The sequence below is a fragment of the Lagopus leucura genome, unplaced genomic scaffold, assembly GCF_019238085.1.
Source record: "Lagopus leucura isolate 7727_CA_CO unplaced genomic scaffold, USGS_WTPT01 Super-Scaffold_1, whole genome shotgun sequence".
Classification (NCBI taxonomy): Eukaryota; Metazoa; Chordata; class Aves; order Galliformes; family Phasianidae; genus Lagopus; species Lagopus leucura.
This window is the reverse complement of record NW_024962250.1, coordinates 16,642,136-16,714,224: the sequence shown is the minus strand read 5'-3', so window position 1 is coordinate 16,714,224 and position 72,089 is coordinate 16,642,136.

Genomic DNA, 72,089 nt, shown 5'->3' with positions numbered 1-72,089 from the left:
TGACTGAGGCTTTCAATATGCCTAGGCAACTTTATTTCAGTTTATATCTGAGAGCTCTGTAATAACAAAACCTGTTAGTCCAAAACTCATTGTTAGTTTTGTGTAGTCAACTCTCCCATACCTTTCAGATATCTTTTGGTGTCTTCATTAAAATAATATAGAGTGAATGTTATTGAATGTTCTAGAGTAAGAAATAAGACTGCGAAGTAGTTTGAAATAATGTTTTCTCCATTGTACCAGATATGTAAAAGGGCTGAGTGTGGAAATTTGTATACCACAAACATACTCTGAGTCCTGCCATTTGCATGAATGTATTTCCACTCCTGTTCCAGTTGAGCCTGTGCTGCTGGTTTTATGGTGCTATTACTTATGTTTTGTCATATGCAGAACACAACATTTCCAGTATTTCTTGCTCTGTCTTAATCTTGGAGAGTAGCTATTTGCTCAAATTATTTACTTTGCAAGACTGCTATCTACCTATGAAAGACACATTAAGACAGTCATTTTCCACAACAATGTGAAGTACAATTACATTATTGAACTTACAGTTCATTATTATTTGATTATATTTTTTCATAATCAAACTTCACATTTTTATATCTATAATTGTCTTTAAACTGTCATATACTGATTACTATTATATGTAATTTTACTTCTATGCATATACCATTATTTTCTAAGCACGGTACAAATCTATATAGCATTTTATATTTTCCATACTATACATACTTATTTTAACACATTAGCTGTTAAGTTAGGTGAGCAAATAGACTCATATCAAGCTGTAAGCTTTCTAAGGCAATATCTGGTTATAAATCTATTTCTCTTGGATATGACTTCTAATATAAAATTTCAAGAGAGCTTCTTGAAATTTCTACCATGTCCCAATGTTTAGTTTTTAGGTAACTTTCTTTTTAGTTGAGAAAAAAAATTCTTTCACATTTCCCCTTACATGAGTAATTCAGTTAGGGTCCATTTACTTTTTTAAATTTTCTTAGCTGCTATTTAAGCATTGTGGCATAAGGAACCCATTTGTTAATTTATCTGAAATCTACAGAAAGTGTTATGCAAGTCTGAAATAGAACATGGCTGTACCAGATCAATGCAGTTTTGGTATTACTTACCCAGATGTTTCTAAGATGCATTAAATGAAGCAGTATCTTTCTTGGAAGAAGCCTATCTTGCCTTACAGTAATACCCAGACGCTGTCATGCAGCTCTGTTACAAAGTGTCCGTAGCAAGTTCATTTAGGCAAGATACATTACTGCAACTCTTCATCCTATCTCCAGCCTGAGAATACCAAGTAGTCACAAAAACTGGGGGCCTACTTACCTACACAACAGTAATTATTACATTTCAGAGGAGATTGTGTCCATCTTTCACGGATGCACATTTGAAAATAAGGCTGGTTCATCTGCAGTCATCACTTATGACTCCCTTACACCTCCCCTTGACCGGGCCAACACTCAGCTGTCTGCATTCAGCTGCATGTTAGATTCCTCCAATGAGTAATGACAATGCGATGATTGTCATACTACCTGGTTTTCTGGCTTTGGCACAAAGGACTGTGCATTGTAAATAATCTATAAATACTATGTAACATACTAAAAATGAATAAAATTCTGTTTTTTTCCCCATTCTCAAAGTCAAAGTAATAGAGTCATAATTACAGATTCCTCCATGAAAACATACTGATTTCAAAACTTACCAATGTCATTTTCTAATGAAATGGTAGGCATAGCTTGAGCGATATAAATCTCACTGAAGCTTTAAATCTAGGATGCTAAATATAATTTTCAGGAAGGCATAAAACTTTTCTTTTTCTGTAGCTTCCAAATCATGACAGTTTCTGGTTTTAGCATGATCCCTTAAAGCCTTACAGATGCACACCTGAGGGGTCTTTTCTGTTTTTACATGCTCTTCAGTCCTCTACCCATCCCCCCGGTATTTGTCTCTCTTTATTCTGCATGTGTTATTGCTTATGTACACACTTAACATATTTTTATTCCTCTCATTTGAAAAAAAATATTCTGAGTTCACTTGCTTTTTTGTCAGTTGTCATTCATTTTACCTTGTTTTGCTTGCTTCAGTATGTTACTTCCCCTTATATTGTGAACTATGTCATCTGTGCCAATGTACATCCCTTGATAGTGAGTATGCAGTAGACTTTACTGAGAAATAGAAAAGAGAAGTGTTAGCCACTGCTCTCACCAAGATTATATTCTGTCTTAATAGAAGCTGTTGATAGATCCTGCGAGGCTACAACACTTAGGGTGTTGACTTGTAGAATGAAATCCTCTACACACAAGCACAGCAAAATATTTTGGTGAAAAGTAATTATCAGAAATAGTGACACGAGTAAATTAGTTAACTACATTTCAGCAGGAAGCTTGAGTTACCCCTGCCCATTCTTGTTCCAGACCCATCTAAAATCAGCAGTTCAGCTTAATGATGTCACAACATTTGCCAGGCTGTGGGCACTGAAGAGAAGACGTGAAAATACTCCCACTGAATCAGATCCCCTCCTCTCACTGAGCACAGTTAAACAGCCCATCTGTCTCACATTGGAACTGTTATCTTTGAAACATCATTCTATTATTACCACAGTGGTTTTAAAAAAATGTCCTTAATTTTAGACATCTTACAAACAAGTTTTTAAATTCTCTGGATATTGTTAACCCAGATCTCAAACACTGACACCGAACAATGCTAGGAAGATTCTCTCAGTAGGATATGGTTCAAGTACTACATCATCATTCATTTAGCAAAGATAACCTTTTGTGAAATAAAGATATCCTACATTAAAAACATTCACAACAAAGAGTCCAACCCCTCCCTAATCTCTAATATTTTTGAAAGTGTGAATTGAAGAGGACTGAGAGACAGATGGGTCTGGATGATCAAGTTACCTGTTATAGCGGCACATCTGTCAGGGCAGTCAATCACTGTGATGTCTCTGACAGGTCGATGGAGGCTGCGTGTGAAAGGCTAATGCAGAGAGAAGCTGAGGAAGGGCTGCCCTCCTGCTTCTCTCTTGGGTTTGTCTGGTCTGAAAGCTACACTTGAATTTGCTCTGGTTAAAAAATCTGCCTGTAGCACACTGATTCTAGGAAAAAGGCTTCAGTCACAATAAAAATACGCTAGTGCATCAAGCAAGTATTATTGTGATATAGATCCATTCTTGATTTTGTCTGGAGCTTCTTTGTTTCAGAAATCAATCCAAAATGGAAAAAGGATGGATAAATATAAATATATTTTGGCAAAATAATTGCACAACAAAGAAGATGAAATATGAATCACAGGAAAAGAAAGAAAGGTTAAGACCATCACGTAACAAAGCTAAATAAACTGTGGCACTAGAGAAGTTTATTTTTTCTGAATCTATGATTACATTAATTTGCATTAACCATGATGTCCTTCTTCTGTGTTTTCCAGTGTATTTATTTTCAGAACTGCTGCTCTATATGCTAAGGTTAATTGTCCTGCAAAAAGCTTACACTAGGAAATACTGAGTACCAGGAAGGTTTTTCACAGTTTCAAACAACTTCTAGATTTTTGTTACATGTTGCATATGTGTTAAAATGAATATAGCGCTAATTGGATTGCTATTTTACAACACTTGCACCAAAATAAATTTATACTTCTTGAACAACAGAGCTCAGAGTAGTCTGACACTTGATACAAAAACTGTGTAAATATAAGACCACAGAAGGTGATCCAGGATACAGTGAAAAGCCTTACAGGCTCCAAAGGTTTCAACTATTGAAGATAGATTATTTTATCTCATTCAGTGAAGGTCACACAAACTTTTACAGCAAGAAGAAAATGCCAAAAGTTATAATCCAAGGGCACTTTAATAAACATCATATTCATTTTATTTTCAAATATTTTTAAGCTCGTCAACCAACAAATTGCTACTTGGAAGGAAAACGTGAATGTCAAAAGTAGCCTCTAGTATTTCCAAGCTACAAATTGATAAGTACCTATGGAATACTAATTAAATATGCTTTTACTTATTATTAGTCTGGCACCTATTTTTTACTAATCTACATCAGACTATTACTATGATAACTATTTTCTCTGGAAATGTAGTTTCTTGGCACAAACACAATTCTATTTTAGAATGCTTAGCTCGAGATCTCTGAAAATAAAATATTATTTTTGAACTCCTGGTACTTTCAGCAAATATATTTGGCATTCATTGACATAAAATAGGCAGATCAAACACCATGTTTCACGAAGCACTGGACTTGGTAATTGAAAAAACTGTTTCAATGTCAATCTTATATATTTACATATGTAAGGTGAAAGCTTAAGAGGCTCACATAGAATAAAGGTATTAAGACTGGGTTTAGGTTTTTGAACTTGGGCAAGGTCAAAGAGAAACTCTTCTGAAGAAAACAGTACTCATGGTTGAGTTCTGTTGGTTTTAAATAATACCAACACTGTATTTTTGCTTATATTTTCTCAACGAGGACATTCCCAATGAATTAAATAGATTCAGAACTACTGCCGTCTGTGAAGATATCCACAAATCTTCTCTTAGGTCTTGGCCTGTGGTTTTATCTCTTTCTAAAGAGGTCATAATATTTCAAGAAAACCATTAGAACAGTAGTTTCAGCTCATTGGAATAAAGATGGATTGGTAAGATGTATCAGAATGGCTTTTATTTTTAAATGGATGTGCTGTCACTGTGATGGCAAGAAAAATGCTTTGTCTCATATAATTTTTTAATAATAAGGAAATCCATATTTTTTTTATAATGCCTTAAGTAAATGCTAGATTTACTTTTACTGATGGTGACTTTTAAGAATGACTATCACTGGTGGGCTACATTCCTCAATTGCAAGTTAATTGGTAAAATAGTAAAAATAAATATTTATATGCATGCATATGTGCACACAGTTTAGTCACTGTGAAGCCACATAGAAAACCTGATACAGAAATAGCCATCCTGAACAAATTTCTATGGAGAAGAAATTCGTCTTTATGTTTCACAATATTTACCAGTAGAATAAATTCCATCAAAGCATGTTCCATTGTCAGGTATGCTAGAAGACTCCATCCGTTGTCAGCAGTCATAAAGTTTATATTAAAATTAGATCTTGTCTTTTTCAGTGGGGCATATTTCTGGAACATAATTGCAACAAAAAGTAAAAATTGCCCAATAATAAGAAAATTCACATCCTTTTAGAGATCTAGACAAAGTCCTAATATAATTCCATTTGTGTTCTAAACCTTCAGAATTAAAACACAGATTAACCTTCGTGAAGTTTCTCAAATGTTGTTTTCCAGCAAGCAACATTAGAGAAAAGAAAAAATTAAGTCTAGATATGCCTAGCAACCTGTTTCTTCCATTACTCATGGCTTTTCACACTATACTGCAAAAATTCTAAACAAATAATAATTACTTATTTAAATTAATATGAAAATGATTAAATATTTCTGCATGCCTGATTTACTGTCTGCCTTAAATTTAGTGGTTTGTCTCACCAAACACAATGCATTGTTTCAGAGCCAATACAAACGGCATTGCTTTCAATTTAATCACTGCCTTTTTTCCATTAGTACAATAGTTATATGGGAAGAAGTGATCATATTCACTCTGATGTTAAATGTAGACAGCAAAAAGCCCCCACTTGATACTGTGCTGGTATGCTGTAACTGAGCTATTTTTAATATTTCCTTGTAACTGATTTGTAAGTGAATTGTGCTTAGGCAGTGTCAGAACTTTCCTGTCAGCTACTTTAACAGCAAAGAGATAGCTCGATGAATAATTCATTGAAGGCAATTTTCTCCTAGTCACTGAGTCATCAATCATAGTTGCCTAAAGAGCCTTGAATTGGCCAGCAGAGCGCTATTCACAGGTAGTGTGATTTAGGGAATAGGAGCCACATTCATACTGACAGGTCAGGTAGCAATAAGTAAGGAAGGTGCCTCCTTTACAGACTGCTAATGAGTCACCAAACCTGTATACCATTTCCAATTCTCCCCTTTTTGTTTTTTTTTTCCCCCTTCCTTTTTCAAAATATCACTCAGAATTGTAGCCATAGGGTGGTTTTGCCAAACAAAGGTGCAGTTGGATGAAAAACCAGTGTAAATATTTGCACATTTTTTCTGGCAGAAATCCTACTCTGAAAAGAAGCTCTTCAAAAGGGAAAAGTGATTTGATACATGATTGCATGCATTTACCCATGTAATTGAAATAATGAGAGATGATTGCTTTGAGCTAATAGTCATAAGTTACTGGTCTTTTTGTTTAATCCAACCATCAGCTGTCAAGAGCCTCACAGGAGCATGGGGAAGATGCACCAAGGATATCATTTGCATCACCTCAGACTGTAATTTTGTTGTTTTTTTCAGAGCTGATACAAGCGTCAGATTCTATACAAATCTCCCCAGAGCATAAGCGTTCTAGTGTTGTTTTGATAGGAGCAAAGAGAAAAGGAGCACGTATACGCTGCTTCTAGTAGCTTAAATGCTTTCAGGATCACAAATAAAATAAAAGCAGTTTTTGGCAGACTTCTTGCAATTGTTAAAAACTAATTTTGCATCACAGTCAAGGTATGTCTTTGTGCTTGAGAAAATCTCATTTAAGCACAATTTTCAAATATGTATCTTACATCATTGTGCTTATTGTTCCAAATGACAGATACCTTTGTGGTGTATTATACATCATCCATTAATTCCCTAAGCACTACCTATTGTATTAATACCAGCTGTCTATGACTATTCAACCAGCACAAGAAAACAGGCAAAAACAATGGTGCAGTGATGAGTCATAATTTTCATAGTCTTGCTTAATAAGGAGGTGTGAAAAATGTTTTCTAAATATTGTAGCTCTGCTGTTGTCTATATGTGATTATAATGTTTATGCAAGCTACACAAAACAATGTGTACACAATCAACATCTGGATACTGAGATGGCTGTATAGAAAGATTTTAAGATTTATCAAACATTAATTATTATGGATCAGATGCAGATACTCTCGATCAGGTTACACTATTGCCCTATTTCATGATACTGTTTTGCACAACTCACAGTACAACAATCTGATTTCAAAAGTGAACTTTGGAGTATATTTAGCATATTCAAAGAAAATAAATAAGGACTTAAATATTTGAATGTTAATACTGTATTACTCAGCTTTTTCTGTCCTTTTCAGTTGTTACCTGCTACCTATGCATTGCTGAAATATTTGGCGGACAGAATGATACCAACAACAGCATTTAGGCTTGATCAAAGCTCAGGCTTAGTGATGATTACTCAATTTCTTCCTCTTCCCATCTGCACCAATGCTGAAGTAGCTAATTTTAATCCCAAACGGTGTCCATTTGTCATAAATGTTCTGTGCAAACAATTCAATTCTTCATACTGAAAATAATACATTAGCAATTGAAGAAATGCTTAAGAACCAATACTGGAAAAAACTATTCACTGGCACTGTAAATAAGGCATTAAGGAGTTTGCCATGCTTCAATCTGAGGTCAATGAGTTACTTAACTATAATGTATATTTATGTTTTTGGAACAGACATCTTACTTTAAAGTTTTGGGTTATTTTAAGAAGCTTACATAGCTTCATATATTTGTTGGGTTATTTCTGACACATGGTGCAAAACTTTGGTTTTCTGAGGAGAACAAACTTTCCCTTGATTTCTCTAAAGCTACCATTTTGTCCCTCATCTCTAAAATAGTTTTTTTAAGAAGAAAACATAGGGAAAGAAAACAACAACAACCTAAGCAGCTTTAACTGCATCTTTGAGTTAGTTATTTCTTAAAAAGTAGTTGAAATTGAATGGTCTTTCCTTTTTCTCTAAATATGAATATTTGAGATAGTTTTTGTTCAAGAAAATTACAGAAATAAATAGAAAACTACAAACATAAATTTTATGGATTACTTAGTGCTGGCCGTACTTTCCTCCTCCTGAAAATGATAAGAGATAAAGATCATTAAAAGGCTCACTTCTGCTTATAATCACTGAAAGGAACAAAGGGAGAAGCATGAGGAAATAAAATCCAGTTTTGTGTTTCTTTTCCTGTTCTAGAGCTGGTAGTTTTTGTTCTAATTACTGTTAACACTGTAAGACATTCATGAGAACTTAGTTTTCAGCCCAAAAATTCTTGATTTATCTTTTGTATTTATAAGAATTCTGCTTTCAATTATTATCTGTCTTGGTACAAGAAGTGGGAGCAGCATTTTTATCTATTAACTGTTGAAGTGATAAATGTCAATCCTTAGCAGTATCTCCACATTTTGTAATATTCCTCTGAGGGTAACAAGTTGAAAGTCAGTGCTAATATGTTACAGACATTTTTTTGCTGAAAGATGGGATTAGAAAGCAATGTTGAAACTGTCAGTAAGTAAAGCCATAGGACTTATGTTATCTGAAAATATCTTACTGAAATTGAAGGATCCTATTTTTGTGCTAAAGTCTCAGAATGTACTGTAAAAACAGAAGTACAGTCATAACCACAAAAAATCAGGAATAGGCAGTGTAAATGTCTCCTGAACCCAAAGTAAAAATGACAAACATTCACCTAAAGAATTCTAGACTTATCAATTGCACATGAAATTCACTGTAATTTTCTGCTGTAATAGCTACAGTCAGGTGCATCACGTGATAACAGATGCTTTTTTAATTACATGATTAAGGCCATCTGGTAAATAGTGAAACTGCTTTTGGCCAATGAACAGCAGAAAACTGCTTTCTTGCATTTAACCTTACCTATGCCTCACTATGAAAAAAAATCTTTTGAAAATTAGGGCAAAATTATTTTGCTAAATCCAGGAGGCTGTTGACTTGTTTGATACTCCAGTGTTTTTGCACATAAATATTTCCCAATATCTGATGTACAGCTACAGCATGACACAATACGCTTCTATGAAGAATCATCTTTCTTTTCAGAAGCACTGAATTTCAGACACTGAATGTGTACAAATCACAATAAATGATGAACTTAGTATAAGCTTCCTCTCTATTGTAGTGTAATGACGAGGTTAAACCTACAGTTCACTATTAATTCAGATATGTGCAAAAATGGGAAAGCATACCCTATCTTGCCATTTTGCCATCCTCCTTCCTCTTACATCATTGTTTTGAGGCTGTTTTTGTTTCTGTGCTTTTTTTTTTCACATTGTATAGTTTTCTGCCAGATCATCTCCCAGTCCGGATTACTATAAATCTTCATAAACAGTTTTCCTGGCACGACAGAAAGAGTGCTATGAGAATAGGTAAATACAATGCGAACAGTAACCCTGCCAAAAACCTAAGAGGAATCTGAAGTGGCTAAAAAATACATGGGTGTATGCAGAAAACAATATAAAAGGTCATGTTAGCTCTATATTTAAAACAGCTGCAACTGGAAGAGTAATAGTGAAGATAATCTTTAGAAAAGCTAATTTGAATGCACAGAACCTTTTAAGATAAGGAGAAAACTGATTTCTGAAAGTCACAAGTCTAACCACATTCATTACACTTACAGCTTGAATTCACTCAAGAAAATGCTGTGATTATTCTGTGAAGCCAAATTCATCTAGATGAGCAAACGTGACTACAACATAAAAGTACTGATACTTCAACTTAAGGAACAAGAACATTAATTTGGCTGACTATAATATCTCAAATTTACTAGAAAATTTTTGTAAACTTGGAGACATCTTTCATATTTTAGTCCTCAGGAAAATAATCTATTTAAACTGGTAACTAGCTGTAACACGCACACAAAACAAACAAACAAACAAAAAAAACAAACAGGCTTTTAACATTAAAATATTCCTCGGGATTCCTTAGAAACAATTCACGCTTTTTATATTATACTTGAATCAGTCTTGAGTTGAAGAACAGGTTGTTCTGTTACTGAAATTCAGATTACCTTTTCTTCCATATTTTTACAATGTCTGTTATGATATTAAGTGTATCTAAAATTTCAGGCAAGCAGATAAATGTTTCAACATACTGAAATGTATTGTTAATGGAATTTAGTAAGTAGCTATAAATTGTAGAATTCATCAGTAACACCAAAACTATTTGGAAAAATTCTCTTGGACTCTTAGAAGAACTAAGATTTCTATGATAGTCTAACTTGCTGGAGTTACTCACCCCTATTCAAATCAATATTTACTTTAAAGTGTTTTCCTACCATAGCAGGTGGGTTGATAACAAGAATGAAATAAATGCAGATTCACTGCACAACTATCAGGAATGCAGCCTTGCATCACCACCATCTTACTTTTAGAAATATCTGAAATATCTTTCTTCACTTGAACTGCTGATGAATAGACAGCATGATGTTGTTGGACAGAATCAACCTCAGAAGAGCAAACAGGTTGAGGGGGAAAATGAGTAGCTTGGAATCAGAACAGTGTAACACTGAGTATCACCAGTGATGTAGATGATACCTACTTCTTTCCAAACTTTCTTTTCCAAAATGTTCAATCATTATAAATGGAATCAACTGCACTTGATTTCACGTTACCTCTATGGCAAGCTGAAAAAGTAACAGTAATTTGATAAGTGTAACATATTTATGAGTTCTGTGAATTAAATTCACGTTTTGAGAACTCTCAGATAATGCGTTCTGCAGACATTTACATGATTATGTCAATAAGTAATGATATCACAAGGATTCAAAAACATAATAAGCTAACCTTTGAAACCTAAAGGAGTATTTTCATTAAAAACATGTGATACTGATAGAGATAAATAATAACAAGTAGTTGAAGAAACAGCTATTAAAACAAGCAAAGTGAGCTGTAAATGGTACCTGCAAGGTATCTGAACTCTTTAAAAGTCCTTCAAATCAAGATTAGATCATGACTGTTGTATCAATAAGATAAACAACAATACAGATACAACAGACATCATCCTACCATTTGCAATTTTAAATTTTGATAGCTCTTCCAACACATCTGATTATATTAACAAAGAATCTGATCTATAATTCTCTGTAACTAGACTAGAGAATACTTGTTTTTAAATCATTATGACACTATTCAAACGTATTAACTTAGATGTATAATTTTAAATCTTTTAGTCCATGGGTGCTAATGTATCCCAAGAAACAACCTGAGCAAACAGAAATTATTTTGAATTTGATTATGCTGATCATTTTTACTGAAGTTGACTTGAACCACTGCACAAAAACTTAAAGCATATATTAAATTCTCACCTTAAATTACTCTTGACTGAAACTAATGAGCTTAAGCTCCTCTGCTTGGACCAATGTCTCTATAGACTTAAAGTAGCCATTGCATAAAATTACTGTGTACAATATGAAATCATGTGGATGCAAAAATCCATAAAAATAATGCAATTTTTGACAAAACAAACAAACAAAAAGTCTTTGCACGTAGTTACAACCATTTGAAAATACAGTATTGCATTGCTCATCTAACTAGCTAATGCAAACTGCAAGTCTTACTATCTTACTAAAAGTTTGTTTTCTTTCAGGCTAATTCTTTTAGAAGAGTACAAAAGACAATATCCCCAAAGAGTGCAATGATTGCTTTCATGTTGATTGTTTGGTTTAAAGAACAGATGTTTTAAAAGAGAAAAACAATTGTTGTATGAGTCTTCTGCATTGCTTTAGGTTTTAGTGTCTCAATGGATATTCTTATCTCCTTAATAATTGCTGTCTCTCACTTTAAATTTAAAAGCCACAAGTGATAAAATGAATCTTTCAGAGATTGGGTACAATCATAATTTCATCCCCCTCATCTTTCTTTTTTATTATGAGTCATTATTTTTAGTAAAGTACACTGTAAATAAAGAAAATGTGATTTTTTTTTTGTTCTCAGAGGAAGAAGGTTTGTTATTTTTAAATTACAGCAGTGAAGATCAAAATAAAGTGACTGTTCATTGTACTATCCAAATAGCCTATCTTTGTACAAAAAAACCTTTCATTTTCACAACTAAATTGACTAAAAGGCACTGTTACCTAGCAACATTCATTGTGTTTATGACCTTTCATCCAATCTGAGCTCACAGATGTGCTTCTCAAGCTAATAAACATACATCATACTGTCCCCGCCTGCTTTGATGAAATAGATAAGTTCTTAGAGCAGACTGTGAAATGTTCTTTAAAAAAAAAATATATATATATATATATATAAAACCTATGAAAATGAAGGTACATTTGGAAATTGTCTAAAAGGTCTGAATTATGAACTTGAAATCTCTCTGCAATCATTCTGGTGTCCCTGCTAGTAAACTGAAAATTTGGTCAGCAAGTTGTGGTCTTTCACTCAAATTAGGTGTATGATTGATAGATTTTTTGCTATTGTTACATTAATGGACAACGGACTTATTGATTCTGACTCTTCTAAAACCAAGGTATCTTAGAAAAATTTTAAAGAAAGAGGAGCTGGATTGAAAGCCACTAAGCTAAACTTACTGGTAAAACATTGTAATCTTTGTGTTTATAGCGCAATTGCAGAAGTACTATATAAATACTGTTGCCTTCATCTTTTTCAGTTTTAGATACCTTGCACAAATGCTTGTACTAAACTGTAATTATAGTGCAGAAATAACGCTAACATGTGATATTTGTTGAACTCCATCTTTATTTTCTTTTCAATTTCATTCACAATTTATCTGTAATTAAATTGAACGCACTTTCTAACACTTTATACTTCATCTGGAAGCTGAAGATAAAATTCAATTTTTCACTTTTTTCACCATTTCTAAGGACTTTATAGTCATAACTTTTTTTTTTTTAATCAAAATCTTTTACAGAAGCAACTGAACCAGAATATAAAATCTGGCTTGTTCTACTGTAAACAACAGCTGGAGTAAAAGTCTTTCTGTTGCCAAGAAAAGATGAACTAGAAATTCATTGATCAGAGATGATCAGTAAATACAATTTTTGCATGCACTTTTTCTGGATAGAGCACTTTAAGAATTCTGTGAGTCAAATTCTGTTTGCAGGGTATGTGAAGTCTGTGCACCTATCTTACATTTCTATAGCTGTATAAAAGCAGAATTTTTGTATTCATCATTAAATCAGCCAAAGTCCAAGCACAGGATGCAGCATATAACAAAGTCCTAACACAACACATATGAGAAAAAAAAATCATTTAGATATTGTTGGTTTTTTTTTCCGTTAGCATAAATAACTGTTTTTACTAAATTCAGTTCCACAATGATGATGCCACTATAGTCAATTTTCACTAAAGAAAATTGTAGATGTAAATCTTCCAGACAACAGCAACAGAAATTTATCACATTTATCACGTGGAAGAGCTTGTGTCTGCCTGTACATTTTTGTAAAACCTAGAGTTACAGAAATTCAGTTATCATAAAAATGAGCATTTTGCAAATTATTAATTTCATGTAATTTTGATAATTAAACAATTGTACTTAGCATTACTGTAAATCTGCTATGTTATATACTGAATACAAATTTCAGTGCAAGTTAGTGATTCCCATTTGTAATAAAAAGTTAAATGTCCAGGGATCAGTTCCAGGTCTTCTGACCAGTTTAGTACATGCAATTCTAGCAATCTTTTTCCACCATATAGTACTGTCTAGTCATTTTGGATTCCTTGATATTTTGGAAGGTTGTTGATGTGATGTTGAGGTGATATATGATTCTCAACACTGAGTTAAAATCAAATAAATATATATAACTTGTGCCCGTCAATATCAGATATTTGTATCTGACATATAATCTTGATTCTATAAAACTTCAATGCAATTTCAGTCACAACCAAGTCACTCGTTTTCCACTTAGTATCTATACAGCCTCAAAAGGTGGCTGTAGACTATATTCTTGCACAGATATGTACCCATATTTTTATATATACAAATCTTGATATTTATTTTTCTCTTTATTTGTACACTGGGGGTATACACTTGGTCATAGTTGAAACAGTAGAGATCATATTATCTCCATACAATTGACACCCCAAGAATATTTTCATCAAAGCTGCAGATGATGTGTTCCATCATGTTTTCTTCTGTTGCAACCAACAGTCTAAAGCAACCATTGTAATACAGTGATGAAGATGGGAAAAAAAATACTTCCTCACTATATATATTACACTGAGATAATAAATTAAAAATATATATTTGAAGCAGCAAAGAAACTGAAAACAAAAACAGAGGTGCTGAATATTGCTGTCATATTCCATAATCTCTTTTGTCCCCGTCATCATATCTAACAAATAAAATTACCATCAGAAAAATACTTCACTGATAGTTTTCTTCCGTGCCAGAAGGCCATTAAAATAAAAAAGAAACCATAGTAGGAAATATAACATGAATTGTTACCATTACTCATAAGATATCCAATGAAAATGAGAAGTTACCTAATTATGACCTGTGTATTTGTGTAGCCATTACAGAGTTGTTTTTTTTTCCATCATAGCAAAGTGTTGTTTTGAACAATTCTAGATCTTCCTCCACAAACTTATCGGTTCACCAGTAATATTTATTTTGCACTTACGTATGTTTTCTAAATAAAATATTTGCACTTGTCCTAAACTAATTACAATTATTTAGTTTAAATTGTTATGTTGATGTTCATTTCAAATTTGTATCTTGACTTCTGACAGGCTTACAGTCTTCTTTTATCCTTTATTCATAATAGCAAATACTCCATTAGCTTGAGATTGACTCCAGCCATACAAGACTGCTCACTTTCAGAGAAAAATTAACTCGTATTGAAACTATTTAAAATCTTGAATACATCTTTTATTAATGATAATAATATTTTGCATAATATGCCTTGCTATGATGTTAAATTATGTAGCTTTTTATTAACAAATTATCATATCTGAAATGTACAAAACACCACCTACAGTAGGAGTGCAGGAAACACTATATTCATATATTTCCTTTCTATCTTACTAATACAGCAATAGAGAACAGTAAAAAATTCATGAGAGATGGGGCAAGTTGCACAGCAGTTTCATTCTTTAGCAGTTAAGTACTACTATTTTTGGAAAGACAGAAGGGCAAAATTGTTTGAAAGAAGAAAGCGAATAGATAAGAGCAGATGGAAAAGATTTTTTTCTGTTTTTATTAAAAGAAATGAAATCATTAAGAAGTACTTTTAATGAAAGCTGAGTTAAACATCATCCTAAAAAAAATATTATTGATGAATATATAGTGATTTTGTGCCTTTATGTTAAAAATTTAGTTATCGCAAAAGACTAATATGAGATAATATGAAATAAAAATACTGTCTATTCAATCAATTTCTTTCAGAAGATGGCTTAATCAAGAGATTTATTAAAAAAAAAAAAAAGCAACTTACTACGATCTTCAAGTTCAATACCCCTAGAAAATTATTTAAGAACTGATAGTCCATGAATAAGTGAAGAATATTACTGAACAAACATATCAATAGATATATTAATCAATATCAGTAGAGACCCAATCTCAAAGATTTTTCAAGGCTGTAATTCCTTTGCACAGAGAAAGGCAAAATGAATGTTGGAATTTTTTCCTTAGTAAGTAAAAAGTTTGGGTCACATTGAGCCCACTGCTCTGATCACAAACCTCATTTATTCCAGGCAAAGAAGATTACCTCTCCACTAGCAACAGCACAGCCATTCCACAGAATTTCAGAGGTGAACGCACAAGTAAGAAAATGAAAAAGTTGTTGCAGTTCTAGAATGTGACCAATCCAGTATTTTCACATGATCATAGTGCATTGACTCCTGATGATAAACTACACCTAAGCATCTTGTTGCTGAGCAATCCAAAACAGCTTTCCCAGTCTTCTCTTAGACTTATGGCTTGAAACCACACCTTCTTATGCAAGAGGCAGTTCCTCAGTTCTCTTGTCTGTATAGTAAATAAGAGTTCACTTTGGCTACACTTAAATTTTTGGAATGAGACATCATGTCACTCTCCATTCATCTGGAACTTGAATTCACATGAAAAATAAAAAAAGAAAGAAAGAAGATACAACCACCCAAAGCTGAGTTAAGATTCATACCCAGACTAAGACATATTTAGCTTTTGAATACTGTAACTATGGTTCACACTTCTGCAGAGGGTGTCAGTTATCCATCAGCAATACATAGAAATTGAGACCATCTACATGACTTGAGATGATAAAGTGTTGAACATGAAAGGCACTTTTAAAAAACTGCATGTTTTATAACAACACCTAATGCTGATGTATACAAACCTATAGATTTTTAGACATAAAAAGCATATGTATACTTAGAGACCTACTAAACTTCCCTGGATTTCAAGGAAAAAAACATATTTTGCTGTAATAGGATAAGAAATACTTAAAACATTCCAGAACGTAATAGTAACAAAGATTTTTTAACTTGCATAATACCAGCAGATTTTTTAAAATATTTCCATAAACATCAGCATCAGAAGGAGAGATTACACAGAAGGATGGTATTGAAATCTGTGTGTATATTTTTTGCCCTAATTTATAGTATTATAATAATCCCAAATAATAGTTCGTCCACTTTTTTTTTGTTTGTTTATTTGTTTTAGGCACTGTAATGTAGCAGAAATGGCAGCTGTTAGTTATGAATCTTCTCAAACACCTGATCCAAAACTAAATTAGTAGAATACTAACCACAGAATCACAAAATTGTAGGGGTTGGAAGGGACCTCCAGAGATCATCGAGTCCAACCCCCCTGCCAAAGCAGGTTCCCTACAGCAGGTCGCACAGGTAGGCATCCAGGCAGGTCTTGAACATCTCCAGAGAAGGAGACTCCACCACCTCCCTGGGCAGCCTGTTCCAGTGCTCCGTCACCCTCACTGTAAAGAAGTTCTTGTGCACATTTGTGCGGAACTTCCTATGCTCCAGTTTCCGGCCATTTCCCCTTGTCCTGTCTCCACTCACCACTGAAAAGAGTCTGGCCTCGCCATTCTGCCCCCCACACCTTAGATATTTATAGACCTGGATCAGGTCCTCTCTCAGTCTTCTTTTCTCAAGGCTGAACAGACCCAGTTCACTCAGCCTTTCTTCATAGGAGAGATGCTCCAGGCCCTTCACCATCTTTGTGGCCCTCTGCTGGACTCTTTCCAAGAGATCCCTGTCTTTTTTGTACTGGGGAGCCCAGAACTGGACGCAGTTCTCCAGATGAGGCCTTACCAGGGCAGAGTAGAGGGGGAGGATCACCTCCCTCGACCTGCTGGCCATGCTCTTTTTAATGCATCCCAGAATGCCACTGGCCTTTTTGGCCACAAGGGCACACTGCTGGCTCATGGCCAACCTGTCGTCCACCAGGACACCGAGGTCCCTCTCTGCAGAGCTCCCCTCCAGCAGGTCATCCCCCAGCCTGTACCGGTGCATGCAATTATTCCTTCCCAGATGCAAGACTCTATACTTGCTTCTGTTAAACCTCATCTGGCGTTTTACTGCCCAGCTCTCCAGCCTGTCCAGGTCTCGCTGAATGGCAGCACAGCCTTCAGGCATGTCAGCCAATCCTCCCAACTTCGTATCATCAGCAAACTTGCTGAGGGTGGCCACTATCCCCTCATCAAGGTGATGAAGATGTTGAACAAGACCGGACCCAGCACCGACCCCTGAGGAACACCGCTGGTTACAGGTCTCCAATCGGACTCTGCACTGCCAACAACGACCCTCTGCGCTCTGCCAGTCAGCCAGTTTTCAACCCACCTCACTGTCCACTCATCTATCCCACACTTGCTCAGCTTTGTTATAAGGATGTCGTGGGGGACAGTATCAAAAGCCTTGCTGAAATCAAGGTAGACTACATCCACTGCTCTCCTCCCATCCACCCAGCCAGAGACAACATCATAGAAGGCTACCAGATTGGTCAAACACGACCTCCCCCTGCTGAACCCATGCTGACTACTCCTGATAACCTCCTTTTCTTCCAGTTGTCTGGAGATGACATCCAGCGCAAGCTGTTCCATCAATCAGAGTGCAGTAACTGCAAATCCACTACGATTTACATACCTGGAATTAGCTTCTCTTGGATGGAATTCCCAATTTGAGAAATTTTATTTTATCTTCAATAAGCTTTTGAACTTTTCTATAAACTGTTAATGCTATTAAACATCTCTCCTTAATCTTTGATATTTACTTTTTGACAATTCAATTCTTTCAGAAGTTTTTTGCATTATTTTTATTTCATTACTTTTGTCTTCTAGCTTCCTTTTTTTCAGTCATTCTCTTAAAGTTCTGAATCATACAGCTATAAAGAACTCATTAGAAACAAAAAAGTAATTATTTATCTTTATTTCCATTTTTTTAAAAAGCTTAAGAACTAACATACAGTACGTTAGAACATGAAGTTTTATCTATGAATGTAAACGGTCTAAGAGGTTTAAAGAAAAACAAGACAGCCCACGTTGAAAAATTGCTTGCCATTATAATCTTCACATGAACAATGTCCATTTCTTGTAATTCATGGTAATTTGTTGTTAGTATTCTGGATTTAGTTATTTAAATACATAAAATCTACAGCTTAAGTGACACATCAGTAAATGTCTCTCTAAAAAAAGTCTATGTCTTCCAAGTAGTACATAAATCATGTGATATTGTAGTTTCTATAGTAACAAGTCCTTTTTTTTCTTACTAAACAGCAGAGTAAATTACTGTGCAATATATTCAAAACTTATTAGCTGCACTAACATTCTGGTATCTTCCATACAGATCTCCTTTTCAACAGAAAGAGAGAAGACTGCATCAACCAACGTCCAATTTTTGGAATAAGCAAGCATTTTGAGTCTGCAGTGATAGAAGCTATGACAAACTATGAAGCCCCTCAACTTTCAATTGTAAAGAAGTGCATGTTGCTATCATTAGCCTGTGGCAGGAAGGTTGGAACTTGGTGATCCTTTGGGTTCCTTCCAACCCAAGCGCTTCTATGATTCTATGATAGCAGTACGCAGTAATCTGTACCACCACTTACTTAATGTTTGATGAATAGTTCTAATAACTGTCATAACAGTGTACCGTGCAGTATGTCATGCTGTAGACATGCTCTAAAATGCTGCAACATCAGGACTTCATTTATAAATATGCAGGAAATGTAAGCTTTAACTTTGAGCACCCTTTTTTTTGCATTCATTTTTCAGGGCCTAAAAATGTACAAATGTCCTCTTGAAAACTTAGTCCTTCACTTTCAAAAACTACAGGACTGCAAATAGCAGCTGTACTTGCTAATTTTGTCTTCTGAAAATAAAGCTGACTAAATACCTCCAAAGTATTATTGAGATTTAGTGATCTTCAAAAGCTTTCTCCTTATATCTTTAATTCAGACACACACATTAATGTAAATGTGTGGTTTAATTCCATGGTGAATTCGGCCTGAAATATAGATTAACAAAATTGGAAACAGCTGTGCAAGAAACTACTTTCCTCTTCCATTTATAGTATTCTATCCCAATATAAACTCCACCATTTTAGTATAAAGTGACAACCCCCCCATCCACTCTCTCTTCTCATCCAGATGTTTATGGATTTTTCAGATAATCTCCAGTAAAATTACCAAAACCAACAAAAAGTCTTAACATGTAAATTCAACATATTGTTTCATGCTCATCATGGCCTTTTCTGCATCAGTGCCAATCCTCATTAGATTTCAGATGTACTTCGGTCGACACTGCTACAGAAAAGAACTCTGACTCATCATCTCATTGTGGGCTGGGTTCTTATTTAATTTTTTTGTCTGATTCATGAGCTGTTTTTTTGAAATTCTAAAAACAGTACATGAATTGCTTGAAAGATGAGAAAATTAATAACAATGATCCAATTTACTGTACACTGAATTGAACTGATTATCATGCAACATACCGATAGGCTTTTTCATAGCAAATAAGTTCTATAGACAGAGGTTTTGTTTCCCTTCATACTGGACATGTCATTATACTGTAAAATAATCATTAAGCTCTTAGGCCAAGATCCAGCAAAGTGCTTAAGCGCTTGATAATTATAAGTTTATGCAAACTGTGCAGGGAAACTACAGAGGAGTCAAGTTATATTCTTTATTATAGCTATAACTTAAACTTTTGAGATACGCATATACTTAAATGCTATAGTTTATTTTCTGTACATTTTAAGAGTACTACTACGTAAATTCATAATGCCTTGGTTTTTAGTAGTCTATTTGCATGTTTATTTTTATGGAAACATTTGTCTATTTTTGGATTGTCTAAAACATCAGTGTTTTCTCCTGACAGGTCAACAGGTATATTCACCTCCAGTTACTCATAACTTTTTCATATGCTTGGTTTATCAGACTTTTGAATTAAATGAAATACTGCATTTCTTTTTCCAATAAACAGGTTACATGAGTCTTTAGTATAAGCTGATCAATCAATTTGCCTACAAAAAAAAAAAAAAAACTGAAGAAAAAAGAAATCTAGTTTGTGAATTTTCATTTTCAGCATAGCCAATGGTAAACATATATATTATTATTTTTATTCTAATGATTTCTATAAACTAGGAACTTTCCTGAGTCATAACCTCTCAATGCAGTAACTCTGTTTTAGATTATTTAAATGTGTTAATTAAGTGGAATAAGTTATTGTAAGCAAAAGGAAGTATTCACTGTAGATAGTCAGGCTCTGCAACACTGTATATTGCCATGGCTAGCACAGGCTATAGGGGAAATGCAAAGTAACTGCTTGAAACAGTGATTGAGCATCTGGTGGAAAGTCAGGACCCACCCAAGGGAGCTCAGGTGCATACAGTGCACTCAAGTGACTGGAAGGAGCGGAGCCAGGATCCACCCCTTCCCAGACCTCATTTAAGGGTTGACAGGGGTGGTAGTAGAGGTGGGGTTGTTTTGTTGGAGTTCTCTGCCTATGGGAGGTTTTCTAAAGGTAATTAGCTTTTTTTTCTTTGCTTCTGTATTTGAGCTTGTTATCGTTTGCTGTAGTCAAAGACTTTGCTACCCTGCTTTTATTGCTGTGCTTTCTGTCGTGTTATAGTTTTACACTGGCTAGGACTTGTAGAGGACCACAGAATCTAGAACTGAAGGTAACTGAAGGGTTTATGACACTAGATTGGAGTTCAAGCTGAAAAGCTGTTTAACCATGCTGATAAAGGAGTTTTGTGCAGCAAGTTACTGTTAAATTTTTGAGAACAGAGAGTCCTGAATTGTGGACACTGTTCTCTATCACTTGATCTTACCATATTAATCAGTTATCTCAGCAAAATATTCAGAAAGATGTAATTATACAAAAACTTGATAAATATTATCAATAATAAAAATACTGTTTTAAAAGAAAGCCACCAAGAAAGATCACCAATCTTTTTTCTTTGACCCTTAGGATTTCTGTTAAAGAACGTGATCTTCCTGTTACAGTATCTACTTTCGTACTAGCTAGTGCATTTGATATAGAGCCTGTTCCTGAAGGAGTAAGTTGAGCATTATTGAGGTGCACTTACTAATCAGACTCTCAAGGGAAGATAACAGGATCACTGAGATATGACACAGGGATGATAGCTTCTGAAGTGTTTAGTAAGCTCAGGACAGTTATTTCCTTTATTTCCCAGGTATAAATATTTGTGCTTTTTCTCCCAGGATACTGAGGTATTTAAACATATGTGCTTAATGAGTTTTCTTCAAGGCACTAATTTATTTAATAAACTTGAATGGAGTCTGTCTTTGTTTCCTGACACAGGCTCACAGATAGCAAGTTGAGTTTATTCTGCAGCAGCAGTACATACATTATGATATTCTTATGTGTTATTTAGCTGATGACATGATTCAGAATTTTACTGTATTCATGTTCATAGGAACTGAACAGCTAAGAAAAAAATACCTAACTTGAAAACATGGATTTCACTTAGAATTTGAGAAGTGAGATAAAAGATATTAGAGGCTAGCATAAAAACTTAGGAATTTTGGTTTCAATTATTGCTTTCTACATTGCTTCTGAAGGCTGATATCCTGTGACAATGAGTTTTGATAAGTTGGTCTAACTGAGCATCTATTCTTATGCATTTAACAGAGTGTGTATAACACATACACTGTGTCACAAGGGTGGGTAGTGATAGGACAAGGGGGAATAGTTTTAAACTGAGACCGGAGGTTTAAGTTAGATATTGGTAGCAAGTTTTTTACTCAGAGGGTAATGACAGTGGAACAGGTTGCCCAAGGAGGTTATGGATGCCCCATCCTTGGAGGCATTCAAGGCCAGGGTGGATGTGGCTCTGGGCAGCCTGGTCTAGTGTTTGGTTACTCTGTATATAGCAGGAGGGTTGAAACTAGATGATCACTGTGGCCCTTTTCAACCCAGGCCATTCTATGAATCTATGATATGATTCCATGAATACTCAGAGATTTAAGAAAGCTCTCATTCCATCTTCACATTATGGGATATCTGTTCCCTACAAGTAAAATCTTTGTTCAATACTGCAAGTCTTCTGCTAAGTAATGTGTACAGAAAATCTTTTTCCTTTCTTCCTTAATAACACAAATATTCAGGAAAAAGTATTATTCTCTATTCAGTTCTGTTTAACAGATTTCCTCCCATGGAGCCTAAGCAAATTACTCCAACAGCTTCCGAATTTGTAAATTAATACCTGATCCAATATTTGACAATATTATTTGTCAATATAATTAGATAAAATAATTAATCACTGCTTAGGTATAAATGTATAGTAAGTAGATGTAGATATATATGTAGGCAGGTAAGATGTAACATGTAAAACCTTTACAAGAGCAATAGATATGATAAAGATGAGGTGTGCAATTACACAGTGTTAGACATGAAAAATAAATTTGAAAAGGCCCTTCAGAATTACTTCACACGGAACTTAAACAAAAAATAAATACTGCACATCATGTGGAATGAAGGCATGCTGAACGTGTAGTCTCTACTCTCAATGCTGATTCTAAATTTATTACTTCACATTTGTTTCATTACATTTCACAAAGGTAAAGCCAATTGCTTTTTTTCTACTTGCAATCCCCCCATAAACATGAAATTTTGCGTGTGAATAAGAGGGTAAGAGGATGTTTTTCTTAAATACACTATGAATAAGATTTCTGCTTAACAATTATTCGGTACAGAATTTTATTGCTATTAAATAGTTCATATGGCAAGATCACCTAGAAGACATCAACATAAATAAGGATCCCTTTTCATCATGCACTGTGCAAACTGCAGAAAATGCATGGTCTCATGCACCAAAAAATTAACAATAATTACTCTTGCTATTATCTTGAGCTATCTTGCTCAATTCTGGGGGCTTAATTTGCCTTAGTAAACTTTCTTGCTTTTGTTTGAACAGTGCCATTTCTACAGTCTGCACAGGCCAAGCGCCATAAGGGCTTCTTTTGTGCTCTTTTGTACACGTATTAGTGAATTTGTATTGTATCCCTTCAGCATTCTTCGCAATGATGCTATTTGAAAAATGAAACTAAGCATAGAAACAAGCAGTGCTATACTTTATTCAAACTCTTAGAACAATATTAAGTCTGGAAAAAAAAAAAAGTCTTTTTCAGGATTCAGAAGTTAGTGCATTCTATTTTTTCCATCATTAAGGTATTTTGAAAGTAGCACAAAAATGCTCCTGGGTTGAGTATAATTCTCAGTACAAATCAACTGTTTTCTGGAGGTGCAGGGGAAAAAATAAATGAAGCAAGCTTAAATTTTATTTTTGTTTGAATGCTCAATTAATTTCATTGAAAGATAAATACACCTAAAACCAAGAAGCAGTAATGTCAGTAAAAGAAAAGAGACAAAACTGAAGGAATTCAAAAAGACAGAGTGTATGCAAATAGTAAAAAGCTTGCAATCTGCTGAAAAAAATTCTTAAATTTACCTGTTCCTTTGTAAATACAGTCACCATTATAAACTTAGTTACACCAATTCACCAAATTTAATCCAAAATCTGCAAGTACTTGAGGAGTACTTAGACATTCATGTACTTATCCTTAATATCTCAGTGCATATCAGTCTATTTAGTATACATGATACATGTACACCTTTTCCGTTATATCACTTATTTTCACACACTTGAAGCACATATGCTTCACAGTGAATGTTCTTCTGCAAGTATTACCAATTTTACTCAAGAACTAAAGCAAACGCAAATAATTTTAGGTAAGATTTTAAAGGCAATTGAGAGAGAATGTTTAGGAAAGACTTTTTTCAATAGTGCATATCTATCTTAAAAAATAACACATAATTTAGAGTCTCAGAAATATTTTTCTATTAAGAATTCTTCCACAGCCACACAATTTCTCAATTTTTTTATTTAATAAAAACTTAAATGATGTCATCAGAATCTGCCATTTTTCAGGACAGAAATTCATTGTTACATACTTTAATTTTCAATATGTGAAAAACTGCATTGTGTAAAGGCAAAGATAACCAATTTTTATAGTTCCATCTGATCTTATTGTATCTGTCAAAATCTAAGTAGGGTTAGGCTGGCTCATAGAATCGGAGAATTACAGAATTGTTTGATTTGGAAGGGACTTTCAAAGGTCTTCTTTAAAGGTCCATTTCTTCTGCAATGAACAGGGGCACCTACAGCTAAATCAGTTTGCTCAGTCTGATCTAGCCTGACTTTGAATGTCTTCAGGATGGGGCATCTACCACTTTTATCAGCAACATGTTTGAGTGTTTACTGCCTTTATCATAAAAACTTCTTCCTTATATTCAATCTAAATCTCCCCTCTCTTATTTTGAACCATTTTCCCTTGTGCTATCACAGCAGATCCTGATTGTCTGATCATGTTTCTTCTAATGACCATTCAGTGCGTAAAGAGGGGGCTATTATCAGGCCACTCTTCTTTTTGATGCAGACTAGGACGTACTCAAATTTTTGGGCAACAGAGGCACGTTGCTGGCTCATGTCAATTTTAACATCCACCAATGCTCCCAAGTCTTCTCTAGCAAGGCTGTGCTCAATCCTTTTGTCTTCCAGCTTGTACTGATAGTGGACCTTGCACTTGCATTTGTTGAACCTCATGAGGTTCTCCTCTACCCACTGCTCTATCCTATCTAGGTCTCTCTTGGTGGCATCTAGATTTTCATCCAGACGCTGAGACATGGATTATTACTCTTTTCGGTATCATCTTGCAACCAGTTTTTCATTCTGTCAAATCTATACCTTTTAAATTTGGAGAGGATACTGTGGGGGACTGCACCAAAGCCATGTTGAAGTCCAGACAGATGACACCAGTGGCTCTTTCCTGTTCCACAGATGCAGTTGTGCTGTCATAGAAGGCCAGTAAGTTGGTCAGGCAGGACTTGCCCTTGCTGAAGCCTTGTTGGTCATCTTGTATCGCATCCCTCACTTCATATGCCTTAGCGTAACTTCCAGGGGAATTTGTTCCACAATTTACTCCAGCACAGAGGTGAGTCTTAGGATCATTGTATGCTTACTGACAAGATAGCCATAGTTGTCCAAAAAGAGGAGTCAATTTTTCCAGTTGACATTCTATCTTTCACGTTTAATGCCACATTCTATGTTAAATTATTCAGAACAACATAAAAACTGTAGAACATGAAACTGAGTGACACTCATTGCTTCATTTTATTTACTCTTTGTTGATCTCAAGAGTGGTTGAGTGGAGTTACTTGTCATCAACAAAGATATCATGATTTGCTGATTGCTTTACAATGAGATATAAAGAAAGTGTAAAAGAAAGAAGTATATGTAACATTCTAATATATTGTTTTAATTTAAATTATTTTATTCAAATACAAGAGAAAATATTTTCCCATCAGTATTTATGTAAGAATCGAGGGGAAAAAAGTTACACAAGACCTTCAGAGAAGCATTTATAAGCAGGTGGAGAGCAAGCAAATTACTACCTAAGTTAGGTAACATTAAGAAGGTCGTCTCAGAATCATAGTTTGTTACATAGGTACCTATGTTTTACCTTTTTTTTTTTTTTTTTTTCTTTGACCTTTTCTAGAGTTTTTATAATTGAAGAAGCATTTTTCATATGGCAAGCATGGTACTTAATAGTACCAATGGGGGTATTTTACATACACTGGGAAAAATAATAACAATTAGGTTTTTTAATTTTTAGGAAATGCTATATTCAAAGCAAGTGAAAATAATGGATTTGTTAGATTAATTTTCTAGAATACATGCATGAGGATACTGCCTGCTGTATATCTGAACAATAATAGCTGCTATTTTGTGAAATAAAACAACTGCACATAATGATTGTTCCAAAGGTTAAATCATGCTGAAGAGACCAAGAACTTTAAACACTTATAAAATTGCAGATACACTAAACTAGTCTATCAGATCTTCACATTGATAGCTAACAATAGCAAAGCAACTGAATAATCATATCTGTATAGGTTTCAACACTCTTCAGTGTAACGTGCTGGTAAAACATAAAAACTATTTGAATAATTCAATGCAAGTTTATATATATTGTATTGAATGTGCCTTCTATGACAGTCTGAAGTACTGTTTTCATTAGGTGCAATGCATTTCATTCACATTGTAGGATTTTCTTTGCTTGAAAACTGCAAGGAAAAGATGAAAATTTGTAATGGCAGAAATAATGAGCATTTACTTATGTCACAAGTAAATGACTTATCTTCACTATTTAGAGATACAGAAAAATTCACAGAACTTTTTAAGTCTTTGAATATAGAAAGAAGAATGAAGTGCTTACTGACTAGAAAGATTAGTCTAGCATGTGATACCAAATTTATGACAGCAAAGTAGAGGTCTATATTTTAAACTTTCATGCCCATATTCCGTATGGAATGTTTAAAACATATCACTTACCTCAAGTTCTCATAGGCTTTCTCTAGCCAAATTTTTTATTTCTGCTAAAATTTCTGAGGCCTTAGCAATGCAAGCATTTACATCTGTTGGATTAAACTGCTTTGAAGTAATAGAAAAAATAATGGAGCTATTTCTTTATTGATTCTGACCATATTCCAGTAACATAGAAGTTTGGTTTTTGTAAACTTTGTCATGTTATACCTTTACGTTCTGTTTGGTTCTTACTTCAACATGGATTCATGCAGGATTTACTGAACAGTGGTGAACAAAGTAGTTAATGATTAGGAGGGCATCTCCTCTTATCTCCTTGTCAGTTATCTACTCTTTTCTGACGTAAAAATATAGTTTATCTAAGAAAAAACAAGTTTCAAGTAGTTGAATTGTATTCACAGGTTGAATTGTATTATATGTAAGGTAAGAACTACTTTTTACTGAAACTTTCACATGTATCTTTATTTAAAAAGTTAAAATGTCTTTTTTTACTTATTTTAATCCTGAAAAGGTCTATTTTCATGCAAAAGATGACCTTTTAAAAATACTTGTTTTCCGATAATTCCTTATGATGTTGGGGAATTATGATGGCCCTTACAAAATCCTCTTATTTTCCAGATGGAGTTGTTATTTTAAAATTCTACTTTGTAATAGCTTTGCTTGGAAAAGCACAGACCTCAACAATGGCACTTCATACTCTGAGTATACTCTAGGAGAATTATTTTAGGTCTTTCTTTATATGCTTCTGATGCTAATTACTACTGAACACGAATATCCTCTATATGACAAGAAAATTGTGTACAAAAATTCCCTAAGCTACACTGTCAATTTCATAAAAATATTTTAAATCCAAGTCTGAAGTACTAGAGAAATTTTCTGGAAACACAGAATAAAAGCATTCTTAATTTTTAAAATGACAATTTTTACCTAAACCATGTCACATTTGTGACAAGACACTAACTGCTCTTCTCATTTTGGCAGCTTGCTACTTAATGAAGCATATAAATATCAATAAAAGGCATATTAAATGAATTTTAGGCAAACTATATCATTATTTTGTTATTTGAACTTTAAAAGAAACAGCATAAACCAAAGATGAAAATGATACCTAGTTAATTTATGACTTCCCCACTGTACTTCTGAAAATATTTTTTATTGCTTCTCTGCCACAGTATTTACAGTCAAACACACATTTATTTCTCTGCACTGGAAAAAAAATATGTATTTCCATTTTGACAGTGAATAAACACACAAAGTTTTACAATTTTCCTATTTGTTAAACTATCCTTTTACCTATTTTCAACTGCATGAGTCTAGGGCATCTTCTATAGGTGGGTGCAGAAGCACAGGCAAGAGAATACGTGGGTGATACTTATATCCTTTCACATGATTTTGCTAGACTAGATGATTGTATCTGTCATTCAAGAACTTCCATCTAGAAGAGGAACAGATTGAATAGTTTGCTTCAGATGTGCTAAAGAACAAAATTACTAGTTACTGTGCTCTGAGATAGGTGGGATGTTATGTCATCTCATTGCTATAATATTTGGAAAATGTGGGTATTTTTTTAGACTTTCATGAACAGTCCTCAGCACTAGTATTTTGGTGTTTTGTTCTCCCTCAGTGCAATTTAATGCATGCAGGGCACTTCAGTAAAATAATTTGTAGGTTTTTCAGAACAATAATTAACTACTTTTAGTAATTTAGGAATGTAAATATCAATGTTACAAATATTCTAAAACTCCTGCTCTAGAACAATCCTTGTAGTTATATCCAAATGGACTAAAAAAATGTTATGAATACCTTAACTGGAGATTAAGTATAATAAGTAAAACCAGAGTTACTGAAATGTAGCACTTCCAAGACATTTTACCTTGTTACAAAAAGTCTGATAGTCAAGAAGCTAGGGAACAGCTATATAAGACACTGAATAATCTAAATAAAGGCATGTAATTCCATTACAGATCAAGTGTTGCAGTAAGAATTTTATGAAAGCTTGATTCAGCAAAACATTATTTGATTCCCCACCTGTGGATCTAATGTTTTATTCTGCTTAGAATATTTATGTATACTATCTGACTCATGGTGTACAGTAAAGGATCAGTTTTAATTTGGCTTGGTGTTACTACAACAGTGGCATGAGAAAGTTATCACTGACTCAGACAGCTGTACATAGCACCTTGAAGTGGCTTTTTTACCATTACTGGCATGAATATCATAGCTTAGATACATGCATATAAAGCAGTGGGAAATAAGAGATATCCCTTATACATAATAGTACATATTATCATGATATACTCTATACTTAATACACATACCCATATTTCTAAGCAAACTGCTCACTTGAATTTCTCAGTTATTTGAAATGTACATATGTACAATTCTTTTGTTCTAGTACAAAACAGTAAATACACTAATATCCTTGGTGCTCACAACATTTTCCTGAATAGAAAGTATTTTTGGGTAGGAAACTCAAGTCTAAAATAATGAGTATGAAGAACACAGTCCTCTGATATTACCCTGCGTTCTCATAAGTTTTGTGTGCATCTGATAGAAATAGTTCTTCAGGAGCAGTTTACTGTCAAGCACACATGGCTGACACACTGGAAGGAAGTGATGCCTTGGGACCTTGAGAGGCTTGAGAGGTGAGCCAATGAAAGCCTTGTGAAGTTCCACGAGGCCAAGTGCGAGGTGCTGCACTGGGGTTGTGATGAACCCAAACATAGACACAGGCTGGGCAGAGAATGAATTGAGTACAGCCTTGAAGAGAAGGCTTGGAAAAACTCCCTGAAAACAGAAATCTGGATTTCCTTAACATTTAGGTTATCAATTCAGCCTATTTTAAGAAAAAGTATTAACAAACACAGAGCCTAGAATGTGCAAGAAGCAGAAAAAGACTCAATAGCATTGACTGTCAAACCTTCTCTCAAAATCTCATTTTGAGAGGCAGGGGAGATCATAATGCTCTAAAATCTGCTGTTATAAAATGTCAAGAATCTGGAAACTAGCTGGTGCATGTGTCTCAAAGTGGGTGGAAAAGATGCCCTGATGCAAGATGAGCAACTGTTACTGCAAGAGCTGTTGTTCTTTGTTAGAGTAAACCAAGTCTTCCTGAGTGGCATGAACTTTTACTGATTCTATACATTTGGAAAATAATGCTCCTGTGCATAAGAAAAAGTATGTTACACTTGACAATGAGTGTGTGGAGCTGATTTGAACAGAAATTGTATAGAAGTGTAAGCAGTGATAATCTAGATTGATTAGATGGACATGATTTGCATCCACTTACTGGTAAGATAAATAATTTAGCTAAATTAAGATTCTACATGATTTTACTTTAAAAACTAAGCATTTGGATTGCTATCTCATTAGATAAATTTTCATGTCATGTACAATTCAACAGTAAGATTGGAAGCAGCAATAAGAAGAAAACATTTTAAAGCTCAAATTATCATTGCCTAATATAAAACTTAAGAACACAGACTCACTCTCTCTGCTTGTTAAATGTTCTAATTGTTGTTTACTCATATTACTGCGAAGCTTGCTTGTTGTTATTGATTTTTTTTTTTTGAGAATTTCTTTGCATTTTGTGCCTATTGTGTTTTTTTATTGTGCATTTTAATGTAAATGTGTTTCTAAGAAATGATTCTGTATTACCATGGGATTTTATTTAATTACATATTTTTCTTAAATTTGAGATGCAAAGTTGTTATTCTGCGACCAAACAGACCTCTGTATCACACTTGGCTAAGTAACAAGATTGTAATTGATGAATGCACTTGAGTGCATCCAAAATAATGTACCAATACAGGTAAGACCTGTTCTGATTTTAGATCGTATAAATTTAAAACATTCACATTAATATATATAGATACTAAGCATACCACATAAATTCAGGAAAGTACCAACAAGTGAGAGAGTAGTATATGGAATCTAACCTTCTGCGCAATCTTAAATCCTGCTTCTGGAAGCTACACAGTGATGACAGAATTTTGCATTCATGCAGAATCCTGTAGATTTTTTTGTTTGTGAAGACCAAAAACTTAGCCTAAACTTCTTTTCACTGCTTAAAATGATACTCAACTCTTCGCTTGTTTTCATCAAGCATCCACTTGGCTTTTAGTAGCAATCTTTATAATATGGATTATTAAAGGCAGAAAAAAAAGAATATTTCTTCACAGAAAAGCAACAAATGATTGCACAAACATTGCTGAATGTATGTGAAAATGCTGCACTGAAGATGTATGATACATTTCCTAGACCTTTGGAAATAACTCATAGAGGACATACTTAAAGTAATTAGAAATCATTGCTATGATAAAAACAGACAAGTGCACATCCTTGGCAGACTTCATAAACATATCTACTGAGGTCTTTTTGAAAACAGAAAACATTCTCCTAAATCCACAATCTACTAATCCACAAACAGCCAAAACAATACCTACAGACATCTAAGCATATCTGGACTATTAGCTGTGAGCTTTTTTCCCCAAAAGTAATAGTATTTACCTTGCCATCTCAAGACCTTATGGCAAGAATATTAATGAAACTAGGGCAATAGTGAATTCTGTCTTGGATAGAGGAAAATGGAACAACAGAATTTGCTCTCAAAAACTTATTATTGCTTGCTTCCTAAATCACAAAGATCTACTTTTTTCTGGTTTTGCATAGGAAATGTACATTGCTTTTGACTCTTACTATCTCAGCATATCCCTTGATGTTAAAAGTTACAGAGACGTTGATAAATGGCTGTAAAGGATATAATGTACTGTTCCTGCACTTCAAAAAATATTCTGAATTGAGAAACAATTTATTTTACATACCCTATACACTTTATATACACTAAGCAGTATCCTTTCCCAAGTATAATTATGAGAGAGAATTATATTAACAGTTTTGAGGCTCTCTTTCACATTTCCTTAGTTTTTAGAACTTAAATTGATTTTTGGGTTGCTTTCAGAAAAAGTATGTCCTAATGATCAGTTAAGGGAAGCTATTTAAAGAGCAGAACATAATGCTGCTAGAGGTGAAACGGGAACAACTGGATATTTGAACCAAACCAACCATGGGGATGCTGTATCAACCATTTTCAATTTGCTCTGGAAAAACTGAACCAAAAGTTCAGTTAAAATAAAAAAACTATAGTAGTTAATCATTAAGAATTTTAAGTATTTATCATCCTATTTTGTCTCTTACTTTCTTGAAGTTAGTTACTAACTATAAACTTACCTATTGATGAAATGGTTCCTTTAGAATGAGAAAGATGTTCTAGCATAGGCACTAACTTAATGTTTGTGTACTGTTGTAATAAGTATTTCAAAAAAACAGGCTTCTGTTAGAATCTAAATGGAGTTCATTAACACATTTATTAAAAGCCAATACTGGTTACTTGAATCATCATTAGTAGTAATAAATAAATAAAAGTATTGTGCACAATATCAACTGTGAGTATACTTAGTTAAAATATATCTCACTTTTATCTGCACTCTTAAATATAATAACTCTAGCTCCTATAATCCAATGTTTTGTATTTTTACACTGATATCTTTCTTAAGTTGTGTTCTACAATACTGCATTTTTTGCATTGAATACCCATTATCAACAATTTAAATTATTTCTTTTTATATCATTTCTAGCAGATCTTAGTATTGAATAATTCTGGTTCCAAATTACTTTTGCTTGATTAAATTTTCTCCTGCAGTCTGGCTGTCTCTACCTGATGTGTCTGACTCAGTAGTTGGGAAAGAAGTGTCTTCTATCAATCAATGACAGAAAGTGCTGAATCTGAAGATGCTGACTGAGTGCCATGTAGGGCAGGCAGACTGCGGATAGCAGTCAAGCAAAGTTTTAAAAATAAAAAAATTCTATATGAGTGTTAAATGCCTTTCTAAAAGTTTTCGAAAGATTAACCAGGAAGTAGAATATATGCTCCTTAAAAGAGCAATAGTATGATTAACTAGAAAATAGAACTTACAAAACAAAATTAAAAATTTCATTACCACTTACTAGGAGCTGAACATTCAATAAAAAAAAAAAAAGTTCTGTGCCTTCTCAATATTGTATGACAAATAACATTTGAAGTATTCCACAGTGAACTGAACAGATATTAAGTAAACTCTATTACAACTATTGTAGTGCTTTTAAAAAGAGATGAGTGTTTATAGAGATGTGCAACTTTAGTAACAATTTTAGAGGTTACAGCCAATTTCCATGAAGAAATAGTGCTGTCCAGTGTGATGAGACAGTGCATAGTATCCAACTTCCTTGTCTAGTAATTAGTTTACATGTAGGATATGTGCAGAAAGTCCTTTATAATAAAGCTATTACATGCCTTTACTAGCAAGTTTAATTAAATATGTTAAATGCATCCTGTCACAAAATATGAAGCTTTCATTCCATTGAAATCTTATAATTGTTCTGGATAGGACAGGGAATTTGTATCAGTTCAGTCTCCTTACTTTCCTGGTAAGGAATGAAGTTTTCTCTTAATATGAAAAAGTTATCCATACAAAATAACTGATATTAGGAGTTGCCATTCAGAATATTGATCTCAGTTCTATTTTGTTGTAATATTTCCTTTGAGATCCTTCTTTTCAAGCCATATTTCTAAAAATATTAGCTTCTTAATAAAATCTAGGGAGCTTTCTCATCAGAGAAGGGTTTGGCAAGGCCAAAACTGCACAGGTAGTGCCAACAGAAAAAAGCCGTGTAGAAGAATAGGAACTGATTTTCTGCAAAGCCAATTGATTTGATAATTGTAGTTCATATTGGCAGACAAATTCAAGATGTCATTTAGCATTGCTTTGTCAAGGTTAATGAATCTGCTTGTCTTTGACTAGTATGAACAACCTCACTATGGATCACAATTAGCTTCTCACAATCCTCTGTTGTTTGCACTGCGCAGAATAGTGTACCATTTCATAGATACAAAATCACCTATTTTATGTTTTGCCCTATACAATGGAACTTTCATGTACTCATGACAAATGGGCTGCAATGAGTTTCTAACATGCAAATTCGAAGTTTCTAAACAAAAAAAATTTATTTAGGCAGTGGAAGGCCCACAGGTCAAAAGTTGATAAAGAGTTGTGATGCAGAGATTTCAGCCAAGGCATTATTTTCCTTGTGCTATTTGTGTTCTGTTTAGGATCGTTGTAGATTTTCGTAATGGGACTATGGAGTTCCAAAGGAATCATTTTGCTCTGCTCATGATCTAATTCCAAGATTTTCAATTCTTTACATAAAATCACAATCCGTGCTTTCATTTAATTATGTTCCTTCTACAAAGTTTTCTGATGGAGTAATTGCTGTTGAGTAGAAGAATCTGACATTTTCACTTTCTGGGTAATATTCTTTAAAAATATGTGCAAAACTAGCTATTGATCTTCCCCACTTTAAAATTAAGAAAATGATAATAAATCTTAAAACCTCAGAATTTTTGCTTGTTTCTAGAAATGATAAATTTTAAATTCTCATATTAAAAAAATTACTGGAGTATTTTGTTAATAGGCTTACATTTTTGAACAAATACTTAGATGTTTATTAGATTTTTCCTTGTATATTTTATTCCAGTTCTCTACAAAATATATTTCATTCTCACACGTTCACAGGAACCATACATAAAATAATCTCAAGTTGACTGAGGGACTCAAAGAGGTCTTGACCTGGCCTTTGTATTGAAATGTTTCTAGCTTTTATTTTATAATCACAAGAGTCAATGATGATAAAATTAAGATCATGAAGGAACAATTTTGCAAATCAGCTGATTACTTCTAGGTAATACTACTAATATTCTAAAATCTTCCTTTGTTACGTAAATTCATTATTGCACTCTCTGAAAGATGTTACAGATCCGTAGTACAGATTGCTCAAGAAGGATTATCAGATATGATGAAACCTGGAACCTTATAGTTCACAATTAGAAATATCTTTAATTGTAGTCTTTGTCAAACTTCAGTGTTGATGTATTTCTCCTGATATTAGCTTAGCCACTGAAGGCTTTGGTAATATGTTTCAAACAAAAATAATTATCCTAAAACGCGTGCCATAAAAAAATGTAGCAATTCATGCTGGCTGCAACTTCTGTCACAAATTACTGTGTTTTATGATTTGATGTAGCAAGTGAACAAATACAATTAAAAATAGAGTAACGTGCTTTAAAATGCATTTTATTCATTTGTTTGACAAGTATAATTTTGTTATGATAGTACTTCATAGCATACATATAAATGTTTAACAGTGCATTCGACAAAAGTAATGTATATTAAGTAATGCAAAATTTCATTAAAATACAATTACAGCATCTTCATCTGAAATGTAGAAATATTTCTGAAGTATAAAAGTATATAGATGAGTAAGCAATGAATTAAGAATTTACCAAAATAATAAGAAATACATATTGCACGTAAAATATATATATATATATATATATATATATATATATATCAAAACTCGCTTATTTTTCCACCCACCAGTGGGGTAACTTGTTCATTCAATTTTAAGATTAGAATTTGTTCCATATGTTCCCTACATTATTTATAATCTTCTGAACTGAAATGCTGCTAGTAGTTCCTCTCTCTCAGTGTGAAATCATTGCTAAAATGAACACGTTAAGCACAGAAGACAGGCTGAAAAATACCAGTAAATCCTTTGTGGACAGTGAGAGTTTTTTGGGTTTTGGTTTTTTTCTTATCGAACTTTTCGTAATAGTAGAAAGAGAATGGGACTCTGTTAAAGTTTTCTGACTTTTAGCCTTCTCTGAAAATTCATCACTTTCAGTTGGAAAAGGGTGTAAAATAAAGTGGCAGAAAGCAGGCACATATATTGGAGAAAATATTTTCTGTGTTCAAATAGAAATGTTTGGTAGAAAAAATTTTGAAACAGTCTTTTTTTAAAAAAATGTCTGCAATGTATTGTCATTGTTACTCAAGCTACAGAACATGGCAGGAACATGCCTAGAATAGAGATAGGGAATTTTAAGATGAGAGGGTAAATGAACGTTTCAAAATGTTAAAGTAAGATTAAAATATGAAAAAAAGATAAGCTGTGTCAGTTAAAAAAAAAAAAAAAAAGTGTTTTGTTTTTAACTCCACTTCCCCAGTAAGCACCAAACTATGGTTTCACATCCCTGAAAAACTCCAAATATAGAAATGTCTGCTGGAGCAATTCAAATGTGTCCAATTAGCATGGGCAGTTTAACTACTTATTGAATTAGACATACCAATTTAAATGCAACAAGGATAAATATAGGACAGAAAATAATTTTCATTTAGACAGTTGTATTAACTGGTAACACAGGTTAGCTTGCATTTATCTTCCAGTATGTTCTTACAGAAAAGTGAGAATTGCAATATACAGATACACAGGCAAGAGTGTGTATTGGTACTCAAAAATAAAAGAAAAGTACACATTTTGCAGTAAATGTTAAATAATTAATTAACACAATTACCTCTGACTCGAGTATTTTTCAAATTTAAGTAAGAGCTCTTGGGCTCCAGTACTAAAAGAATGGCCTAGGATTTGCTCAATGCCTACAAACACTGGGCAGTTTATGTTGAACTATAATTTTTTTTTTGTAATCCAGACCTGAAATTCAGTACAGGTGTTGGTTTAATTCAGAAATTCCTACTTTAATTAAAGCTCTAATATTCCCCCAAAAGGCATTTCTTAGCATGTCGCTTGGATTCATTCATGGAAACACTTAACTATTCTCTTAAGTCCAACTTCATGCCGTCTGAAGATAGCTACTGGGGAAAAAAAAACAGTTATTTACATAAATTTGTTCAGTCACTTTTACACACAGTTCCATTTTAAACTGTATTGATTTCTACCACCTCTGCTAGGTTTCCTTCTACTAATTCAATTAAGTAAAAGAACAAACAAACAAACAAAAAAATACACTGACTAGGCTTTCACAAAGGAACAAAATTATTGATCAACATATTTTAATAGTGGTTGTATCCACTGCAAGAAGTAAATGGAAGTTTGAACGTGTACTTTATTCCAGAAGTTACTGTGATAAGGAAAATGACATTATCACATGAGTGGTGCAAACTGCTTCTTACCCAGTTCCCATTAATGTCAAAAGCAATGTTGATGTCACTGGCGCAAGGTCAGTGAAGGGAAAAGTCTGGTCCTTCCTGAATCAGCTGAAAACACAATGCAGTCAGAATATTTTATTCCTTTAGTCAACAGTACCTTAAAGAAGGATAACTTTCTTAAAATAGTTCACAACAGTTTAACAGTTTGGCTTTTTTACAATATAGTATCTCCCCTCATGTCACTGTCATTTCTCCTGAGACACGGTAAGCTTAAAAAGTGAAGGACTGCAAATATGTGTCACAGTAACCAGACAAGACTTGCAGCTACTCTGTTCTGTACCCAAAAAAAAGTTATCTAATATGTGTTTTGTTTTTAGGCCAGAAAGAAATGGAGGGGAGGATGTTGTTCCTAAAAGGCATGAGAAATCTCAAGTCAATGAATAGACCTTGAGCAAAGAGGAGGACCTTGAGCAAAGAGCAGAGAGGATGGAGCATAAAACAGTGCTTACATCTTAAAATTCTAGAAGTTAGTAATATACGCTTTCACTATGGCGTGTCTAGACAAGGGATATGTTACCATTATTCACACTGTACTCTTCCCAACAAATCTACAGCTTATCGAGAAATCACATGCAATTCTAGTTACAGAAAAAGAGCTTCTTAAGGAAATTATGAGAAGCATAATCTATAAAAATTAACATATTAGTATTTTACCTAAATATTTTTCTCCTTCCTCAGTAATTATGAAAAATTAAAACTTCTTTGAAGAAGAAAAATATCCCGTGGCAGTAGCAGGTGACCTCTGGAGAACCCCATTCCCTTTTTCTCCTTATGATATTAGAATTAGGAGGGAAGATGGACAGGTAGAACAATTGCAAGATTATTTTCAAATAATTGTACCTAATTCTTACTTATTTTTCCAGATTAAAAAAAAAAAAAAATTATTTATTGTGTTATTTTTTCTTTTAAGAAGATGAAAGACATTTTTAAAAGAGTATTTTGTATTTTCATTTGTGGGGTATGTAAGATGTCAAGTAGGCAAGAATGAGAAAAACATGAAAACTAAGGAAGCGCATGTGTAGCCCTATGGATCTCAATTTACTCACAGTTTTGTCATCTTGTAGTCTGGTTCATAGTGTCATGGTATTCTTGATGATAGCTCACTTAAGTCCACATTTCTGTGAACATTTCCACTGATAATTACTGGCTCATACAATTTCTTCTGGGAAACGTTTAAATCTTGTTGGTTTTGTTTTGTTTTGTTTTGTTTTGTTTTTTAGCTTGCTTCTCCTTCAGAGTTTCCACCAAGATTTCTCTATCTTTCTTGAGTCTCTATGCATGAATTAATTCATAGAAATATTTGCTCAGGAAAAAAAAAAAAAGCCTGTTCTAAATAGTGATGCATATTAGTTTCTCTTGCTGTGTAGGTCTAATTAGTAAAGACATTTTGCAAGCACCTGTAACTCTTGTAAAATTTCAGAACTACTTGTAAGAACGATGATATAACATTGCTTTTCTATGAAAAAGTTCTTCCAGGGAGTCAAGCAAATAAGCAGCAAATCAATAAGAACTTGATATTCAATTGTCTTATGCATTTTAGCTGTTTGGACAAACAGAGAGACATTTCTAGTCATTCAAGGTAAAGTTACATTTTCAAATCCAATCTCTTTTCCAACAGGGAAGAAAATACCCTTGAAGGTGAAGTCTTCAGTAGCAGTAAATTTGACACCATTTTTATATAATTTACTAAGAGGTATCCCAATCAGAGTCCACAGGGAAACCATTTTGTTAATTTATTTTGCAATTCCACTCCTTCCCTCTCACAAAAGGAGGCATGAAGAACCAGTTTATAACTGCGTTTTCAATTTGAGTGTTTGAAAGGTTATTCTACTTAAATGCAGTGCATGTGTAAACAGCATGTAAATCCCTCGTGGCTCTCTTCCTAGCTTAGTCCCAGCTGTAGGACAAGAGAAGAGAAAAATAAAAATGCTCATATTTAGCGAGAACTTACCTTTGTTTGTTAAAGAAATTTAATTCAGAAAATAAGGGAATTTTTATTTTGAGTGTAGATTCAGATCTGGAAAACAAAGGCAATTTGTCAGTAAATACATAAGCAACAGTTGGATGTATTTTCAATGGAAAAGATGTGAAATCAAAGTGAGATGACCCAATCCAAGCTTTTCTGCACTGCTACAAAGCCAGGATAACACTGACTTTGATCATCTTCTAGACAACTAGTATCACTCAAGATAATAAATATGAAATAAATGCCAGTGGTTAGATATCACAATTTTTATGCAACAATGGCTACCTACGTGGTCAACTTTAAAAAAACAATTAGAGACTTCCAGAATTACTTGCACACCACTCTGCAGCTTCTGAAGAGCCATACCATTTCTCCAAACTCATCCCAATCATTTACACACTGAGGTAATCTTTGAGATGACCAGAGGGACTACACTGGTCTGAGGGAAAAACGCTCCTCAATTTGAAGAAATGTTGAAATTTCATTAGTCTTGTTGTGTGTTCATTTTCTGGGAGAGGAAAAGAGTACAGAGCAGAAAAGAAATGATGTGGCTTCCACCAAATTGTTATTAAATTTCCAACTCAAAGCCATTCTCTTAAAAACCACTGCACCTGATGTATTAGATGATATTTATGTGTATTTGCATCCAGTTAAAGAAACTAAAAGTACATAACTTTATTTTTCCCCAGACTGATGTACTGAAATGTCCTTCAAGAGTTTTCTTATTCCTGAGCACAAATGTTACTCTTTAAACCATACTCTGATAACTTTTTTAATGCTAGAAATATCTTATAACATGCAAAATGGGTACAGAAATATGACGGATAAGATTTTTTGCATTAATAGTCACAGAAGAAACTCCCCTCTGATTAAATTATTGATCTCATGTAAATCTAGGAGCCATCTATGATGAGTTCTCAAGATACTTTCTTGCTATTTTCAGTGTTCACTACGGAAACATAGTATTATTCTCCAACATTCTTCTTCCACAAGCTGCTATGGTAACAGAGAATTAACAGATATGAATATACTGTAGTTCCTTTTTTTCTTTTTTCTTTTTGTGAAATCTACAGAACTAAGGAATATTTTAAATGAAATACCCTTAGTATTTTCAGTTTGACTCTTAGCTCTATAGACTGTTTGCATAGTACACCATGTGTTTTATTTTTTTTTATATGTAAATATATAATACTATATGCAGAAAGCAAGGTCTTGTAAATATGCTTAAACAGAACTATCAGTGTCAAGTAGAATTGTTCTGTAAAATGTTAGCAGCAACTAGAATATTTCCCAGCATTTGATCATTAGTTATGAAGTGTTAACACACTGTTATGTTACACATAATATACAAAGTAGTCAGGCATTGCCTCAGATGTTTAAGAGAAGGGAGAGCCTCTATCAGCCCCATCCATCAAAAGCCAGGGGTAATTGTATGGCTGTTTCACAAGCATGTAAGACTGAACACAGTGCAAGATGAAAGAAATGCTTTATGTCTCTTCATTCTTCAACACATTGCTATTCAGTTTATATTCTGCTGGAAGAAGGACTGTTGGGGAAGATGCAGCTTAAGAATAGTTGGCAATAAGAGCTACTTATGAAGCATCACCATCAAGATCCATGTTAGCAAGCCACAAGGCACTTTAGTCGTCAGAGCATTTATAACCTGAACAGACAAGCATTCGGTGGTAAGTGTAGGTCTGCACCTATTAATTTCTCTACATTACTGGCAGCAAAATACAGATCTTTATACAAAGAAATACTTTTCAGGCTCACTTTCTCCAAAGCAGTGTAGCTAGAGAACAACTATAGTTTGCATAACTCAACAACCCTATATACAAAGTGCCTTTGCTTCAGATTTTTGGAGAAGGGATCCTTGCCACCAGTAGCTTGGCAGAGGAATACATGAAAATTTCTGTGCTAATAAAATCTGCCCAAACATACAGTATCTTCTGAGAAGCAAGGGAATTATAATATTTAGGGAGGTGTTCTAGTAGACACAAACTGTTTTTGGAATAGTAAATCCGTGTGCCAGATGGGGGCCTTACATGACATTCTGTTCTGTGGTGCTGTGGGAGGTAAGTAAGGGACATGGCCTAATTTTGTAACATATTTTTATAAACCTTATTCTACAATACTCTGCATGTACAGAATTGCTGACACAGCCAGGCAGAATTATATTTTAAAAGTTTGTATATATATCCTTCTACAATTATATATTTTGTATTAGTTGTCCTTGCAGCCCCAGATAGTGTTTGGTAAGCAAAATTATACAGTGGTATGATGTATAACAGAAAAAAACATCATCCCGTTTTAGAGAATGATCACATTATCAGAATTTATGAGGGCTATTTCTTTTAGGCTAATATGCCTCTCCTACATTTAATATTGAATCACAGAATCACTCAGGTTGGAAGAGACCTTCAAGATCATCGAGTCTAACCATGACCTAATCATACTACCCTAACTCTAGCAACCCTCTGCTAAATCGCGTCCCTGAGCACCACATCCAAACGGTTTTTTAAACGCATTCAGAGATGGTGACTAAACCACTTCCCTGGGAAGCCTATTCCAGTGCTTAACAACCCTTTCAGTAAAGAAGTTTTTCCTGATATCCAACCTAAACCTCCCCTGGAGCAACTTGAGGCCATTTCCCCTTGTCCTGCCACCTGTTACCAGTGAGAAGAGACCAACCCTGCTCTTGCTGTAAGCACCTTTCAGGTATTGGATGAGAGCAATAAGGTCTCCCCTCAGCCTCCTCTTCCCCAGACTAAACAGCCCCAGTCCCTTTTTTTCGCTTCTCACAGGGCATATTCTCCAAGCCTTGTTGCCCTTCTTTGGATCTGCTCCAGCACCATTATGTCCTCCTTGAATTAACATGCCCAAAACTGAACACAGTACTCGAGGTGAGGCCTCACCAGTGCCAAGTACAGGAACAGGATTACTTCCCTAGTCCTGCTCACCACGCCATTCTTGAGATAAGCCAGGATGCCATAGGCCTTCTTGGCCACCTGGGCACACTGCTGGCTCATATTCAGCTGACTGTTTATCAGTACACCAAGGTCCCTTTCCACCAGGCAGCTTTCCAGCCACTCTTCCCCAGGCCTGTAGCGAGTCACCTTATCATACAATGAAATCAGGTTTGTCAGACAGGATCTACCATTTCTAAGCCCATGTTGACTGGCCCTGATCTCCTGATTGACCTTTAATTGGTCCATGTTGGTTCCTGAGATTATCCGTTCCATAACCTTCCTGTGCACTGAGGTGAGACTGATAGGTCTGCAGCTACCAGAATCATCTTTCCAGCCCTTTTTGAAAGTGAGTGTCACGTTTGCCAGTCTCCAGTCCGCTGGGACATCCCCAGTTAGCCAGGACTGCTGAAGAATGATGGAGTGCCTCAGCAACGACATCCGCCAACTCCCTCAGCACTAGGGTGCAATCTATCTGGCCCCATGGACTTACGAGCATCCAGCTTTGGGAGCAGGTCCAAAACTATTTCATCATGGATCATGCAGGGCTTATTCTGTTCCCTATCCCTATCTACCAGCACAGGGGGCTATGTTCCCAGGGAGTAGCAAGTCTTACTATTAAGGACTGAGGCAAAGAAAGCAGTGTACGTCAGCCTTATCCTGATCCTTGGTCACCAAGCTGCTCTCAGCATCCAACAAGGGATGGAGATTCTCTCTAGCCCTCCTCTTGCTGTTGATGTGTTTATAAAAATATTTATTGTTTTCTTTTACCTTAGTGGCTAAGTTCAGTTCTAGCTGGGCTTCAGCTTTTCTAATTTTCTCCCTGCACAGCTTCACTATGTACCTGTAATCATCATAAGCAGCTTGCCCACTCTTGCAGAGACCATGAACTTTCCTTTTGTTCTTGAGATTCAGCCAAAGGTCTCTGTTCAGCCAGTCCAGCCTCCTTGCCCATGGGCTCATCTGTGACTTGGGGATGGGCAGCTCCTGTACCTTTAGAATAACTTCCTTAAAGTATTCCAAGCCTTCCTGTGCTCCTATGCTCTCCAAAACTACCTTCCAAGGGACTCTCTCAGCCATGGATCTAAAGAGGTTAAAGTCTGCCTTCCGGACGTCCAAGGTGGCAGTTCTGCTGACTCCCCTCTGTGGTTCAACAAGTATTGAGAAATCTAGCATCTCATGATCACTATGCCCCAAGAACCTTTCCAATTTCTCTTGCTGAAATAAGCCTCCATACATGGGAATTTATATGCATAGAAGAATGTAGTCATCATATTTTTCCCATTTTTGGAAATATAACTTGCTTTATAACTCTTGTTCTAGTTGTCTTAGTTGTCTTAGCCAGGCATAACTGCTATTCACCTCAGTCTTTTTAAGGATGCAGTAAGCAAGGCTTACTTTATATAAGACTTGTAATTACAAGGATGAAAAGGGGAGTTCTCTCAGGAGTACAATCCCCATCACTCTAAGTATCACTGAGTGCACTTAAGTGACCACTGGCTTTGAAGCACTTTGTGCTGACTGAAGTATGTAAACAAAGCTGCAAGTATCAGATTGAGACAAAGAACACAACAACAAAATTATGTCAAATAACTTCAGTTATAAAAAAATTGATAGCCTTGTTTCAAGTGTCTTCATTGGAAATTCAATTACACTAATTTTTTTCTTTTGTTTCAGACAGAAAAAAAAAATCAGTGTATAAAAGCAACCAGTGTTTTGTTTAACTTTTAGAATTTGTGAGTAAATTCAGCTATTTAAACCATGTCTCATGTTATGTTGAATTTCCTTTCATAATAAATCCTACCCCACAAGGATATCTATATCCCTGGTACCTGTCCCATAAGGTAGACTATAATAGCCCTCTGTGTTACAAGGAACAGGGACAGAAATAGATACTGTATGACTAAAGGCTGATTGACAGTTCTGTCGCATGGTTGGCTCTTCTTAAATAATACTGAAAAAAAATTCTTCATACCAATACCACTCAAGAGATAGTAAAATAGAGTAAGCAGATGTAACCTTGTAGAAGGGAAAAAAAAAAAAAAAAATCTGTTTTATTATTACCATAACACACTGAAATACTATTTTTCAAATACATTAGCCAGAGACCAAATTTTTCTGTGTCTAATGAGAAAGGAATTGTTCCTTCTCAATTACCCATTAAAATGCTGCTCCTAAAGAAAAGGAAAAAAAAAAATCACATGGGAAAGTCTTACTATGTAAATACTTTAAGGAAAATATTTTCATGGCATGCAAGAAAGAAACAAGAGGAAAACAGTGCAGAGACAGTGACTGAAATGTCTGCCAGGTATATATCCAAGACAGCTTAAAAGCTCCTATGAAATGAAACCTAGCTTTTGAAGCTGTCAGAATTTGCCAGCTTGATACATTATTGTACAAGTCCGAAAAATTCCGTCACAGAAGAACTTGTACAAAGAGCAGCTGAGCTACTAGGAAAAGCATAGGGCCTCTCTCACAAAATAATGGTTTATAATCACACAGATGATAAAGAAATGTATCATCTGAGTGACTGACAGACACTCGTAAGTGCACAGGCAAGACAACTGCAGCCACCACAACAACTGGCTCTCAAGGCTGGCAAAAGACCTATCAACATTTCTGTCAGAAATAAGACCATTTACAAATTGGTACCTCAATTCTCTCTCACCTCTGCCCCATTTGCTTCCCATATTTCATTGCCTTATGTGAAAGCCCAGGGAATAAGCACTGGGTAGAACCTTCTAGTCCATTAGAGATCTTTAAACAAAGTTTGAAATAAAATCTTCAAAAATAAAATTTTAAAAATCTTTTTATTTTATTGCCTTTATCATCTAAAAGTAACAACATTCAAGAAGATACTTGTATTAAGAACTTAAAGGATCAAGAACATAAAAAAAAAAACCAACATGTAGAATAAATTACACGGATGTATTTAAAAACCTGATGAGATCTTTATAAGCAACACTGCAATGCAGTCTTTGAGATATAGATTGATAGAGCAGAAACCTTCAAGTTCAAATAAAATGAAACAAAAATCTGTTCAGAAAAAGAATACAGAAAGTACTGGAGGTAATAATGAGAAGACAACTGGAACACTGAAGACAGAAGGCAAGTAAAATTTCCTGGCAATGCACATTTTGTGAGGTTTTCTTCTATTTGCCCCATCACTATTTAACTGAGGATGACAAAAAATTAAATTACATGTGGCAGCTCAGTAAATCCCCATCTCATGGATTACAGCATACTATTTAGTAGAAATGTCATTCAGTTTTTTGCCAGCTTAGGGGGGGAATTTAATCTTATACAAGATTTGGATAACACAAACACAGCCTAACCAATCTTGGAGAGCCTTTCCTACTGCTTGCTAAGAAATCATATACTAGTTTCAAGAGACATCATATATACGTGTCTACTGAACACATGGTTCAAACCCCCTAAGAACTATGCTGAATATTGTTGTTCAAAATTACTGCTCAGCAAACAGCTCCAAACATGAGTTGCAGACTGTTATGCCTCCAAAATGAACTTGCAAAAAAGTGTTCTTCACTGCAGCTAAACTGCTCTGTTTGGCAAGTAGCTAGCACAGCACATGCACAACAGGTATTAGTGCATCTGAGACACATCTCAGTCTTCCTGTATTTGTATACACGTATTTTAGATAAGTCAAACTAGAACCTTTCTCATTCCTCAGTAATTTAGTTTTCTGAAACATTGTTTCAGCAAATTAAAAAAAAAAACATTGTTACAAAGGAAAATATTTTGTTTACAATTTACAGAATTGGCTACACAGCTGTAAATTTATCTGGCCTCACTTCTCTACTGTTTCAATGTCTGTACTTCACTTGAAGCTACGGAGAAGAGCTGCTTATTTTGAGCATCTAAGTGCACCATCACTTGACAGAAAGTGTCATTGGAGGAAACATGCACATGGAAAGGGACTAGAGGTGCAGTAGATAGGTGATAAGACTCTGTTAGTTACTAAGTTCCTAAAGCAACCTAAAGATTAAATTTTGAGGAACAGGAGTGGGACAAAGATCAAGCACTTTTACAGAAACATTTTTCTCTTTTAGAAAGGTGGATCAGATCCCAACCAAGTATGCTATGCAGCTGATACAGAGTATTTATAATAAAACATAACAAAGAGGAAAAATGCATCCTGTGGCCCAGAAAAAATTTAGCACTTTTATTTTTTTAAAACATTTTAAACTACAAACATAGTGTTGTTGCTTATAGGAGGTGACTGTTCTGGCAGATGTCTGGTCTAAGGTCAGCACAACACCTCCTTCCTCAGTTTCACTTTTCACTCACAGTGTGTAACAGAAGATGAGCTAGAGTTAGCATTATAAGAACTTTTGAAAACATGGTATTGGAAAGCTTGAAGAAGTCATTAGCACCGATTCTGAGCCTCTAAAATCTAAGGGCTTTATACATATATATTTGTTTTGATAATGAATGCTTTAATCCTCCTTCTCAAAGCTAAACAAAACCCCAAAACAACATCAACAACAAAAAAGCCCAGCACTGATGAGCAATCATGCAATAACGAATTAGCGTGCATACACGAGGGAAAAACAAATGCAGTTGGGAAACAGATTTTGGTGTCAAGTTTCCCCAAGTGTTGTTATAAATATCAGGAAATTAAAAAATGCTCTTAAAATGCATGAACATTATTTAGGTCTTTAATCTGGAAGGGGCATGATTGATTTTGCATGGTGGAAACTGCCAACTGTACCAGTGCCTGCAGATGGAAGGGGCCGGCACATAGCTGCCAATTTCAGGGAAGATATTCAACTACTCTCTAAAATGGATTGCAAGTCTTCTGCTTGTTCGTTCAGGCTCACACTGCACTAGACAGCTTAAGGAGAGAAAGGAATCTGTCTTTCTAGAAACAGCTGAAACATGACTATTTTAGAATCACCAAAAAATATGGAAAGCTAAACCTCTGAGGGCAATGAGGACAGAAACTGAATTGGCAGTGAAAGTAAGATTATTTAATTTTAGCTGTTTACAACCATTTACACCATAGTCAGAGTAAAATTGACCTCTAGGGTCTAAAGCTCACATTTACATCCTTATAATTGAGTCAGAGCTTCAAACAAGGAAGAAACAAAACTACACTGTGAAACACAGTTACTCTTACACTTCAGAAAGCAGAAAAAATGATAAGTGTTAGACAAATTTTTCAAATAAGATCAACATTAGATCCAAACACTGTTAAATCTCAACTTCATATTTCATTTGAAAATTTGATCATCTGATGCTGGATAAAGCATTTTAGATATACAACCTTGAACTAGGCTATCAGAGTTAAACAGTTCCAAAGCACACTCCTAAAGACTCAAAAAAATCCTCCTTCAGCCATTATGCTAGTGTAAATAAAATAAATGTGTATATTTAGGTATTAAATTTTGCTTCTTCTGACCTCTCAGTTAGGTAGAAATATTCACCTCTCCTCACTTCTCTCATATATTTTAAAACAATCCTCAAAGGCAAAAAATAAAAATAAAAAAAAATTAAAATCCAGTATCATGAATCAATCTTTTAAAGCCATTTTCTATAGCTTTCCTCTTTCAAAGAGTATATTTACTTTTTTTTTTTCTACTTTGCTCTGGAAACTGTGCTTACTCCAGCACCTTCTTAGCAGTCTTTCACTCTGGAATTTAGCCCCACTGCAGCAGGTTAGTAACAGACTGTCTCAAATATCTTGTGTTGAAGATAGGTCTGCACTATTCGTTAAAGACGTTTTGCTAACAATGAGAATACTGGAATAGATATAAATTGTCTTCAGGAAAACTGTCTTTAGGTTCATGACACATTAAAAACATTGTTTTCAGTTGTATTTAGTCCTCCCAGTTCCAGCAGAAGCAGACTTCACCTCTACTTTAGTTCTAACAGTATAACACACATTTGCATATATGACATGAACGGTTGGCCCTCCCTCCCCTTCTGCTTTAAGGGCTTGTCCTCTATATTTTTTTGCTCTTTTTTAATCATTATTTGCAAATTACTTGCACTCACATGTGCTACTACAGAAATGAAATTGCTGGCCAAAATTCATCCCCAGCGTGCAAGACAAAGTAAGAAACAGGATAAGCCCTCTGCTTTCTCTTTTTGAAATATTCTGCTCATTCTACACTGTAGTCTTCTGATATATACTCTAACATCACTTGTTACATATTTCATACTTTAGTGCCATGCTTGATTACATCAATCTATACAAAACAGAAACTGGCAGCCAGTCTCCCAATTTCTGCCAACTGTAAAGGTTAACATGTACGTTGGCATAATGTGGGTGTGTAAATAAGGGAATTTGTGTAGTCCTTTATTTAGCAATGTAAGAAAACATATTTCAGGTCGGAGATGAATAGTTTTCCTTCTTTCCAGGTGTCTATTTTCTATTTTGGAAATTTCAAGGAAGGGATTAAACATGCACAAGCACTACTTAGCAACAAAACACTGGGGAACCATACTGTGTGTACTATAACTTCATTTCATAAGACTATCATCACAAACTGCCAGTATTTCATCACTGCCAAGATGTCTTCAGAGAAAGACAGGAGAAGTCAAGGAAGTGGCTCTCAAGACACCCCCAATAAGCTCTCTGCCATCACTCAAGCCTCCCACAAGGCAAGTTCACCATCCCCAAGAATAATTAATGAATTTACTTCTAGACCAACAACCTTTAAGAAAAAACATTTGCCTAATCAAGTCATAAAGTAAGTTTATGTTTTCAATTTTGCACCCTTAGAAGTTTTTACTCTTAAACAAAGATATAAATCAGCAACTGTCTTATATACAAAAGCTGTCTGTCAGTTTGAAACAATGCTACTTGCATTTCTGTATTTGTAGACTAAATTCTTTTCTAATCTGATGCATAGATTAAGTGCATCCGATAGAACTGATACAAATTATTCAGTGGCCTTTAATTCTGGACTCCAAAATATAAGCAATTAATTTGGTATGAATAAGAAGTTATTTACCAGTGAGAATAGAAATGAATAATTGTACCTGTTCTCTCCTGTACACTGTCTTGATTCATGCATAATCTGTGATCATGAATATTAAATAAAAAATTCAACCATAAAGGTTCATCATGCTGATAACAGTAACATATTTGCTACATTTCTGTGTATATTTCATTTTCTTCCACTGAAGTACCAGGAAAAAAAAAAAAATCGCACATCATGAAATATAGACAGTAGTCAGGAGATAATTACTTTCACGGATTTTCTCAATCTCCAGGATACTAGATAAGAACATAAGATGACATTATAGCGGGTAGCTCTAGTCCCCTCACCAGCTTCGTTGCACTTCTTGGGACACACTCTAGGGCCTTGATGTCTTTCTTATAGTACGAGGCCCAAAACTCAACACACTACTCAAAATGCAGCCTCTCCAGAGTTAAGGACAGGGGAGTAATCACCTCCCTGCTGCTGCTGGTTACATTTCATACACATTAAAGTCGCTGCAACTAATGACATCTTTTATCCATAATCAGTTTTGTTGAAATACAGCATGTTAGTGCAAGACTGTCACTATGAAAATTCAAAGGCCTGCAGAACCAGAAAATACTAAATTGCAACACCCATTTATAGAGATGTTCTATCTCCATCTGACTACATTTAACTGAATGAAACTTAGCAAAAATGAATATATATGCAAGCTATACAAGCTATAACAAGCTATGAAAACATTGACATTTTTTGCCTGCATTGTAGTTGTGATGTATAACATCAAGGTTGAAAACAGAAATACATATAGAGCCCCCCAAAAATATAATCATCTTAAAGTAGATAACCATCTACTGTACATCTCTAACAGAAGGGATACAGGCAGACCCTTGCAATGTGAGATGAAGTCAAGTTTGTCATATTTCCCACTGTTTTCAGAAGAAAAAAAATTGAATTGAAATTATAATATATATATATAAGAAATAATCCAACAGTAACGGTCATTCTTCCACTTGGATATGTTGGGTGACTTAGGAATTATTCTCTAAATGATATGGTCAGGTAGAGATTTTGAAACAAAGTAAAAATGGTACTGTTTATATCTGTTGTTGCAAGAGTACGGATCAGTTTTCTTATATTCTGAACTGCAGTGCCAAAGGAAAAATTATTCCCTGGAATAATCGATGAAAATCTATGGTTCAACAGAAAAAAACCTATGATTAGGAAAAGGAAGAAAATGTCTGCAGTGGGATTGGTAGTACAACTTGAGATTGGAAGACACTTGTAAGTCCAGACATCAGTATGCTCGCATTGGGCCAGAGCAGAAAAATGTTTAGATATTATCTTCAATCTATCTTTTATTCAATATAAAATCTTCAGTATCTTATCTGATGATAAAGAAAGCATGAGAAAATGCTACCCGCTGATCAACAATTAATTTCAGTAAATATGCATCTATTTCAGAATGTCAAAGTATGAACATACTGTAATCATTTTTCTTCTTCAGTGAAGATTAATTTCTTCAGGAGAAATTATGCTCATCTTCACATATATTTCTGTAAAATTAATAATGAAGACCTACATCAGAAATTAAGCCAGAATGTGTGAAATATTCTTAAAAATATGTGAGAATTGTTTAATGTACAATTTTACTTTCAGTTGTGGATTTAAGCAAATAGGATGAATATTTTTATGCTAGGATAGCCAGTTAACCAAACAGGATTTGTAAAGATCCACTCAGAAGCTGCAAGTACTGCAACTGTTTATTTGCACAGTGTATATCAGAGTAGGCCCTAATATCACCTGCAGCCTCTAAACACTACTGTGCTACTGCTCTTAGTAGTAATAACAACAACATTCATCTTAGCGGATATAGCAGTTCCTATTTTTACATTCACAGTAAAGCTTTAAAAATTTTCAAGGCACTTTCAGGGGTACTTTTTCTTAAAGATAAAAAACCCCAAGTGTTTAACCATAATCACTATTGGGAAAATACATTAGTAATGCACACTTTAAAGCACTTCTGAAAAGCTACACTCATAATACCAGGTAAATGATATATGTTTTAGAAACACTTAGGAATACCTATTCACTTATTAGTTTGGCATGGACTCCAAACAGTATTGGCTAAACAATAGTGCTTCTGTCATGGTTTTGTATACGGTCAATCAAGTAAACAATATGCTTTTATTAAAAAAAAAAAGCTCACATGTGTGCTTACACAGCAGTTTATTCAGATCCATTATGGACACCCAAGTAAATAAATGTTCTGAAGTCCATAACTATATATTCAGTAAATATAGAGCTGCTAGCTTCTACAGAACAAATAATAAGCATTATAACTACTACAGTCACAGCGGTTTATCCAACAATGTACTTCATCACAAAAAAAAGATTTCATAACTTCTTACTGGCATTTCTTCTCCCTCCCCCATAATTTCTTCCTTTTGTTTTTAAAGAAAGGTGTTAAAGGGGAGAATGCTGCCTTTTCAAGAAGCTGTTACTTGGTGAGAATACACAAGCATTTTGAGGAATAACAACACAGAAATTTTTTTTCTTTGGAGCTCCTGTAAAATTATAGACCTTATTTCAGTCTTACTACCAAACTTACTTGGTTATCAGCAGACTTAGATGAGCTCTGTATTTTGTAGCCAGTGTTACACTGATGGCATTTTTACTCCACATATGGAGTTAATATGGAAAGTGCTGAGTCACAGCATGAACCACTGATTGAGTATCTTGAAGAGACCCAGTCAGCCCTGGAAGCACAGGTGAAGGCGACTGGAAACCTGAGTCCACCCCTCTTAGATCTCATTTAAGGGATTGACTGCTACTCCTCCTTTGTGGAGTTTTTCTGTAAGCCTGGATTTTTGGAGACAGGTGAGCATTCTTCTTTTCATAACATCTCATTGCACTGGTCTTGTTGCTATTACAGAGTAATTGTACAGCAAATATTCAGGAAAGATTTTGGAGTTTAGCTTTAAAAATCAAAGGTGAGACAACTCTTTAATGATCTCAGGCACAGTTTTGCATTCTTTAGTCATCCAAAGATATGTTTTATTCTTTAGGGAGACTTAATACAATCAAGATAAACCAAGTAAGGAAGGCTTTTATTTCCAAGACAAGCCTTCCACTTGGAGTACTAAAACTATGACTCTCCATCCTTAAGGCAGTCTAGGTTTGGAAGAACACAATAACATTTTAGCCTCTAGGATAATGGCAGGCTCCATAATCCAAGCAGACTGCAAACTTGCATTAGTCTAGTCTATGTATTTAACATCCTTACAAGTATTGAGATTAAATTAAAAATAGTTGAGTACATAAGTCTATTCATAGATATTCCTGTTAGGGCCTCTGTGGACTTCAGTGTAAAGAAAATTTATTACATTAATAATTTGCTCAGGAACAGTTTGCTCAGTATACTTAAATATTTTCACATGTACAGTTTTGGGGCTTTTTATCCAGTTTTAGTTCTTTAGTCTTCAACAGGAGAGCTAGATGAAGACAAAAGTAATGCACCTGATTTCAGGGCTGTATATTCACCAGTGTGTACAAAAGTTCAAGCTTAAGACTACATTCTAGAAAGATTTCAGAATTAATCTATTACTTTCCAAAAGTTAACTTCAGTGCAGGAAGAAATGAGTAACTGATGGGAAAAAAATATCTAATAATTAAAAAGACAAACATTTACCTCCTCGATCCTATTTGTTTCACCTGATCTAAATTGCTCAATTCTGTCTCAATGTCAGTCTATTTCTATAGAAATTTGTTGTTCTACTTTTGATTACTATTGTTGTCATCCATACAAAAATAGAAGATTTTCTAAGTTCTTTTGGATATTCTGAACAGATACTAAAATGCCACCCCCCAAATAATAACTACTAAGATTCTTCTTCCAGTGTTTTTTCAGATGCTTAAGACTGCCTCAGGGTTTAGTAACAATATCAAACAATAAAAGACCGAGATCTACTTGACAACCATGAGAGCAAACATTTTCATCCTAGATTTAATGAAATAAGAACGTTAGTATTATTTAATACAGATTACTGTCAAATTTTCAAATAAAAAAATTAAGCATGAATAGTTAATTTCAGTTATTTCTTCATTAGTAGGTCATAGGCAAAGCATTTAATATTCTTTCAAAATGTTTCTATATACCCTATCGTGGAAGTTTAGCTTATTTCATGATCTTTTTGTCTTTGTGTCTATTTTATTGTCATATGGTTACTTATTGCTGGTTCAGTAACAAGGCTTTAATGCTATTGGGAACAGTTAATTTGAAACAATTGATACTCAATTTTCATACACGTTTGATTAAGTATTTTTACAACCAAGATGATAATTCAATTTTAATTCAAATTTTAACCAAAGTAATATGCAGTGGCTATTGGCTAAACCTTCTTCAATCCAGTGCCTAGGATTTCTTAAAGAATAGCATCTCAGAAGCAAAATAACTGAGGAAAATGACAAGGTGAACATATTTTTTTTATGGCATACCCTCTGTTACTGAAGATACCAAAATATTATCAGCAGTAAACTATGCTATTACCACTTAATAGCTGGCTACAAAGCCATGGTAGAGGAACAAATGCAGAGACCTGAAAGTTCAAAAGATCAACAGATAAGCAGCATGTTACATGATAGTTGAAAGGAGATCCCCTGAGAAATGAATCTTATGCCATAATAAACAAGTAATCCTATGTGATTTGAGACCAACCTTCAGATATGCTAACTGCAAAATGCTGATAAGCAATAAATAAAAGGTACCATCCTCAGATTATTTGGATTTTGATTTTAGCAATATCTTGTAAGACTCTTCTTCCACAGACCTCCTCCCACTGTAAAGAGGGCAAAATAAATATAATAAGAAGCAATTCCTGCTGTGACACAGGTAACTGCTGATTCTGGATATCTATTTTAACTCTCTTAGTTTTCAGTGAACACCCAAAATATATTTATTTTGAATTTTTTTTTTATTAGTGTCCACCAGTTTTGCACAGGTACAATTACAGATATTGTATGCAGGACTCTAATTTTATCTATTAAACCAATCTCTTACAAGGAATTGAATGACAAAAATGATGTCTGAACTTAGGTTTTTCAGATGTCATTCTATTTTTGTGCATTTGGAGTAACAAAATAACCTCAGTTTGAGACCCAATTCCTGGCTCTGCACAGGGTCACCCAAAATTCAAACTACTTCTTTAGTATTCCCATCATTCCACTTCCTGCCAAGCATCAAAGCTGTTTTGGTCAGATAGTTAGGTGTCAAAAAACAGGGAGTGATTGCTGGACATGCATCAACTAATTCTGTTTAAAGACATAGTAGCTATGATGCACCTTTGAAAATTCATGGCACATGTGGCTGACCAGAATTTGTGCCATTAATTGAATATATCCAGTGCACACTGGATTCATCATGCACACAAACACATTGTGTAACTTCCTAGAAAAAAAAGAAACAGTGCTTTTGAAAGAAAATGATGGTCAGAATATCAATCTAAGAAACTAAGAACATAATTTGTAGTATGACATGTATATACACATGTATACATATACATGTAGATAAGGATGAAAAACTAAAACCTAGAAAAGAATATTTAGAAATCAATACCTAGGAATATCAAGCTATTAAAGTTTTGTTTTCACTAATTCAATTCAAGCCAAAACTTCCTACCCACATGGAACAATTTATAAGTAAAATTTCATTCAAAAATTGACTTCTTATTGTGCGCAGTGGTGAAGTTATTTTCCCATTTCAGAATATAAAGAGGCTTTAAGTAATCATTCAAAGAGTGTAAGATGGAATTGTGTGTATATAGATTTCTGTTTGTGCTTCCTTCTGAGCCCTTTCCTCAAATCTCACTGTTATTGTTTCTTTTCTTTCCATTGCTCTAATTAACTAAATATATACAGATACTCTGCCTTCTCCAAGTGAGGAACTGTTACTAGAAATAAAGCCAAAAAGAGAAAGCTATTAACAGCAATTTGCTTTGTCCTGATCTTGGCCTTTACATAGACTGGTACAACACATGCCTTCAGATAAGAGCAATGCATTTGAGTAGGGTCTTATTGAGAAGTGCATGCTAAAGCACTATCTCTGATATAGCAGCCTTGACACACCTGAGTGCATCACTTATGCTTTTGTCTTTAAAGAACTAGAGCCTTTCATCTATCAAATTCTTTAAGCCAAGCATGTCAAGACTATAGCAGCAGCGGACTCCAATGGGGCAGGTGCACAAAATGGAAGGCAATTTAATTTAGAAACTACTTGTTGAAACTAAGAAAAATATGTTGAAGATTCACTTGGAAGGGAAGAACAGGTGAAAGTGGTCCTCATACATGGGAATCTGTTAGACGCGTAAAAGGCAGTTCACTGTGCATTGAATCTCTAATTCATGCAGATAGGCAACAACTAACACTGAGATACACCTGACCTCCTCCTTTTTGTCAGATGTTTCATAGCTAGCCCATAGTCAATCACATAATCAGCAAAAGGGAACAGATATTGTTCACTCAGCATCTCCAAATCACAGCTAGGCATCTTAACACAAGCCTAATCTCAAAAGGTACTGGATGGTAAACTGTAGCACCTGGGACATCACTACATACTCTCTTATGCCTTCTGTTGCAAAGCAGATAACATTAGTATTCCCAGCATTCCACTTCCTGCCAAGCATCAAAGCTGCCGACAGTGGAGTGCGTAAACAACAGCAGCAACAAAACACAGGAAGATATAGTAATATCATCTGCTAGACACCCAAGACCTACTTTAGAATGTTTTTTCAAAGTAGTTCTGAAATTCTTTGAACTTTTAGAAGGCCATATTTTTAATTGATGGAAATATGACTTCAAGAGTGTAATAGCATATAGTATTCCTGGAGTGTTAGCGTTCTGAATCCTTTCACATTCATTGCTGTTACCACTCGTTACAAATCTGCCCAAACAACAATTAAAAAAACCTAAAATCTATAGATTTCAGCTACGTTCCTAGATTAGCTGCCCTTTTCTTACCTCTTCTCCAGAACTGTAAATACAGAAGCCTCTTATGTGTAGTGTGAAGTTTTGTATCACCTTTCATCCAAGAATTTACACAGAGGGAGATGTTTTCTTTATTCTCTTCTTCAAATCAAGTGTCACAATCTTTGAATGAGGTAGACTTAAAACAACTGTTAAATCTCCCACAAAGTAGTGTTAGATATAAATATACTTTATTAATAGAAAAACTTTAAACAAAATCAAGTTCAATAATTTCCCTTCCTTTACTTCTTGCCTGACAGAAATTACTTCAGAACAAAGAAATGATGTCTAATTTATCCTATCTACAATGTTGTATTTGTTGAGCATGGGTGAAACTTCTGCTTCTCAAAGGATGAAATCATTCTAATTTCTATGCTGCTTTGTCTAACAGCGCTACATTGACTGTGTGCATTTGTGTATAGATATACAAACACATAAACTCCTGCCATTTCTATTAATTCAACATGTAACTACATATATATTGCTGAGACTCAGATTTCATGTTTATAATTTGACAAATTAGTTTAGTGCTGCTGTGCAGATAGAATCAAACTGCCGTGTTTACATTGTGTTGCTTCTTCTACTATGACTATATAAAAACAGCATTTACTAAGGGAAATGGAAATTCACTTTGGTCATGAACGCTCTACTCAAGTAAAAGTTCTGGAATTTAAGAAGCACTTAGTTGCTGCATTAGGCCATTTAGGATGTTTCAGCGTCTCAATTGACTGTAATACCAATCTGCTCAAGTGCCCTGTTAATGACCTTCCATCTCACAGCAAGCTCAGGAATTCAGTGTTTATACTTTTTTTTTTTTTTTTAAACTATGCCATGAACAGACTGAAGGACAGATCCCTCATTCTCTGTCTACTGTAGAAAAAGGGTGTAAACTGTTATTATATCAAGCAAAAGAAAGTAACCTTGATGCTTCTTAAAGAAAACAACCATTGACAAAAGCAAAAAAAAAAAAAAAAGGAAACCACTAAAATTACAGTGTTGAACATTCAGAAAAGTAGAATTTTAAGTATTCTCTCAAAGCAATAATAATGTTTTACAGACTAACTTCTGCAGCAGAAGAGCTCCTAGTTGTGTTATTTTTTGTAAATATATATCTAAGACAACAATATTAATTTAGACAAAGAAATACCACTTTTCCTAAAATTCTCTGCAGAATTTTAATGTGTAAGTCATGTAATATAAGCTTAGAGAGCTAGATCTTTAGCTGATGCCACTAAGACATTTCACTGCAGTCAAAAATTTGAGTTATTTTCACAGAATACATGATCCAAAATATCTGCCTTGTTAACAAACATCAATACTTAGTCACGTACCCTGCCATATCTACACTTCATCATTTAGACAGAGATTATGAGAAAATATATTTGAGCTCTGTCACTAGCACTTATCTGAATTATTTATACTTTATTGTTGTAGTCCTGAGTTAAAAAATGGTTTACAGTATTCTGAAAAACATTAAAACCAAGGTCCATTATTTCTTTAAATTTTGCACACTGTTTCCACCCAGAGGCAACAAGATTCCAAGAGACTTCACATACAGAAATTTTCTAAATTCTCATGAAAAACACACTTGAAAGAAAAAACTTGAAATATTCTCAAAAGTTTCTGAAAGCTGAATGCTAATTATGAAAAATAAAAAAGAATTTAGCAAGTAACTTCTCCCCCAAATAGAAATTTGAGAATGTAGAATACTGCTAACTTTTAGAATTTGTTTTTGTATATCCAAGAGAGTAATGACCAATTTTGAAAAATACAGTTTATTTTGGGATGTCAGGATTTAAAACCTGCAGTGGACTACATGCATAGTAACTGTTCTAGGATAACAGCTGTCACACAATAGTTCACATGTCATTGTTGACAAACTATGTTGCAACATAACAATCAGACATATGCAAGAATAATGATACTGCATCTCCCCTCCTCTCCCAGCATTGCTGGATATGATCTGGAAAGCAGCAAGCTTATACAGCAAAGAGGAGTGGGTCAGAAGGGCAGGATAGGGGTATGTAATTGCCCATTGGCTTGAGAAGCTATTGAGAAACTTCTGCAGAAGGCTGTCTTAATTTGTAGGCAAAAAAACTGAGCTGTGATTTGGAAGTTTTAGTGATATATATGGTGTGGCAAGGATTTCTGACCTGTGGGAAATAGTTACAGGTGCTTTAAGGATATTCATTATGATTTCTTAAAGAACTGTCAGTTAACATGAATTACAAGATTGCACGAAGAATGGATTGTATTAATATTTCTCGGTGCATTCTACATTCACTCTTCATTTCATCATTCAATTATTGAACTCACTTCACCATGATATTCGTTTATAATACATTATGTGTATTTTTATAAAATTTACAAAATTATCATCCACTGACGTGGGAATCTTTACACAGATAAACTCATTACACAAGTAGATTTCTGATCTTTTTCTCCTTGTAGAACATTTAGAGCATAACTAATCTTCAATCCTATTAAAATCATCCAGTAAGCTCATATTTGCTGAACACAGAAAATTGCTAACGCTTGCTGGAAGTGAAGCAATTGGTTGATTGTTTGACTGGATTGACACTTCCATACCAGCTTTTTTATGCTGGCACTCCTCACTGTTTTCTGTGTACAAAACAATTAAGTTTACATATATAAGCGCTACTTGAAGTAAATTTGTTCATAAGCAGGAATAATTTCTCCTTCAAACAAGCAAATGAAAACGAAGTTGAGAATGCAAATATGTTAATACTTATTTTGCAGAATTATAGTAGAAAAATTTAATTACAAGTAAACTTCAGCACAATTTTTGCAAGTAATTGACAAGCTGCTGTAGTTTCTACGACAAGAGAAAACATTGTAAGAGAGTAGAAGCATTTATAAGTGCTATTGCATGCAAAACATTTATGATGCCTGACATATTATAATCATGTCCTATCTTAGAAAATATACTTGTGTGTAAGTAATATATACAGTGACAGCTAGCTTGCTTAAGTACAACAAATGCATTAAACACAATAAATTAAAGCTATAATACATAAAGTATCTAACTGAAATAAAATTACCCTACAGGATATTCTTAATTAGCTAAATATGTTTTTCCAATAATGACACATCAGAATAAAAACAGAACTATGAAAACAGAATTTACATGTGAGCACAATGAGTACAGGGGAATCTGGCTTCTTATATATAATGAAACCAGAAAATAATCCAATTCATTTTTTCCTCCAAAAAACTGCATTTTCTGATAAAAATTAATTTATTAAGATGTTTTTCATGAACTTTTGTGTCAATCAACCAGCACAGATACTGAAAATTATTTGGTTGCTAGCATCACTTTCGTCCCTAAAGCACCAAAATGCTTTTGAACATTGTGTTTCTTTTAGATAATTTTTAGAAATTATAGTTTTTAAGAACAATTTCAGGCAAAGTATTCTGATATTGATAGAATAACACGTAAACATTATTTCATTTTGAACTAGAAGTATAGTTTAAATATTCAAGTTGTCAGGCTGAAAAAAAGTATCCACTCACTGGCAGATTTGCATTTTAGAGAAGTACAGAAAAATAGCACAATTTTTAGTGTACCACTTACTGACCATTTACTTATTCAAAAAGAGAACCCAAAGATACTACCCAAGAACTTGTAATTAAACTAATATGAAGCTGAACTTACTGCTTATCTGCCTGTATAGGACACCCCATGCATTAACAGGCTTGACCTAGTACCTACTAAAAATAGTAGCTCAGCTAGACAGATTGTACAAGGAACATTTTCTTTCTCTTTAATGCCATATACCACTGTGATTTTGTTGAGATATTGAGCATCAGTTACATCATGAGACTGTTTCTCCATAGACAACACTCCAATTGGTTATTTAATATCTTCATCCACAGTAATGACGAGAAAAGGCATTGAGTAACTTTGATTCACTACTTTGCTGCAGGCACTTAAACTAAGGAAATTAAGGCCTAGATTGAAAAAAAAAAAAAAAAAAAAAAAAACCAGACATGGAAAAAGGCTCTTCCCCTGCTGCCATAAATTGTTAAAAAAGAAATTGCTACAGCAGTAATCTAAATTCTATGTCCAGATTTGACATATGCATTCAAAAAGGATACAGCATCATCAGAAATGACAAAAGAACCTCCTCACATTCATATCTCTCCCTCCAAACCTTTCCTCTTCACTTCTGAAGTTATCTCTTTAAAAGTGGGAAACATACAGTTAAACAGTCCACTCTGCTCAAAGGAGCAAGTCTGAAACACAACAGGCCTCAGGGGACAGACTACCCAAGTTATCAAACCACAGAGGTGTCCTGAATACCTGTCAATCTTTTCTTTGGGAAGTTGTGTAGACAGGCATTTGTTGGCCCTGAAATAAGAATCCAAGTCTCTATCACTTTCAAGAGCTACAGCTAGTATCCACTTAAAGGAATTTTATCAGGCATTTTTCACTTCGGAAGTGATATCATTATTGGGCTACCTAGTAAAAGAGAAAGTATCTCTTCCTGTAATAGAATCAAGTCCTTCATTCTGGTTACACTGCAAGTGCTCAGAAACAAAACATTCCAGAAGTCTTAACAAATAGTCAACTCTTTTCCAAAGAACTTCTTATATTTTTCTGTGTGTGTGAAAGAAAATTCTGATATTATCATATATCTATGTATAGATATAGATACCGGTATATTATCTGTATTTTCATATGATCATATAAATATACTATTATGTAATGTTCTTGAATTTGATTTTTTGAACACTAATTTGGTAAACAATTATTCGCGAAGCTTGAATACAAATTCAAAAAAAATCTGTATTCGTTTAACAAATTGTGTTTATTTTTCATCCAATACTATTATTTGCCATATCTTTATGCCTCTCTTTCTTGCTTTCCTCTCCAAAGCAGCCTGTTTTCTAAATTCCAGTGTATGAATTACTTCACCTAGGAATTCCCTAGGTGAGATAATGTATGTAAACACTTTATTACCATGAAAAAAAACAATGACACTTTTTCTTCTCTTTTCCTCTTGAGTTGTTTGTTGTTGTTGTTTGAACACACTGAGCTTTACTCATGGGAGCAGTAAAAATGGTGAACCAAAGTTTTTTTTAAAAAGTGACCAAGCATTGTGTATGCTCAAGAAATGCTAATATATTTGGGTCTGAATGAAAGAAAGTGCTAACAGTCATCAGATGCAAGTCCTAGGTGCATATTTTAAGTCATTTGATATAGTTTAATTGTTAAATTTTGCTGAAACACAGGCAAGTGCCATGCTTTCCAGCGATTTATTTCAAAGCCTGCACTTGGCAGCAGTTTTGGAAAGACTTAAAAATTCTACATTTTGTGTTTGTGCAGTACATGTAGTTCTATTGTTAGTTGTATTGCTAAAGATTCAACACAGTTTATGCACGGATAGCTACTCAGCTTACTCTACAGTAAATTATCCAGTGAAGAATCTGCATATTGTAATCTATAACCTTACATGAAATTTTCTGAAATCTTATCCAACACTCAAAGAATCACTCATAAAAGTGTTTCATAAGCAATTGGCAGAGGTGCCTCTGATGCTCTGATAAAAGAAACTCAATACTATGTTTATTCTGTGTGTTATAGGCATCTGATTCTGTAAGCATTCTTACTATTGCTTGGTCAGGTTGACTGACTGAATATAGGTCCTCTCTGTCCATCAAAGATACAGTTGTTCTATGACAGAAACTTCCAGGGTTATGCAACGGAAGATCAAGAGAGAAAAAAGTCCTCAGGGAAAATGTTATGTTTCTAGAAGCAGAATATGTATCTGGGAAAGTCTAGTACATAATATTGTTAGGAATTTATCTCTGTCTTTGTAAGACCAGGCATGAGCTAGCTGTAACAATGTGCTTTTCCCAAGTTAAAACAAACTCATGCTGCCTGTAGCATAACACCAAGCAGAAACTCAGTACTACTCATGCCTGCCTTGAATCTCTGAAATTCAAAGTGCTTAAGACTTTTCTTCATTTATATGCCAAATAACTCAAACATAGATATCTTCACTAAAGAACAGTCTGGAGTCAACTGTGAGTTCAAAAGACGCTCTCAGCTATGGTGCTACATTTCCACAACCACTTCAACATAGGTAAGCCGAATTATAATTTCACCGATAACTCATATTTGCAAGTTTTGTTACGACTGAAATACACTGTATTTGGGACTGTGGTCCCTGTGTTTCTTGTAACACACATGCACATGTAACACACTTTTAGTCAGTTTTACCAGTCATGCTTCCAGAACTGCTGTTAATTCATAAGTGAGCCATTGCTACCATACAACTCCTAGTAGGTAATTAAGCTGGTCTTATCCATTACAGCAGCTGTCACTAATACTGCATTACCTTCTTCTTCTAGTTTTCAGTCACTTGGGTGAGATTTTCATACCTGAAACTCCACGGTCTGGCTAGAAAGCCATAGGAGCCTCTTTCAGTTGTCAGAGCCTTCCCACTAACAATTTTCAGGGCTTTCATCTTTATCCAGAATTCAGCTACTCCCAGTAATTAGCCAAAAGAATCACAGAGTGCAGCCTAACAAAACAGTTAAAATAATTCAAAGACTAACTGACAGACTAGGAGGAAGTCCAGGCACACATTTGCATTGCTTCCCTACCATCATCAAATCCCACAGCCAGCTGGTTAGAAAGCCACCCCAACAAACAAAGGAATGCGTTAATCTCCCCCAGACTAGCTGGTGGTAGGATTAGCACTAGAAGAAACACAAAACAAGGCTGAGGAGGAAGGAAGTAGGAGGAACATCTCTTTCAGCAGGGGTTAGCCTTTTGATTTCCTTATCAGCATTGTCACACCACTGTCTAAAGAGTATACTTCAGGAGCAACTGAGTAGACTTAAGGGCTTTCTGATGCTGAAAGGAACAGTTCCATTCTCCTCTCCCTCACATTCCAGCTCTGGCACATACCTGACCTGTCAGTAAACTAACTCATTAATCCAGCGGAAAGCTATTTGCTTTTTGGGTTGGGTTAGTTTGTTAGTGGTTTAATTAACTGAATTAGCCCAAAGAGAGGTCAGAGAAGCACCAGTCAACAAGGGGTAAGCAGGGAAGCACACAGCCAAGAGAAGAGGAGGACATGGAGCTGCACTAGAAGCAGAAAGCATGTGGTTTGACTCAGCTGCCTCATGCATGCAGAGCTCCAGCCTGTGGGCTTACAGATGATCAGCTCCACCATTCAGAGTTCTGCCTGCCCAGCTCTTCTTTTTGGCACCAACAGTGTCCTGCAGCACAGCTTAGTACCTGCTAATCACATCAGACCCAAACGTATTGTCCAGCAAATTTTAACTGAGAGAGGGTTAGTTCAGATTTACTATCTGTCGCCTCAATGTTTTCCCCCCTTCCATTAAAAATGTCTTCTGTCTGTAAAGTCAGCCAAATAGCCCAGACATCAAGCTACCTTAATATCTGCTGAAGTGTCTCACCTCAGCTCTATAAGCAAACCCTCTGCTTCAGGTCCCACTTCCTGTTGCAGCTGGAGGCTCAAAGGCCCTCCCTATCTGAAGGCAGCAGCCAGACTCTGCTCCTGCCCTCCATGCACCTGTGGAAGCACAGCCTTCCTAAATAGCACTCAGAAACAAGAAAGATGCACTGCTCCAGTTACTGGATGATGTGAGCTTTCCAGATAGAAAACAGTTCAGAACTGAACAGAGCAGGAGAGCAGTGTGCCCACAGGTGGTGATGGTCTTTGTCATGTGTGAAAATCTGAGGCAGTTTTCCTCTGCTTCCAAGATAGAATGGAGGTTGTTAAATTTAATGACTATAATATCTGTTTAAATGTCTGTACATATACATATAAGTACCTTTGGGTTTAACATAGTTCTATTCGCTATTACATTTTTTTTCATCAAACAGCATCTTCAAGTTATACTGTTGGGATACAATGCCAGCAAGAGCTGTTTATAAATCTTAGTCTGTTCATGTTCACTTTTCTGAAGTATTATATCTTTTATTGTCATATGAAATCCCTGCAAGTCCCTTCCTCCAGTATTTACAGAAGAAATACTGCATATATAATATTATTTCTAGATTACATTTCTGTCTTTCAAACAGCTCAAAATTGTCATTAGAAAACATAAAAGAAGACAGAAAAAATAATAAATATGTAGGTAAGTAAATGCCAATGCCATTAAAGTTCTTTTCTTAAACATGCTTAATATAATGTGCTTAAATGAAAGAAAATTAGTAATGTTAAAAACAGTTTGAAAATTAAAATCTTTTAGTTCTGTAGTAACTGCAGGAATGTATTATGAAGTTAGGCAGCAATCATATGCATAATTAAAGAACTGATTATATGTATATTTATACCATCAATGCATAATCCTCAATTTGTTTAACATAAAACAGAGCATCAAGGAAACGAGAATTTAAATTCCACTTGTTTAATATGGAAGATTAAGTACATTAAAAATTGCTTGTAATTTTGAAGTGTATAACTTGAACAAAATTTCAAGGTGGAAAATATTTGGGAGGAGGTAATGAGTTGGGGGAAAAAGGGAAAATATTAATATTGTGGTTTATGAACAGAAACTTGATTTCTAGTAATTAAGGAGTGGTATGATCTTATTTCAATTACTTTAAAATACAGTAATGACAATTAAATAGACATCTTTTCACTTTAGACAAGCATGATAGATAGAATTTTTTAATTTTCACACACAAATTTTTCTGGGTCCAGCTGCATATGCACATTCTCCCTTACAGCATATATGTCTCTAACAATCATTTCAGAAATGTTTATTTATATTCAAAATAAAAGATGTATTCTATGTTTTTTTATGAGAAACTTGAGATTTTTGTACTATATATTCAACACACTGAATACAATTAATTGTACCTACTTTTCTGGAAGCACTAGAAGATGGTTTAAGTGCCCTCTAATCCCAAACAGAACTATTTGGGAAAATCCAGGGTACAAATGAGTGCAAACAGACAGGAGCTTCAACGAGGTGCTGCTGAGACAAATTTCTGCTTAGACAAATTTCTGTAAATTTAAGAAAAGAGAATCATAGAATCTCTGCTTCCCATAAAGCACTAAATTTAATGAACCACAATATAGCAACTCCAGAGTTCAAGAATCACTTAGACAGCACTCTCAGAAATATGATTTGGTTTTTGGGTAAAGCCAGGAATTGGAATCAATGATTCCTTCCAACTGAGGGTTCTATTATTCTTATTCTTCCTTCAGCCTCATCCTAGAGCTGTGGCAAAGCTTATTCCTTCCCATTTTTCTTCTCACAGAGTGTAGAGCATTCTAATCTATTTTGATAACAGTATTTACGGTGTTTTCTTTTAGTCTCTTTTGAAATGGCATCCAGCTGTCTTGAAGGCAGCCTTTTTTTATTTTTGATTGGCAGCACTCTCAAGACCAAATATTGAGCAGTTCTAAGACAGAATTAAAGAGCTATCATTGTAAATATAATATTCTGTCTTACCAAGAGTTCTGTGGTTAATTGGATACTGGAAATAGATATTAGCCCAAATTGTCAGTGTTGTATGAACTTGATAGGACGAGGACTCATCTGTCAACAAAATCAAAGGTATTATGGAATTTTCTGCACCTTTAATTCTGTTTTTCAAGTTTTTCAGGCTTACCACTGACCTTAGTAATAGCAACGCTTCTGTGCAGATACTTAGTAAAACACACTGTCTGTTGCTATAACATTCGTCTGCTCCTGAGTAGTGAGGAAATAATGTTGTATACAGAAAATGTACAGTTGCATGTGAACTGGAAAACCAATACTAAGTTTCGGAGTTTGTGTCAAAAAAAAAAAAAAAAAAAAAAAAAAAAAAAAAAAACAAACAAAAATTTTTTTGTTGTTATGAAAAAAAAAAAAAAAAAAAAAAAAAAACCCACAAACCCACAATTATGTTGTGGTACACAAGGGAATAAGATACGATAAATAATAAATTTTATTTTATGTAGCACGTGTTGCTTCAAAATACTGTAAACGTTTAACATTGTATCATGTTCATTATTATTGTATGAAATATTTTCCTCCTAAAACCTCTTTGCTTAAACAGTTATTCAAACCATTACTATTTGTGCCACAGGTGCAGAAAGAATAAATTTTAAAATATTTGCTAAAACTATTTAAATAATATAACACTTGTTATTTATTCATGTTCAGGAATTTTGAAGCAGCTACTACTGTGTTATTCCTTTGCATTATAGGGAGAGTTGTTTCTATTAATTACTTATTTAGCAATGTATGTTTCTTCTGATTTAAGAGTGTTACTCAAATTAATCCCTCTGGTCATCATTAGAAATGTGAGAGCTTGAAAAATTAAAGCTGCAGTGCAAGTTAGTGTCATTGACAGCTGCAAAAATGGTAAGTCAGTAGTATTAATAGAAGTAATTTTTTTTTTTGCAAAGTAATGTTATTTTTGTATAAACATATAAGCAATGATAACAAAGCTTGTAAGTAAAAAAAATAGGAATGTCTTATAATCTATTATTTATTCAGTCAATAGGCCATCACAAAAATTGTGTTCATTTTTAAAATACTCAATACCTTAACTACTGAAAATGTAGAAATTGTGAAATCATATTTGATATTTAACATTACATATTAAAAATAGTTTCAAATGAGCTAATGCAGAAATCTTTTATGATATAGTTATTTATTAAATTGTATTATGTAATTGATGTGCTAATTTTCCTCTATATTCCTATATATATATTAGATCACTGTGGCTCAATCCATAAGCCATCTCAAATTTCTAGTAATGGTATGGACAGAGAAGATGTTAAAACTAGCATGCAGACTATATGCTCCAAGAAGTGATATTGCTTGTTAAAGTCCACAGATTCTGCCAACAGCCTGATTCATAGTTCTGCTGGTTTCTTTTGAAGATGGTGCTCAGTACAAACCTTTGTTCCTGATGTTTTCTTTTTGCACTTGCAGTCTGAGAATGTCTAAATATCCTCCCATATGTTCTTGTAATTATTTTGACTCAATCCACTTCTCAAATTATTCATCATTCAGCCACCTGCCCTTACAAATCACTTCTAATAGTTAAGCATTGCATTATGTGATCTTGCCTGACACATATACATGGGATTCTAAAATCAGTTTTCACAGAGGGCAACTGGAGAAAACCTCTGAGATAATCTTAGAAACAAAGAACTACATGTCATTAAATGTATTTCTAGTGAAGTAGATTGTTATCAGTTCTGACGAATTTGCATAGAATAAAGACACTGGCCTGTTTAAAGGTCTTACATAGAATTTAAATATTCTGCCTGTCTTTTGCTGGCCCATTGTTTTAGAATGCGTTTATTTTGAGGAGAAAATTTGATGAATGAATCTTGCAAATTATCAAGTAATTAAATAATGCATTACAAAATGTCATTTACTTTCAGTAACTATTATTTTTATCATGAGTTACACATTTTAGAATATGAATTTTTAGAATAGCTGTTCTTGTGGCTTATGTTTTAAGGAAAGGAAATTTGGGTAACAAGAGACCTCATAGTAACTCTGATCTATTAAGCTTTTCTAAAATTCTTATGTGCCAGTCATGAAGTGTTCAGATTAGCAAAGCATGAATTACACATGCTTTTACAGCAGTTAGTGAGTATGAGTTTGAAGTTAAAAAAAAAAAAAAAAAAAAAAAGTATTATTTAAAATACCTAAATTAAATACTGAGAAAAAAAGAAAAATGAGTCCTTTTAAATGCTACAATAGATTTCTTAATAATTAGCATGAACTTGTCCTTTATATCATGCTTATTATAGAAATATCACTTTGGAAAATCTTAGAATTAACACGCGGTTAAGTTGTTTACTGATGCTAAAGATGTAAAAATTTGATCTTCTCAGATCTTCTCAGATTTTTATTATTTTTAAGTGACAGAATTTTAAAAATAGTTTGGAAGGAACAAAGTGTGTTCAAACTATTGTAAGGTAAAGGAAAAATATTAATTGACATATATTGCAACACTCAATGGAATATAGTGTGAAGAGTTACACTAAGTCTGTGTGAATTTGTTCGTCAGTCCTGTCACTTCAGTCTTAAGATGTGTTATCTGGAATGATTTACAGGTACAAGGGACTAAAAAAGAAGATACCGCCATTTCACACCAAGAAATGTTCCAATTATACTCTGTTACCTGTATTAGCAATTTATAATTTCAACTATTTAAATATAGGGCCGAGATTCTGTGTTCTTAATTGATAATGAAATGAATACGCTTCATGCTTTGCAGTTTTTTAGGATATTAAATGTGATAGCACATTACTATTTAGCAATGTATGTCTGAAGAACATTTGAAGTTGGAAATGCCTGGACTGAACACACATAGTATTTCTACTTATAGTTTCTATAAAACAAAAGAACGTTTATGAATCTAAATGGTTAAGTACCTCAAAGCTGTTATATACATCAAGCTGGAAGTTAAATGCTGAGAAAATATCTAGGTGAACTGGCATGAAGTATGATTGCCTGAGTATTCCACAGTTTGATCTGTGTTATATATTTAGTCCCATACAGTTTCGTGATGTGTAGGTTTCATTCAGTTTCTCCTCTGCTTGCACATGCCATTTAAATTTTATGATGGAAGTCAGAATATTTCATTTGGGGGAATTATAAAGGTATTAAACAAACGTTGTCATTGAAAATATTTATTTCTATTTAAAAAGAGAAAGATGTCAATTCCATGTTTTCTGCACAGATCAGTGCAGGCACCCTGTAATAAATATACCTTTTGAACTACTGAGGCCTGCTGCTAAGAGCCATTGACACTTCCACCAACTTCTGCTCATAAGAATCTTGTGTAATCTCACAGGAAACACCTATGCAGGTTTACAGTACTAACGGCAATGTTTTAAGTACCTGTGAAAAATCTTAAAGTACTTGTTCCCTGAACTACACATCACAAAGGCTTGAATTCTTCCTCTTTGTCTGCTGAATGTAGATCATTTATAAATCTGTTTCTGAAACAAATGAATGTGAAATTGATAAAATTAGTGCAACAAATCAAAAATGAAAACCCAAAATCACTGATTTATTATGTATTGCTACTCATTATCTACTCTAAAATAAAAAAGCAATTAATATACTAATTATTTCCACTGTAAGCAAGCTGTGGCTGATGGCTTAAGAGTATGCAGAAGACAAACATGAGTAGGGAGAGTTTAGCATTATTTAAAAGTTCTTGGATGTTGCAAGCTTTTTTCCTGACTATCAAATATCTTTTCATTGACATGGAATATTTCTCCTAACAGTCTGTACCACGGTTGAGCACAGACAAAATACCACTCAGGGAAGTATATATTCTTCTCAAGCTGGGATGAATTCTCAAAAGTGCAGTGGAAAGGACAGGCAACTTCATAAAGCTGGAAGCTGTAACTGTTACGTAAACTTTCTTTTGTGATGCAAAGTAACACTCTTCTGAAGACCTGTGTCCTGCTTTTAAAAGATTCCTGTCTTAATTTCAGGTTTGTCTAGGTGTGAATGATTTTTAAATAAAACACTATTCAATTTATATGATTAATTCCAGATAATTACTAAATTAACCCTAATTTGAGACTTCAGTGTGACTTCATTAGGGACAAAATAGAATAAACAATGTAAAAATTTGCGGATGTTTTTTTAAGACCTGTAGGTGTTCTACACAGCAAAATTAATGAACACTTTGGAGGAACTGTCCAACAGAAACTCTGTGTATCTTGTATCAAAGTACAAACCATATTGTAAGTTTTATGACTGATGTTATTCTAAACACGTGAAATTTCTTCAGTGGTGAAACTTCATAGGCGGTGGGTCATCTAAGACCAGACTTTGAACTCTGGAGATTCTTATGTATATAAATATAATTTCTGTTGAAAGTTTACTAACCTGACTACATTCTTGATAATAATGGGAACATGCACTCTTTGACTGTGATAGGTGGATTTGCATATGTGCGTATTCTGTAAGATAGCCTGTGATGCTCTTTGTGTTGGAAGTTTCTATAAAGACCTGAGCAGTAGAGTAGCTAACAGTTCCAAGTAGTAGTTCCAAGATCTACTATCAAATATCTCTGGGGAGAAAAAGAAAGCTGTTGATAAGGCCAGGAGACAAAAATCTGCAGAAACAAAATCACCAGAATATGGCTAGGAAAACTTCACAGACAAACAGAACAAACTAAACTAGGAAATATAAACATAACAGAAAACAAGACAGAACCTGTAGGCAAAGTTTCACTTCTTAGATAGAATCTTTATAGTAGACTTTTCTTTCTCCTCAAGAAGAGGAGTACACACACACAAAAAAAGCAAGGGAATAGGCTTGAAAGAACACATGATTTTATACTGAATGTATAAATTCTGCAGGCTCAATTTGAAGGAAACCTCTTGTTTGAGGAAGGGTTCTAGGCCCATTTGTTGGAAATTACAGCTTTGGGGATCTGTAAGTAAAACTTCAAGCAAAAGGAATTTGGGAACAAAGAGTCTGACCAATCTTTTCTGTGTGAGACAATGCGCTCTTGTCTTCATATTCTGGTCAGATGAATGCAAAACCTTAAGTTTGTAAATTGTCCTGTAATTGCCCTGCAAATTGTCAAAGTCCATTTTAGGCTAGCTGTGGTGTATGATATACTTGCAATTGTTTCATGTCATGCTGTTTCCCAGTCAGTTTTAGAAGTGAGCCAATATGGTGTGCTATCTGAAATGCTATTATAATAATGTGTTATTTACAGTAACCAGAATTGGCACATGCAAGTCTAAATGAGCTGGCTAATAATCTGATTTCTTCAGTGTGCTTTACTGGTTGCTTCTGAGTGCTCAGGACAGTATATAGAAATTGCTAACACAAGGAAATAGTGAGGAAATGAGAGGTCTGTATGTGACTTTATGTAAGCTACCCATGATACTTTTGAAAACCTATAAACAAAACTCATGGAAGAGGACCTGAAATTGCTAGACGTGTGCTACCTGAAAATGCAGACTAGCCTTCACTGAGATACTCAGCTAAGTAAGCAATGATGCATGGAGAGTACAGACTCTCTATACAAGCTCAAATGTAGTTGTTAATTAAGAACTGATCAAGAAAGAATTTGAGAAAATAGAATATATAATCACTGGTCCAGCTATAGCTCCAGAAAAGGCTAACTAATGTTAATTTGTTGAGGTGAGGAATTCTGTATAATTAAGGGTAATAATAAAATCAGAAGTTCCAGGAACACTCATGGGAGCAGAAGTTGCCCTCTAGAATTTTTTTTCAAGTGGGGAGGATACAGAGCAGCCATCAGTCATGCTAACCACCGGGCAGTAGTATCAGCTGTTGTAGTTGAAAATCAGGTCCAGGTCCAATGGATCCTTCCGTTTCCTTTTTTCCCCTTTTGAACTGTATGTCTCTACAAACACTCTTGCTTTGAATGTAGTCAGTACAAATACCATATCCAGCAATAAATAAAGTTTTTGCTGTGTTTAGGTAGAATAGCAGATGATTTCTTTCTTTGACAAAGAAACTCCATTTATTTTTTTCTGATGCAATCTATGTTCTGGAACATATGTGTTGCTGTTGCAAGCATGACACCATTTTGGTTGTACTTCAGAGGTGTTCACTTTGCCAGCTCTAATGCAGTTTTTAACAGCTTGTCTTTTTGTGACATATTGCAATTATGCCAAACTATGTAATCACTTATTTCACATCAAGATTTCAAGTTTTTGTATGATATGCATCCTTAAAACTTAAAATTCCACTACTCTGTAAAGCAATTAACTGTCTACGGGGCTGAATTTCAAGAAAAAAAATATTATGCTTGAAAATAAATGTTATCTCCTCATTGAAGGAGGCAGGAAATTTGCTTCTGACCTTAATCGAGATGGGATTTTGTCTCAGGACAAGATCTTTGTGTAATGAATAATAACGACTAAGAAAAATTGACTGTCTTGCTCATTTTTAATGAGTGCTAAAATATTGTTATACATTTTCTCTGCAGGCTTACATATGCTTTAGTTACTTCCATGTTTTTGGATGTGGCACCATGGCCACATCCTTTTGGTTTATCCCTTTGGTTGGTAAAAGTAGTTTGTGAGATCCATTTATCTGATTTTTGTTTAGTCTGAGAAGCAAAAATTTTTCAAAATGAAAATAAAAAAAGTAAATGCTTTAAACTCCTGCTCAAATATATCCACTTATTAAGTCGCTTGCTGAATTTTTCCAGCACTGAAGGCAAATCTCTTGAGATTATCCATGAAACTTCGGTATTAAATAAATAATTTTTTTTCCCCTTACGTATGGAGGGAATTTAAAATATGAAACATTTTTTAAAATTAGAGGATTGTATTTCTTGGTAAAATATGTTAATACAAGTAGAATTTGTTAATTACCCATCATTCCTTAGGAATGTAGGTTTTTTTATAAGTAGGAAAGAGGAATGTAAGAGGTACAATAATTGTG